The following is a 72,089-nucleotide window of genomic DNA, read 5'->3' as shown; positions in this document are numbered from 1 at the left end:
GCTCTAAATCGTACTGACTCCGTAGCAAATGGCGACAAAAACAAAGATTTCCGTTCGCACAACGTCAAATATCCTACAGTGAAAAGGTTGGTTGATAAAGTGCGTCTGTAATGTTTGTATCAGAGCTACGCTGAGAGTAGATGGAACCTGGGTGAGCACCTTGCAAAGAGGTGGGCCTGAACTAATGGGATGTGACAAACTGTTTCCACACAAGCACCAAGGTGTTCCCACCGACACGCATGCATGTTATTGACGTGACCCAGAGCACCAGTATGGAGCCGATTGGATTTCTGTGAGGTGGAAAAAAACGAAATACCAAAAGTAACGTCTTTCCAAACTAACATTTATGTTTGCAACTGTGTCTCCTACAAATTATGTTTTTATGCAACCAGTTTGCAACAGCAACTACAATTTCAAGGAAACGTAATGTAATTGAGAATATCTTGATCTTTTATCAACATATGAGGACATATTGTTAATTACCATATCTGGCAAGTCACAAAATATTAATACTGAACATATCAGTAAAATATTCACTGATCATGTATTTCTATCCTACAATATCTGCGTGTAGCTACTCAAACTTGACTAAATGTATTTATGGTTATGATTAGGAAACTCATCAGCATTTAGCATTTAGTTAAGGTAATGATAATTTAACATTATTATATGGTATAATATTGACAACAACATGTATCACTACCCATTTACGGCTAACAGTTAACAGGAACCCTGCTCTTTGCTAAACCTAACCAAAGTGCTTGTGGCTTAAACCTCGGCAGTGTGTCTGGTCTCCGGCATCAACGTCCTGCATTGGTATCAGTGATCACCCACCATCACCCTGACTAGTTCCAAACACCTTGTGTGCACTACAAGAACATAGAGCCTTGTTCCCTGGAGAGAGAGAAATGCCCCAACTAGATACATACAGGATCAACAGGGGCCCAGTGCTCACTTTTTGCCCCGGGGCCCCCTTGCGGGTTAATCCAGCTCTGCTCTTCAAACAACTGGTAAAATAAATTTGAAGCATATTAACATTTCTCAGTGACAGGTCTGACCTCTGGCAATGTGTCTAACAATTAATACCGGGTAACATTTTGTAAGTGTGTCGTCCTCTAATGTGTGGACTAAATCCAATTAGCAGTCATTAGCACTGTGACATTTGTGGCCAAACACTCTAAGGAGGTTTTGACAATTGAGTACACGGTGAGAGTGCATGTACAAGTTTGCAGGCCGTCCACGGACTGCAGAGGAGGAGATTCTTGTGGTAGCTGGTTATTCTATGAAGACAGCAGCTCTGACAGGACCACCTAGGTCCTCTGTTTATTGTTTGAGAAAGTGTTTAGGTGGACAGAAGCCGGGCACTGCTCTTAAAGATGTCGCAGGTAACCGATTGAGGCAGATCTGGAGTGAGAGAGGCAGGGGACAGTGAACAAGAGGGGTGTAAAAGTGTGTGAGGAGAGAAGAATGACTTTTAGGGGTTGGGGGTGGTAGCGGCGTTTCAGGCCAAGGGGGCACATGGGAGCCGTGGCCTAAGGATGGATCCCAGCCGACCCCCTCCTAGGTGTCAATGTTATGACATGTGTACCGCTCCACTGTTTTCTCTCACAATAAGAGCACTTCATCTTCCAGGGTGGCCGGGCCTCATAAAAAAAGCTTGATTTACATGCTGGGGATCAGACCGTCCACCTTCTCCTCTTCCTGTTGCACTTACGCTTCACTTCCTGTGGGCCAGCGCTCGACCGTCAGGGGTGATAAATAACCGCAGAATGGAGTGGGGAAAAGCTGAATTCTCTCTCTGATGTACACCCAAAAGAGGAATGTCTTTTTGTTTCAGCGTTACACAGAGGGTTAATCTAGGAGATAATCAGCCCTTTTTACATTCGTCAGTTGTGCTTTTGTTATATCTGCCATGACTTCTTCTCAGATGTAAATCACAATGACTACATAGTTACTTAAATGACGTCTCGTGCTAAAAACAGGCTTGCTTGATGTGGAATCACAGAGTTGAACGCTGCATAATGGAAAGCATGATGCGGGTTAATGAATATCATACGCCGTCTTCAGACTGAAGACGACTGCGGTTGTCAGCAGGGTTTTAGGCCATGATAGTTATTGTCATGTGTAATGAGTCATCAGGATTCATTCAGACTTATGCTGCTCGCCACAATGTCTGAATGTTTAACATTTTTCAAAACATGTCCTACGTTTGTCTTGATTGAAATCATGGCTGCTCGACGCAGAAGATATGAATGTGACGTTTTTTATATGATGTACTTCGAAAATGACTCATATGAGAGTTTTCTGCTCTGTCACTCCTTTTTGGGTTATTTTTTGGCTAAGTTTAAGCGATACAATCTACTGAGTTAAAGTTAGGAAAAGATCCTCCTCACAGTTAAAAGAAACCAATGTTGACTCTTGGTAGAACCACAGTCTCCAGCATTGTAGTCACACGCTTTGTACGCCCCAACCTCGTCCCGATGTTTAGTGGCAACATATTAACGTCCCACTACTGAGAGAGGACAGTCTCTATTTGCTCAATTACAAGCAGAACACAAGACTGCTCCTAAATGGACCTTGTGGTGACATTAAGTCAACTGATGTATCCAAAGTCAAGATTGAGCTTCGAAACTCGAACAAGAAATCCTTTAAGTGCTCAAATGTACCCTGAAATATGTTTTTATCTTCTTATACATCAACATTGTGCTGTTACTTTACATTAAGGAGTCAGTTCACAGAGTTTGTCTTGGGACTATCTTCTGCACTATTTTGATCTTCAAGTTTTTGGGACGATCCTGATCAGATCAGACATGATCTCATGATCAACATTAACTACAGATTATTCATCAGCGTCATTATTAAATTCAGTTTGCAGTTATCAGTCAAATGCATTAAGATGTTGCAGGCCACTGATTCTGTATTTCGATCTACATCAATCTCTGGCTTTATGTTACCTTACGAGAGGGAGGATTTTGGATTGTTGCATCCCCAGAAGAAAAGTGTCCCAATGAAGACTGTTAGATGCATCATCCAGAGTAACGGAAAGATGTTGTTAATGTCCGTTTTTTTTATTGCTCTAAGCACCAAACAAAGATGTCTTTTTCACCTCCATTATATTGGAGTAGACGCAGGCAAACAAAGCAAAACAGTCTGCATGACTCGAAACCACTAGACGTTTTTTGGCCCTTTAAAGTTCCCTCGCTGACCGTCAGTTACATGCTTAGAACATTTTATAAAAATGGTTCCATTCAACACGAGCCAAACCAGAGACGAGGTCGTTGACAAACGTAAATTGACAAATGATCACCCCCACTTTGTCCACACACCCCGAACCAATGTCTCATCATTTCCTCTCCCTGAATCCAACCAGCTATCATTGTCTCCGACACTGTGAGCATTATTCAAACACGAAGTGTCCACCAGACATGAGGTCTTACATTTGATCAGCTATTGGTTCACAGGGCCTCTGGCGCCAGAGAAAGAAACACCCTCTCATCTTGTGGCACAAATAGGGAAACCCTTATGCTCTCTTGCCATTGCCAATATATCCGAACCATGATGATGTTCCCACACAAATATTTCATGTTGCACGCAGCATCCAAGACTAACAGTGTATGAATGGAAAAGAAAACCTGCGTTCTATCACTCTTAAAAGGCCGCCGGCTAAAAGTAAATGAGCAAAAGTCTCCCGGTCATGAAGGGTGATGCTCCGCCGGACACAACCCCACGCTTAAACGGTTGAACTTCACCCACATGAGACGAGCTCTGCTTCCAAAGATAATTGAAGCGTTAATTTTAATAGCCATTTCCATTTTATTAATTAAAGCAAATATTGCCTCAAGTGGCTCTAGAAGCAGTTCCTACGACGTCTACGAGTGTTTCTTAAATATGTGTAATATATGCACTGAAGCGTGTTATAAATGAGGTTTTCTTTGCTAAGTGTCTCGGGTCTATTTTTGTATGTCAAAGCACATGATTGACTGCACAGAAAAAGAAAACATCTTAATGCGTGTGATGGTCAAGAGTTACGGTATTTGTTCCAATTTGCCAATAAAAAGAGCCTTTGAATGTGTCTTTAATCTTGGGAGTTTTGCGTGCAAATATGTAAATGCATAAGTGCATAATTAGAGTGTAAGAGAAACATAAACAACTTCAAATAACAACTTGAATAATGTAAATGAGTTCAGCTGCTGCAGCTACATTAATCAGAAGTTTATTACGACAGAAAAGTAAACTTGGTTGTTCTCTCATTTAAAATAAAAAATAAAAAATTATGAACAAAGTCCTCAAAAGGGAAGCTCATTCTTTTTCTCTTTTTTTTACCATTACAGAGATAACTGATATATAATTTGACATGTAATTAAATTAAATATTTACCGTGACCATTCAAGTCACTTAATAAAGCAAAACCTTGTTCATGGCAAATCCATTCAACACCTAAATCAAATCAAACCTATTTATTAATATTTTAAGAGCCATCACTTCTCATTATCTTTAAGTCTGATATCTCTAGATCTATGAGGAAATTCTAATTTAAATAAAATCTCCCATTTAGCCGGTGGTTTGTAGAAAACTTGGCATGAGATGCAAGTTTATTTATACATCACATGTGTCGAGTCCAGCTCACAGCTGGGTGCATTTCTCTCCATCAAAAGCTCCTTTTTCAGCCTTTTTTCAGTTAATTTTCACGTCTACAGCGTGTTCACTCAGCAATGCCCATTGGAAGCAAACATTACTGTAAATGAGCATCAGATCGTGTTTTCATTTTACCCAGAAACAGACACACTCAATGAGGTTCAAATTTGTCTTGTCAAAATATATGATTTGCCGATATTTCAAAACATAAACTGCAAATGTCAATATGTACTGTAACACAAACAGTGAAGTGACTACATGTAGCTGCTGGACAACGGCCCACTTTGAGAAAGTGGTTAAGCAGGAAAGGAGCTTTTCCAAGTTTTCATTTTCAAGTTCAACATCAAATTCTTGCAAAAACCAAGTTGCCCTGTGGCGATAATGAGATAACTTTCTTCTCAGGATTTAGCACCTTCAGCTCGTGCAAACTGCAAAATGAACAAGTACACAAACCTAAAGCTAATCTGATGTTTAAAATCTCACATTCTTAACAATTTATGAGACGTTATTCAAACCAACAATGCAGTCACGTTCAATAAATGCTCTCAAGCGAACACTCAAAATGACCTCATGGCTGTTGGCTTATTAGAGTGGAGCAGTGCGGGACTCCATAGTGAAGAATCATGGTTTCCCTCTCTGTTTTGACAGGGAGAGTTATGCCTCACAAGCACCAGATTCACCACCAAGCCTCATAAGCTTGTGGAGAGCATTTAGGGCGCCGCAGGGGCCTCTTGACCTGAGAGGAAGTCAGGAGTATAAAAGGTGACAAATTGGTTTGTAACCAAACAAAGACATATGTAGACACCCCAATGCTGGAACATATCTAATTACACAAATACCAGTTGGCAAAGGTGAGAAACTGTCAGGAAATAATATATTTTTGCTACTGTCTCAAAATATTGATGCCAACTTTTGGAGCTCAGCTGTTCCAATTACAAGAAATGTAAGAGCAGTGGGTCTCCCCACACCAGCCTATGATGAATGGAGCACTATGTGGGGGCAAAAACCGGCATGCTCCTTTTTAAAGATGCAAAAACTGACCAAAAGTATTTTTATAAGGTAATAAATGAGAGGCGGGGTTGTATTCAGATTTGTATCATTTTTTTGGTGTGAGGCAGTGAGAAGGGCTTGATTATGTGATGGTCCGCGGCGCGTGGAGAGAGCAATTGCATGCGGTAAAAGGAGTCAAGGTGGCTTGGGCGGTGTGGTTGGCAAAGGTGCCACTTCTGGTCCATCCCTTAACTCCTCACCACACTATTCAATTCATGAGGCCGAGGCTCTGAGAGCCCCCCTTGGGATGAATGAGCGTGTGCCTCCCTTCTCGTAATTAGAAGTTTCCCCCTCCCCTCCCCGCCCCCCAGCCCAGATACTTATTTCTCTGTCATCCATCATGGAGGTTGTTTCCCTACTTCTTTGCTCTCTTGACTCTGCTGCAGTTTTCCTCAAGTCGTACTTAACAAGTATGCCTTTATAGAATATGTAGCACTCTGACGCCGACCTCTCTTCAGCTCGTTGCAGTACAGTGGGCGTATTGAATGTACATGGCGGCGTGCATGAAGATGTCTCCGGACACCTTCACACAGACAAACAGAACAAACTCCAAGTGCAACATGTCACCTCAATCCTCCTTCACCCGGCACCCTCTCTGTTTCTTTGGAGCGAGGATAAGAATGTCATTTCATCTACCGATCACCTCGGTGGTCTTTGGGAAAGCTGCTGTCAGGGAATCCCCAGTGTGCGGCCGACCTCTTTCCAAAACCTTCCACTCATCTGCTGGAAGTGAACCAAGCCGAGCTGCTGGTCCTCCTGGCTGCTGAAACCTGAGCAGGTTGCTCTCTTTGATCTGAGGGCAGGCAGGAAGAAGTGCCTTGTGGTAAATTCATCACGGTGGAGAAGCAGCTCGGTCACGCTGCCGCTGGTGTAGAATTTTCTGATTCAAATGATGTCAAGCAAAACAGATTTAATTGTGGTTTATTTTGACTTTCATAGCTTACCATCTTTCCTGTCTATGATTAAATAGTACTGCATCAGACAATTATCTCTATTGATGTGTCACTTAATGATTTGTCTATGAAATGAAAATATGCTCAATTTCTCAGAGCCCTTTGAATCCTTTATTGTTCTGACCAACACTAAATTCGAAAGATATTTACAGAGAACTTTTTCAAAAGTAGCAAATATTCATAAGGCAAAACAAACGTTTAATTGTATAATTTGGCATAAAAGCATGACAAGAAATCAACTGATTTCCAAGATTGGATTTTTGTTGTAAACAAACAAAACATACTCTGTGTATATCCTCTAACAAACATGAAGAATGTTTTTCCTTCCTCCAAAAAACACTTGCAAAGCCAATTTTTTATTTATTTTGAAAACCGTGCATTGTTTACATCCATAAGCAGCTGCAGGAATATGCATCACTGAGATCTGGCGCTGCAGCAAAGCGTATAAAATGTCAGACTATTGTACAGGGTTTGAATGGAGTTAAGTAACTTAATTGAAAGAGACAATTAGGACTGACTTACTTATTCATTATTAGAAGATCTGGCTGAACAGCTCACTTTTTTGTTGACCTCTGACTATTTGTTCTTCTTGTCTTGTTAGACTTTTACTTTGTTAAAAGTGCAATGGGATCATAACACTTAGAAATAATGTCCAAAAGCACAAACATATGATCCAAGTTGTAACAGACCAGAAGTGAATGAGCCGCTTTCTTCACTGCAACACGGGAACTGATGTAACCACCGTTGAATGTTGAAACTTGGCTTGAACATCTGAAGAAGCAGAGAGACATTCTATGAATCTCACATTGACTTTAATAACCTTAACCTTGACTGAGATGTTTTTTCTGTGTCATCCACTGGAAAGGGAATCTTGCACTGAGAATGCAATTTGTATTAGATTAGTGTACGATGTAATTTATGAGGAAATAAAGATTACAATATTCAGTTGATTTAGGGGACACGGCTATCTCTGAGGGCTGAGGTGCGACTCCAAGTCTTTCTTACGTGTTCCTCAAATGTCTCCACAGAAACCAATTTCATAATAAAGAAATGTCCAAAAATGAATACGTTGAATGTTGTTGGTGGGCTTGTGCACAGGTCAAACATGACTTGGTGTATGTGCTGCAAACTAGTTTATTTATTGTCTTGAAAGGCTGCATGGATCCCTTAATATTCCAAAGGAGCCCACCTGAAAAAATATCCAGTTAGCTGTAACTTAAACTTTAATCTTTTAGTGTTTATGTATTTTCTCATTGGGCTAGAAACAGTTTTTGCGTGTGTATGTCTGTGCATGCATGTGTGTCTGTGTGTCTGTGCATGTGTGTCTGTGTGTCTGTGCATGCGTGCATGTGTGCGCGTGTGTCTGTGTGTCTGTGTGTCTGTGCATGCGTGTGTGTGTTAGAGAGAGAGAGAGAGAGAGAGAGAGAGAGAGAGAGAGAGAGCAGGGCAGAGTAGCAAAGGGTCTGGCAGGTCACAAAGGCGGCTTTGTAAAGGAAGTTAATGAGTGTTTTATAAAAGTCTCTCGATGCTCTGCAGCTCTGCAACACCTCTACAGCGCATCAGCTTAAGTGTGTGTATGCTAGTGCACGTGTGTGTGTGTACAGTATGTGTGAGTGGGCTGTGTGAGTATTTTATAACTATTTATATCATCTTTTAAGGAGTGATTTATAATGTTTGTTCACTGTTTAAGTTTTTGTGGTTTTGAAGGGATGGTGGGTGGTGGATTTTGGAGTTGATTTACTTTCTCAATATATATGCACAGGGTAAAATACTATGGAAAGTTTAACAACGCAGATTCAACCAAAGTGCACACAGTTCCTTTCATGCTGCACATCTCCTCTACTCCTGTGGTCAAGTACCTTGCAGTTATTAGAGCTTATTTGTTCAAGTGGTGAGGAAATATTAAATATCACTAGTTCTCTGCTGAGACTGGGCAATGATTATCAACAGATGTCTGCCAGTTTGGCGTGTGTGTGTGTGTGTGTGTGTGTGTGTGTGTGTGTGTGTGTGTGTGTGTGTGTGTGTGTGCGTGTGCGTGTGGTGGCACATTTAAGAGAGAGCTTGAAAGCGGAGAGGTTGTGTCATCATGAAGCTGATTGAAGGTTCCCACTACATCTGTACTTCTACGACCAGAGAAAGAGGAGGAATTAATGAGATGGAAAGTTTGAGTGGCAGCCGTCGGAAGCCCCGGGTGACCAATAGTTAGCCGTCCAGTTTAGGATCAGTTTGAAGTTAATGGCTCAATTTTTTCCACTTTGGACATTATCTTAACCTTTTCCTGCGTACCTCGGATGACTAATGTGAACCGTCTGTGAGGGTGACGTTGATTCTTCACCTCCAGAAAGAACCTTTCTGGACACAAAGAGATCGAATGATGTCCAACTAAACAAATCATATAATATTGTTCTTTTGAAAGTTTTCTTTTTTCTAAAAATTAAACTGAGAAATTGCATTGGAATGCAATTAATAATGCTACTTGTGTCACCTCTGTTTTCTTTTATATTATTGTAGCGCTGGTTAACTATAAATTAGGTAACTGCATCACAATTACTTCAGGTGTGTAATGACTGTTTCAACAGTTGGACAACAGAGCTTTGACAACAACGTAACACATTACTTCATATGTGTCTGCATCATTCTGCTAAACTAAACCAAAACTACTACACTATAGACAGTGTGCACAGCTCTATGTCGTTCACACATAAACGCATCATTAAAATTAGATAATCTACAAAATAAATCTCTAATAAATTACAAGCTCTCACATTCTTTCCTCAAGTTTAAATGTTCTAATTTCAAAAGTTGTGACAGATAAATATCCTCTTAAAGTATCTATTATTAAAATGAAATTCAGTTAAACTGCTTCCTCAGATAACATCCAACGCTGCTGCTCTGCTCAGTCTGAGGTGGAGGTTGTTGGCTTGTCGGCACGGGGGGTCAAAGTTCAGCAGGGCTCAGAGGAATGGGCGGTGAATGACAGGAAGATCCCCCATACCTTCTCCACACGTTCCACCCAAAACACTGACCTCTCTTGTCCCCCGTGGGTGCTCACCCACCGCAGGCATTAGCCACTTAAAAGAAACTCTATACCAGAAGAAGCACACAGCACCATGTGCCAAATTACATTAAGAGGTGACACCAGCCCAAACATGTGTCGATCCCTCCGTCTCTCACTCTTCACCCTCCTCTTTTATCTCCTCGAGACTCATAGGACTGTTTTGCATGCTAATCCTGGCTAACTCAATTAGAGGTTCAAAGATGGACAAATTGGCACCAGACACTCTGCCCTTTAGTGAAACAGATATAACAACATCACCGCAAGTGCAGAGAGTTGCAACCTGCCTGAAATCATCCAAAGACGGGAACTGCTCTCTAATAATACTTTAATGATCCATTCCACTCAAAATCATGTGGAGGGGATCTCTACTGAAGGGGAGATGTCTGTGCACATCCCTTAAATCTGAGACTCAATCAAATCTTGAGAAAGCTGGATTTGGTAGGTAGCCAACTGCTGTTTAATAGTGGCACATTGGCAGTCAGTACAGAGAGCAAGTTTTCATTAGTATACTGAAAGTTTTTTTTTATATATATAGCTAGTAAACATAACAGAGCATTAAGCAGCTATAAAAAATGTTTCCCCTCATAACTTGGTGCAGACCAAAGCAGAGCTAAAAGCCGAGCAAACATTTTGACGTGCATTCATGAAGTGGACAGAGACACGACTCCAAATAAACGCTAGTGTTGCTCCATGTCTTCTGGATGTGAAAATAAGAAGTTGTTTGTGACTATCTATGTTATGTGTACAGTTTGCTCCGCTGCCGCCTAAGTGGTCAGAAACAAAAAATAATGGAGGTTCTAGTATTTTCTGACTATGATCCATCAAGTTGTGAGTTGTAAAAGCTCAAAATAATGTGATATTTTTTGGAAGGTAAGTGGTCAAGCTGACAACGGATGTTTTATTATTATCAATCGGTTACAGCTTTATTAAGTATAGTATGCGCTTATCATTGTTCTGAATGGCAGTTAGTGTGTTTGTCATAAAGGGTGCGCCGTCACCCCCATTTTAATACATCTTGCGAGACGAGCACAGACAACAATTAACCGGGTTTGTTTGAGCATTCTGAACCTTTCACCTTTACCTGAGGAAGAAAACTCTGTCATGTCCATGTATAGTGAACTAGTAATTGAGAATGAAATACAGTGCTGGTAATTACAAATGTATCCACACGTTCTGCAAAAACAGGTACAATGGTTTTACTACAAAGCTCCAGGCTCCTTTGCACTCTCTTCATTGTCAGTGTTACTTCCCCTCTGCTCATCTCTGAGCTCCTCCGCTGTTGCCTGTATGGATGCTGCACAAAGCATGCTGTGTTGAACTGCTGCCTGTCCTCTGAGAGTCAGCCTTGCTTTCTTAGCTGGAGAACATAAGTGTTGACCCCAAGACAGAACCCTTTCTCCCCTACTGTGAGTGACAGCCCTGCTTGAAATGTGGACATAGGACCTTGTTGCCCCCAATGGGAGGTAAGGGGCACGCTCCCTCACAACACTGCAGTGTGGGTGGGCTCAATCACGGAGGACATCTTCCACTCGTGGTACAGTACATGCAAACATCTCCAATGTGAATCAGTGTATTATGTTACGGTGAAAGCGCCTACCACTCAGCCTGCAGGTTTTTGTTTGTGAAAAAAAATCCATCGTACTTTAAGTTTAAAGAAATTAGCCGTGCCAATTGAATTTCTTGTTTCTTTGCTCTGCAGATTAAACCCGGTTTGTTAAACCAGAACATTAAATAATCAAGTGTCGATTTTGGCCGTTGAAGAGGTGCTCTACACACAACTTCGCCAATCCATAACATTGTATGAAACTCAAACTGACTGGACGAATGTCTGCCTTTTAAAACAAGCTCACTCTCAGGCCAAAATCATTAGTAAAGTAATCCATCAGCCTAACCCTGAGTCACTCACCCAAACCACAATGTCAGCCAATAGTACAGACGGAGCGTTTCACCTTTCAGAAGGTAACACAGACCGTATCTGTCATGAGGAGAGGATGAACTCGCAGATAGCAGAAATGACTGACAATGGATGGAGTCTCAAGAAAACAAAGTCTAATACCTTCAGATTTCCTCAGACAAAGATATGTGGTCCATAAAGATAAAGCTGCATACTGGAATGACAACATCTTGCGAAACTCTCGAACCCTTTCTCCAGCGTCTCTTCTGGCTGCACGAGGAAACAGCGGTTACACTAAACTGGGTTTTCTTTGGCCTGAACAGAAGAGACCAACCACTTATTGCAGCAGATGCCAGTCATGGCCCGCTGATGTTTTTAGTAGAAAGGTTTGGTGAAATGTCAGTCTTCTTCGTTCCCCCCTCAGTGCACTGTATTTATATATATATATGTATATGTGCTCAAAAATTAGCCACTTTGTTAGCCCTTGAACCTCACACGTCTACTGAATGCATGTGATTCATGCTGCATTAACAGTCTGGCATGGAAAACATATTCATAAATTTAGTCTAATGGAGTCTTTGATGAAACTATTGTTGGCTAAAACCATACTGTTAAAGATTTAATGATGGAAATAAGTTGTTTTATAACCCAGCACAACAAGTTGCTTACTGTAGGTATTTAAAGTGGGAGGAAAAACTGTGCTCTGCATCTTGCCAAGTATGAAGCTGTGTGGTGTACAAACAAATAAGCCCAAACAAGTCCAAATAAAGCAAAGTACTTTGGCTCCATTTATATAACTGGGCCTCTTACAGTGAGACTGGCCTCCTCTCTTTGACTTCCTTTGATGCGTCCAGCTCTGTGGTGCAGTCAGATCCCATCAGACAGGCAGACATAACGTGGATACAGTGCACCTGAGCTGCTGAATCCACCACAGAGAGCAAGTGGGGAGATGTTCTGGTATGCAGGAAAAACCAGCTCTATTTCAAGCCCTTCGAAATCGCAGAGAGGGTTTCCTTGTAATCCCATTCGTCATATTGACTCCAGCCCCCAAACATCCACTAGGACCGAGCCCACCCCTTCTTCAAACAAGCCCTCTGGATCCGAACCAAACATTTCAATAATAAAAAAAAAAAAAAAAAAACTTCACCGTGCTGATCAGAGCTCAGAGATCAGCAGAGGGCAAGTACTCCCTCACTAAACATGTGATGTTGCTCTTCAGATTTCGGTGAATTGCTTTGTTCAGAGCAGGAGGCCTGCCTCTGCGTCCTCTGGGTCCAGCCAGCTCGGCAGCCTGTCAGCCAGTCCGACTTTTAAATGTGCGCCTGCAGCAATGCGTTCAGTCAATGACCTCTTTATTTGTTAAAATAGATTATTTTAAATAAATTACAGAGCACTTTCACTGAATAAACAGAGACTTTGGGGCTGCGGCCTGCGTTACATACTTACCGCAGCCACAGAGATCCTAAATGACTAGTGAGCTGTGTAATCGCCTTTGATTTCACTGATAGGACGTTGATTCTTTGGGTAAAAGAGATGGAGCCATTGAGGAATCTGAAAGGCAACACCGCTAAATGGGAGGGGGTGGGGGCAAAAAAAAAAGTTTCATGTGGGGAATATGAACTTATGGAGCTTCTAACCCTGCCATGTCGACGGAGGAGTCCATTAGAAGAACAGAGGGGAGCTTGAGGGAGTCCTGTCATTTCTTCTCCCCGCAGCCTGAGAGGTTTAACACTCCTTCAGCCTGGGTCTGTGCCACGCCAGAGACGCCACCCTGAGCGAAAAAGAAAAAAACGGACAGGAAAAGGCTTAGACCTCACTCCTTCTTCCCCTCTTAACCTTTCATTTCTTTTGTACTGACCAGTCAGTTAATCACATCGGGGGCTGCAGTCGCTCCGGATGGAGGGAGGTTTCTCCGCCGCCACGCCGACCACAGAAACGCAGCATAAGGAGGAAAGTATTTTGTGTAATTCGAGGCCAGTCCAAAACGTGCCGCCCCTTCATTTTCTAATTAGTTAATTTCCCCACACGTTGCTGGTATGCAGAAGTATTATGCAAAAAGGTGAGAAATGCACACTCTGTTCTACGTCTGTGTGCAGTTAATTTAGTGTGGCAGGGCCTAGTTATGCCTGGATTACTGTTGCCCAGAAATAAATCTAGAATAATAAAATGACAGAGAAAGCAGAGAAACCATGAAGAAATTAGATTTGATTAACCTTATGAGTGCTAGTTTCAATTCTCACAGGTCTATTTATTTTTGAACATGTGGTTGACATTCCTTCAGCGGCACATTTCCCGGCACGTCTATTACATCTAATCTTAAAGTGGTTCCAACGTTTTCTTTTTTAAAAGAGCTGCATGTATGTGCGCATACGTCATACAGGCAATTTAGAAAATCGACTATTGAAATGGTTATATGGTCCTGACTGTTTTTATGCCTCTGTGGTCACCGAGTAAACTCAGCAGATTTCTTTCTACGAGATGCGATATATCAGCATGAGAGTTACAGTCTGTATTATTTACGTTTGCTGATAATTAATCATAATCCAGGCTGCAACTAATTGTCATTATTGATTAATCTGGTCCTTAGTTTCTCTAATAATCGCTTTGTCTATCTAGAACTCGGAAAAACAAATGTAATTGTTATTTCCTAGAGTCCAAAGTGACGTATTCAAATAACTTTGCTATAAGACAAAGAAAAGCATAAAATCCATTAAAAACATGTGTTTTGGTGAACTGCTTCTCAAAGTTGTTGGTCACTTTCTGTTTAATTGTCTAATCCAGGGGTTTCTTGCCTTTTTGACCTGTGACCCCTTAAAACAAAGCAGTGTCTAATTGTGATGCTTCAGATTATTCGTATTAAATGTATTATTTAGTTTTTAATTAAAGGGAAAATGTGCACTATTTCCAAAGTAAAAGGCGAAGAGAAAAAACATTTTTGTATATATAAAACATTGTTCTGCTCTTGTATTCTGTCAACAGTGACGTAAGGTATGATAAAATATTAAACATTTATTTAATGGATTTTATTATAAAAGGCCTGAACCACCTGCAAGGCTGTCATCACGATGCAAATTCGAAAGAAATGTTTTATTCTAAACAGCTAAGGACTGTCAGCACTGATTCTGCATCCACTTTAATAACAACAGCACAGATGGAACAGAAAAGCTGAACTCATTTGCTCATGATGTTTGTGTTACTTAACTAGCCTGCAGACAGACACTAGCTAGCATTAGCCTACCCAGCAGGTGGAGACAGACTGAACCAAGTAGAATCTGATTACAGTTCAGTCAACCCCCGTGACTTCAGCTCTCATCTTGTCAACAAACACAGACCTCAGATCAGTGATCAGCATCTTGTTTCAGTCCGTCCCTCTCAAACAAGCGACCGTTAAAGTTACAATGTGCAGGAGTGTATAGTCTGAGACAAAAATAATCGCTCATGACCCACAAGAGGTGTGGTGGTGTCTGTATCTACAGAGTCTCTGCCTGTATTTTCTCTTTTCTACTTCTTTTGCTGTGTTCTGGAGAACAGCAAAGAGCCTTTTGGCTCCAGGTTGGGGTGTAACCCCCAGCCAATAACAGCATGCAGGTGTGCAACGGCTCAAGTCGTCAGGTGAAATAGGTCGTCATGACCCTTGGCCTCTGATGCTGAGGCACTAGCATTACATCCATGGGCACGAGGCCCACTTTATCTCGGGCAGATTCGAATCTGCCGTATTTGACGGATGAAATAGTGTTTTAGTCACATACGCAGCTGACGGGATGAAAGTTGCCCTTTGACTGCATTCATCCATTCATCCTTCTTGTTGTGTGAAGGTGTGTCTGCTCTCTCTCTCTCTCTCTCGCTCATTGAGCAGAGGAGGAGTGGCCGACTACGAATGACGTGTGTTTCTAACAACAACCGACAAATGTAACATGGTATATCTTTTAAATTCCTCACGACGTAGCCGCAGCCAGCGAGCCACCTGAAGTAGCAACGGTTGAAAGTTTAAATGTTTTTTTAATCAAAATTGACCAGCGAGAAAGACCACGGTAAATTTGTCCCAAAGCCAAACACGTTTTTTTTGTTGAGTGTGCAGGTATGATTATTAATAATTACAGGGAAAACTTAATTCATAAGCCATTAAGTGTTATGAATAGCAATTTCTGTGACTCTCTCAGTGGCTCTTTAAGGCCACTCTGAATGCGGTGCACAGAGCCAGCTCAGTTCTCCCTCTTTCTGGCAGCTATAATTGAGCCTAATAGCTGCAGCACAGACATAGGGAACCTCTTTGACACCTAGACCAAATTTTCTAATGAAACGATCAAATAAGCATCATCCAGCCACCGCATATCAAAGCCGCCGGCAGCTGGCAGCATGTCATAGTCTGACATTTGGTTTTTTTAAGCGCTGCCAGGCCTGTTTCCCTCCATGTCCTCTGGCCTTGTATTAACACTAATAATAGGGAAAGGTCTACAAGTAGAAGAGATGTAGTGATGAATGGAGGAGACTTTTGCCAGCTGCTGAGGAGGAGACGCTGGCTGATTGCATCTGTACTGAAGTATGACAAGACGTGTGTGTCTGTGTGTGTGTGTGTGTGTGTGTGTGTGTGTATGTGCACGCGCATGTGCATGTGTGTGTAACAGTGACAGAGTCATCTGAATTCCAGCGGTTTATATTTTGACACGTTTTTGTCAGACATATGGTGTATTCATTGAGCTGAAACAGTTAGTTAGTTGCCAACAAATGTTTTTAGAATGTCATGTTGATCTGTCATCTTGAATCTTTATGTTTCTCAGACAAACAAAGCAAATTAAAGACTACTGAGGCTAAAGGAAAATTTTAACCGGATTGTCTGACTGTGATATTTTATTGACCAAACATTAATTAATAAAATAAAGTGGATTAATACTGTATATTACAGGGTTTGCTGATTGGGATCTTTGTTGTCTGTACTCAATTGTTGCAATTTAGAATCCCAGGACTCCTCTCCTCTCCTTTTCCTTCTGCAATTTCCAATGAGAGAAAGAAGTTCAGAATTTACAAAGGCAAAGGCTGAGCTCAATTGTTACAACGGAAAATGTAAATATAAAAATAATATTACAAATACTGTATAGTTTAATTATTTAAGGTCACTGCAGGTTAAACAAAAAACGTTACTCAAACAGGAGACAATAGTGCATTTGTTAGGGACTATTTTCAGCTGCGGATGAATACATGTTTGGAGCTCTAGTGAGTATTTACAGCAGCAGGATGCTGTAACTGTGTTTTTGGTAATGAAAGAACATGATATCGTGTGTATTTTATGCTTTCTGGAAACAATGGAAGTCTATGACACAGGAATAATATCTATCAAAAAAAACTTGTTAGGATAATATAATATTATAAACTTCATCTTAGAGCTAAAACCTTTGTTGCGTTTTCTTGATACAAAACATATCTTTCGGTGTTTGAGTGCCAGTCGGACAAAATAAAGCATCACCTTGAGCTCTTAGCTAAGAATGCCTCATTTAACATGTTAGCTGACATTTTATAGACTAAACAAATCAAACGAGAAAAGAATCAGCAAATCCAGAACCATTCATTTGTGCCTTTTTCAGGGTATGTATTTTTAAGATTACAAAAATAGTCAATTATAAAATGTAGTTGCAAAAATAATTCAACCAAATACATTGAAAATGTCAATGGGAAATGGGCTCCACATCTAAATGACACTGTTGCTCTCCAATGACAGAAAATAATATAAGTTTCTTTTCATAAAGGTTGTTGAATTCAGACCAAGTAAAAGAAAGCGAAAACGATTTCTCAAAGCTCGCCGTCTTCCTCAGTCTGACATCGCAGCCCCAGCAGGGGTAGTTAGACCTTTTCAGGAGTCCCCAGTGGAGCTCAGGACGCCGTCAGGCCGCCGCCTGCTTATTTTTCATGCTTCTATTGGGACTGAGCACGTGCAGACCGGTGCCCACTTTTTTTACCCCTGCACTTGTTTGGTTACATTTGACTTTCCGCGAAGATAAGAACCAGATTTAACTCTTGTAGCGCCGGGCGGCGACCGGGGGTGAGAGTGGCTGAAAAACATCTTACGATGTAGTCTGCTCTATCTCTGCAAACTCGCCCCGATTATGTTACCTTTCAAGTTCTTTGTCACAGGAGAGAGGCCGAGCTATTCTGGTTTGCTTCTCCTGTGGGCCGACCCAAACAGCCTCGGTGTTGTTTTAAGAGCCTTGTTTTAACGAGTCTGAGTGTGTGTGGAGAATGTTTCCAGTTAGACACACACTGTTTATTTATGGAATATTTTCTGACACCTACTTACATCATTATCATCCCGTTTCTTGTAAAGTCCCCAAGTGCTACCTCTGAAGGTGCCTGCTTCTCGAACGCCACACCTCTTTAATGTGCAGTCAGAACCGTCAAGCTAATTACAAAATGGAGAATTAGATTCCTAAAACAAAAGGGTATTCCACAATGACGGCTTTTAAATCTATGCTCAAACATAACTCTGAAGTCATAAAGTAATGGCTAACACTATGGCTACTTTTTCCTGTCCTGTATTGTCTTCTCGTGCTAAATGTTTTATTCATTCACCACAAACTAAATCATTTTGCTGAATTAATTACATTTAGATCGACCCCTCTGAAATACTTTTCCACAACCAAAATAATCTAAAGCTATTTACAATTGCACACAGCCTGATATAATAATGCATGATTTGACAGTTGACAGTATTATTGAGCAGAATGTATTCCAAGTATAATTGATTAATTCAACATTGAGCATCTTGAATACATTACGGAGGAGGATGTGAACTGAGAATATTTGCCCCGGTGTGACGGCAGTAGTAATGTCATGTAGTCGTGTATCCTCGTGCAGGAGATCGAGGTTTGGATCCTGTTTTGTTTTCACAGCACATTGCTGAATCCGTTGATAAATGAAAACAGTGTCTCGTGTGAAGCTATTAACTTGGTCCGTGCAGTCGGTCTTCCATGGTAAAGATGCAGCTTTAGCGGGATGCTAGATGGTCTAATACACATATTCAGCACAGATATACTTGTTTATTCAAATATACATCTTAAACTCAGAAGTCAAATATACCTTTTATCTTCTGACTTAAAGACTTTTGTCCACAAGAATGAATGAATACCACACTGCTTTGTGACTGAAATAAAATGGACTATCCTGTCTAGCTCTGATGTATTTGTGTAAAAAAGTGAGACTCTCAAATAGTTAGTCTGCAATATATTCCAGGCTCTCAATGTGGAACTACCTGATTTTTTTCTCTTATTAATTTCTGCAAAATCTAGATCTTCAGCAGTGATTCAAAGCCAATAAAGTCAGGCTGCAGAAATCATGCTTTTAATAACATATCTACATGACTTCAACATTTTTCCCCAAATTGTGAAATGATGGCAGTCCAATCAAAGTTAAGCCAAATCAATGCAAGGATGAGGCAACAAGTGCACTTGTTTCCCATGTTAGAATAAATATTCAGATTATTCCCTCATGGAGGACAACTAGTAATACCATTGTGTGAAATGACTGTATACAATGTGTATTTCAGTTTGTCAATGTGCTAGGTACACCGAACTGAAACAGTCCTGCAACTTCATATAGGTTATAATGATCCACTGTTAGTTGATTCAACTGCGGTTCATTTTGTGGCGTTATGAGCGTAGGAACTGCTGTACAAGCCTTCTGTTACTTTATTCAGCCAGGATAATCCACTTATTTCCACTGAGACCTTAAAAACATACAATAAAACAGTCAAACACCGCAAACAGTACCAGGGTCTGATTTTGAGTATAGTGTGTTCCCAAAAAGAGGACGGACCTTAAAAGAAACAATTCCCATTGCAAATGCAGCTGTTCACACCAAGCCGTCACAATTTTCTGAAAGTATTTTCTGTACTCACAACATACATATAAGCTTGTGTCCAAGGGCAACCAGCAGAACTCCCTCTGTCCACCTTTCATCAATCTCTTTATGGCTGTTATTTGTCTTGACTCGTGTTCTTGCAAAGCCAGCGAGGATAGTTGTCTTATTCTTCTCTGTTTGGACAAGGCCTCCTCCCTAACACCCCCGGATTTGCCAAAGGCTCTGCACAATTAGGAGTTCAAACAATTCTTTCACAGTAAGGATTTTTTTTTCCAGCCTCTGCTCACTTTTATTGCCTTGAGGGTATCAGCTTGTCATTTTGGGGCAGAGGACAGGTAAAGCGGACTCAAAAGGCCGGGAAATAAGTTGACAGAAGTCCCCTCTCTCTATTCTTTTTTCTTCTTTTTTCCTCTCTTTTCTCTGTTCCCCATCTGGCGCAGCTGCCAGTGGAGGACTCTGCTGTGACCCCGTTGTCAAGGACACAGATGGGAATTAGGAAAAGTGGACTTGTTTCAAACAATTATAGAAATTACTTTAATATCTTAAAACAAAAAGACGGAGAAATATATTTATTTGAGATGTTGACTGTCAGCTTGAATTTCCACTCCTGCGTGTGTGTGTGTGTGTGTGTGTGTGTGTGTGTGTGTGTGTGTGTGTATGTGTGTGTGTGACAGACAAACTCCAGGAAAGGATGATGTGGAGACTGTGTCACCAGGTGTGTTTTGTATTGGACATCGTAATCTTTCTGTTTGGTCCTCTACTCTTTACTTTAAAATCTAGTCTAACATAAGCACCTGCCTGAGACTTACGAAGGAGCGGGTTGTGACCTCGTGCCTCCAACCCTGAAATGGACACCAACTAATAGAGACCCGTCTGTTAAATTGTAATTGAATGTTACATGGCACTCTGAACTCAGAATGGTCTTTTTTTCCCGTAAGCGTGCAGGATTTAGGCAGACGCTCCAATGACAACTTAATTTCATCACTGAGGAGCAGCGCGGAGTGTTTTTGTTTGAGCCTCTCCCTCAAAATACGGCCCTTTTTAATGATAATTGGTAAAAAGGTGACACATGTCTGACTCTTGTTTATCTTACATTTCAGATAATTTGAGGCGCACTTTTTCTCACAAGGACAAATTAAAATTGGAAAAACTGCACAATGTCTTTTTTTCTTGCAAAAAATAACTGGTGCTCTGTCGTATTCAGGCTTTATTTCACTCTCAAGGCAGCTCACTTAGAAAACCTTACTCTACTTAGCTTTTCTGCTAAATCACAGTCCTAAACAGAAGTTCAGTGGCAACTAAAGTTCTTTCAAATGGTGCATTTGTATTAATAAGAATATATTTTCAGTTGTTCACAAAACTTTAATTGTTGGGTGAGAGATGTATTCAGATCCTTTACAAAAATAAGTTCTTAGTATTATGAACTAAATATACTTTAGTAGTAATCATTATGGAGAATTTCCACAATCAGAGTGATGCAAATTATAAATTCATGAAACTACAAGCAGCATTTTAATGTTGAAGCTGGTCCAGGTGCTGCTTCTTCAAACTACTGTACTAGTGTTGCTAAATAATGGTAATAGTACTGGATCAAGATCAGACTTAAGTTGAAACAGTAAATTCATGTAGTCAAAGATCTGGTGCTCGCTATTTAATTTTATTTTTATAAATTATTGTTTCTTGTTTTTTATGAATATTACTGTTGAGTTTTCTTTTTTTTCAAGGCACGTCTTGCAAACTCAGGTTATAGTATTGATTCATGCTATATACTTGTCTCTACCAATATACATAAAATAAATAAAATAGCACTAGTACGAATACTACTAAATACTGACAGGTAAAAGCCACATTCTTTAAACCTTTAAGGCGGCAGGATGATAAAAAAAAGAAAGAAAAAAACTCTAACGAGCTCAACACTAAACAGATTTGATCTTCAAAATATATATTGATTGATTTATTGATTTAAACTTAAAAATGAATTTATCTTTTATGTCATATATGTAATTGTTTGATTAAAAAATTAGATTCATAAGAGAGGAGAGGCAATGTTATTGACATTTATTATGAGAAATGTGGCATGTGTGTCCACCATATGCATAAATACTATTCTATAATATCAGTTATTAGTCTAAATGTCCACTGTAACCGGATCGGGTATATTTATTCAAAAAGAGCATCCGTGTTTGCCTGAAAGTAAGTGTTACTGCTTTGATTGATTTACAATCTGATGCAGACTTCTGTTTGTTTAATGAGGCCGGAGGAGCTGTGTTTACAGAAGAGAGGCAGCAGAGGGAGTACAGCACTGTCTGTAGGGAATTGTGCATGTGTGTGTGCGTGTGTGTGTGTGTGTGCGTGTCAGGTTTGGCATTGAACACCCTTGTTAGTTGGTACCCTTTCTGACTAATTAAATACTTGTTTTTCACATCATCCTTTGCATACTCATGAAACATAATTTCAGCTGTTGTCTGCACTGACCAGGAGAAAAAAAGAAAATCCCTTTTAAGTCCAGTAATACCTTCCTAAAGACGGCACGGACTGATTTCAAAGCCAAAGTCACAAAAGCACTGAAGGGCCAACCTGGGATTGGACTTGTCTAATGTTACCAAAACGGCAAACTGTGAAAGGCCCCATAATTGATACGCAGGACCCCAGAGGGCACGACTCCTGTCAGATCAGCCACAGACAAGAACTGCCAGAGCCACGCACGGCAGGGAATAACGGCTAATTAGCCCCGTTTAAACATTTCCTGGTTTGAAGAACTTAAAGAGTGCAGGCCACAATCACACGAACAATAGCCGCTCACTTAGTAAAGAGGTTGGATCAGATGGTTGGTAACGTTTACCAAAACGGATCAAAACTGAACCAGATGACATGCGGATCACTTGAGGTCCACTATATATAAATACATTTCTAATCAGCTGAGTAAAAAAAATCTACTGCTCAGTTTTTGTTTCCTGTTATTTTATTACCCTGTGTGGATAATATGAGAACCATGTAATGTGTGGTGATGTTATGACAAATATCTGTCCAGTATTAAGCAACCCAAGAAACTTCATCAAGAAAGCCAATTATTTTTTTAAAGAATCATTTGTTCTTTAAAATATCAAACAAATAGTTAAAAAAAAAGTCCATCCCAACCTGGTGATCTCATCATATTGCTTTTTTTTGTCGGACCAACAATCAAAAACCTAAAAAATTTCAGTTTCCTGTCACATGAGAAACAGAAAAGTAAGAGAAAAAAAAAAAAGATCTCCGACAGGAGGGCCGTGCAATCGCTCGGGCATGTGTGCAGCCGTGAGCGAGTGTGTGCAGCCGTGTCTGTCCACAGCTAATGTATCATTCTGCTGCAGCAAACTGCAGAATCATTTGAATGTCCAGTTATGGTTGCATTGTCGCTGACCCTGTGTGGTTGCGGTAACTCACATACACATCTCAAAACACCTTTTTTTACCTGTTTGATACTGCCACTGACTTCCTGTCGACTCCTCTCTCGCTACTAGCCGACCTGTAGCCGGTAGGGGCCGCTAGTGAAAACACAGCCGACCTCCAGCCGCTACTCTGGGGCCGGAGACACAGTGAGGGAAAGGAGTTTTCATCGCCGCCACTCAGCCGCTGTCATGTGGGGCTGGTGAGTTTCATTTTGTTTTTGATAAGACTATATGAAATGTCTTATACAACGACGTCGAGGCGTTTGCCCGCATATGTTGCTTCCTGTTTCTTAGTTTGAATTAAGTGTGTTTGACACTTTTAATTCAATCACACATCAGCGGTCGCTGTAAACACACATCCGCACTCTGAGTTCACTTTCAACTTTTATTTTTTATAGGATTCTTGTATAGATGTTGCTCATCTCATTGAGGTCTACACATTAAAATTGTTCAAATAAAACCGTAATACAATAATGTCAATGAAAATTGGGCATTATAAGATTCACAAAGATGGTATTGCGGAATTGGTATTATAAACAACTGTTTAACGTATGGCGAAATAAATCACTATGTCCACCCTTTAGACTTGGTCCTTGAAAACAAATTAATAAGTGTTGCTGATTTCAATTCACATACGTCATTTTCCAAATAATATGAATATAAAAAGGAGCATGAAAGGAACAGGTGCGCATACTGAAAACTAGCCAGTCGTGTACCTAAAGACTTAAAAATAATAAACCGCATAAAAATGTTTGCACACATTATTTGACCCAGGTGTAGCTGTCAGAAGTGTTTTTAATAGAGACTGAACCGACCGGTTTGCTAAGTTGATGCGTGGCAATGTTTGCTCAAGGTGAATTAGATCTACTTTCTGTGGATTCACTTATCGATATTTAGATTTCTAACAAACACAACATTTTCTTATTCAAGTTTTGAAGCCAGATTGACATTTTATTGGGAGTTAATCTCCTTGTTGATGTGTGAGTTTCGCAGCTCCAGAGTTGGACTGCGTGTGTGTGTGTGTGTGTGTGTGTGTGTGTGTGTGTGTGTGTGTGTGTGTGTGTGTGTGTGTGTGTGTGTGTGTGTGTGTGTGTGTGTGCATGTCAGGTTTGGCATTGAACACCTCTGTTAGTTGGTACCCTTTTTGACTAATTAAATACTTGTTTTTCATCCTTTGCATTCTCATAAAACATAATTTCAGCTGTTGTCTGCACTGACTAGGAGAAAAAAAAGAAAATCCCTATTAAGTCCAATAATACCTTCCTAAAGACGGCACGGACTGATTTCAAAGCGTGTGTGTGTGTGTGTGTGTGTGTGTGTGTGTGTGTGTGTGTGTGTGTGTGTGTGTGTTTCCATGCTGTGCCCACAGGACAATAGACATCATGAATAGACATCAATAAATAATAGCCAGCTCATAATGCTCGCCTCACTGAAGAGGACCCTCACCCCTCAGCCGTCCGTGACAGATCATCATTAACATTGTCTCTTCTTGTCCCCCAGCTTACAGACACATACAGCACTAAAGCAAATAAGCCTTTAAATCAGACTGGTTCCCGCTTATCAAGATCCCAGTATAGGACGTTGTATGACCAGTAACACGCTGTGGTAATCTGCTTTCTAATTAAATTGGACCAAGACTGTTTGCTCAGATGATCGCATGTCACTGACACTGAGGATTAGTGCAGCCACGTTGAACCTTTAAATGTAATTCCTTTGTGATTTTAACTCACGCTGCTCGGGAAACACTGTGTTCGGGGAAACATGAGAGTGAGTTTGCTGCGTACATCATACAGATGTGTGGTTTTATTTTAGTAAAGTTAATGCATTACTTTTTCAGTTTAGAGACAGAAAATAAGGAAGACAAAGAGGGGATTTTAGTTTGCAACAAAGCTATTTATAAATATGTGAAAGTACATTGATGTAAAAAAAAATTATAATAAGTAAAAGTTCTGCATCCAAAATCACAAAAGTAAAGAAGTATTATTGTCTAATTGCTGTTAACAAAAGTACTCGTTCTTCAATAAAATGGCCTCCGGTGAAACTCCCAGGCATCATCTTCAGTAAGTTGATTACCAACCTGAACTGGTATTATTTTTGCCAATTAATTACATTTTATAAACTCATTATGTGTTATATATGTAAACTATTCTTCTGAAAGTAACCGTACCTGAAATAAAAAGAAATAAAAAGTACAATTACAGGGAATATTGTACTTTTCTGCTGCTCTCCAGAGCAGCAGAAAGTGAAACAAACAATTATCTTTAATATGTGTACAAATGTGTACAAATGTGTACATGTACAATACTTGAGTAAATGTACTGAGGTACATTCCTCCACCGCCAAAAAAAATAGTTAGTTTCCTGTGATAGAAGAGAAAGAGAAGAAGAATATCTCAGAATCTGAAAGTCTGGAACCTGCTCATGTTTGGCATCTTAAATCTTGAAAAATTATTTAAATGATTGTTCAAAATTGTTGACACTTCCTTTTTCTTTCACTGGACAAATCATCTGAGCTCTGGTTTAGTACTATTATTTCTAAATAACGTCTTTCACCGTATCAGGTTGGTCTCCTCTGATCTCCATCCTGTTTGGGTGATCTTGTACTAAAGCTCGCTGTTTTGTGTTCCCACCTGGCCAGGTAAGCATTTAACAAGCCCTCCATTGGCTTGTCTGCTCCACTTAACACCTGACATGCCCCCTCCGTGCCGACCTTTGACCCCTGACCCCAGACTGACAACCCGGGAGACGTCTCTCGGATACTTTCCTTTCTCCGCTGCTCAGCTCTTTTCTTCTCGGCCCCTCGCTGAGTGCCGCAGAGTGAGACAAGGTGAAAGGTATCCAGGGTTTTTTTAAGAGGGGTGGGGGCCGCGCAGGTGTTCATGCCTCCACACCTCTCAAGTTCAAAAGCCATTGAGTCCTTAGCAACCAGGTAACAGTCAAACAATGTGTCACACACCCCCACCCTGAGGCGACAGCGTCTTCTGTTTTACTGTCAGAGCGCTAGGCTTTAAAGAGCCGAATCCAAACGCCTCAAATGCACGTCATCCTCACACACTGACAATGAAAATATACATATTAACCCGACTGCATGTCTGACATCATCTGATATTATCATTAGCCAGACACAAACATTCATGGGGCTAGAAAATAAAAACACAGCACAGACGGGCTTATGCTTATCTAACAAAACACCCCCTGTATCATGTCTGAATCTGTCACCTTTTTTTTTTTTCACCAACATGTCCAATATTCCCCAGCTCCTGCAAGTTTATAGGTTCAAAAGTGGGAGCCGGTCCAAGCATTACTAGTAACATTAGTGTCAGTAATTTAATGCGCAGGTGTGAATGGATTCTCAAACAAGCCAGGGAGGCCCCCGGGGAGGCCCCCGGCGAGGCCCACGCAGGACGGCCAGGGCCAGCGGCAGGTTTAAATAAATACGGTGCTGAGCAGACGTGTCGGCAGCTGGGGCCCGATACGGCCGCCGCTGTTTGTGTTGTGGAGTTGTGAGGTCGCTGAGGAGAAAGCAGAGGGGCTCGAGCATGTTTCCCGGGAGAAGAAGAGGGTGAAAACATCGGGAGGAGAACAAGCGGCACCTGAAGACCCGTTACAGGGCAGCTCATGAATACTGATGGTTTTTATGCAGGCAGCTTTCATAAACTCACCTTTCACCCCACTGTGGGCTGTAATCGTTTTCCATGTTATTTTTAAATGTTATAATTATGACAATGTACTTATTGATAGGTGCATAACATCAAATACATCGAGAATCCTGCACGCCGTCAATCAATTATGTTCACTGGATCTATGACTTTCTGCCCTCATACCTTTTGTCAGGTAAAGTCCATATGATGGTATGTCAGCTTCATTGTATTTAGGGTGACGCATAACATTTTATATTCTCAGAAACTCAATTAGTTCATACTACATTTCCAGTTATGTTTGTTTATTATTCATAGAAGGTGTATAGTCAGATCAATTTACTTTCCATTCAACACAGATTTAAAAATTGGGGATTAAACAAGAAATGTGTTAAATATAGATTTACATTTACATATACATTTAGAATATTAATCTACATTTTACATCATTTAAAGCACTTCTAAGCATAAACCATAGAACAATCTTTCTGTGTTGTGTTTCAAGCAAAAAAAAAGCACTGTCCGGTTAACATGGAGGCTGTTTCTATACACTTGGTGTCAAATATATCGTCCAAAACCCAAAGATATTCAGCTTACTATCATATATGAGAGGAAATCAATGAATTTGAATATCAAAATTAACACATTTGAAAAGCTGGAAGCAGTAAATGTTTTCCACTTTTGCCTGGAAAAAAAATGACAGTTCATCATTTATCAAATAGTTGCAACATAATTCTTTGCTGATTGACTAAATCGTCAGTGCAAGTTGAGCAGCTATCTGGGTCATTAACTGTCGATAAAACAAAGATAAGGAGATGAAGGGAAGCGCACTGAAACCCTGTGCAGTGTGGACGGGCAGAGTGAAATCACAGACACAGAGAGGAAAAGAAGTGTGTTCGCAGGCCGTCCCGGGAGTCGACGAGCAGGCCACCAGATGCCAGATGGGCCTGTTTGGGGATGGTTTATGGATTAAGAGCTGAGCAAAAAAGGGCAAAGAGAGGAGGATCGGTTTCAATGTTTCTTTCCAACCTGCCAAACTTCCCTCATGGACGTCCTGACAGTCATTAAAAAAAGCTTGAGCTGTTGATTCCTTCAGGCACGCTGCCAGAGGTGGTATGAAGAGAGTGCACCTCTAAGTCTGGCAGTAAATCCCACGGATTCACGCTGAGCCGCAGACAGACACCTGCAGGACACATGATACTGTATATTTCACCTCAGTCTTTGAGCTCAGGTACATCACCATCACTACGCATTAGCTCAGATTTAACTCAGAGGAAGACTTTGTTACTCTGGTCTGAAATGCTTCTCCTCCACAGAATGCTCCACGTCTTTGTACAATGAACCGTCAATACATCAAAACTACCATGTTCATCAGTTTTACAATTAAATAATGGAAAACAACGCTGCATAATTTGAGAAATTATATTTTATATAATTTACTCTATTCACAATTAAACTGATTATTTAATACAATCCTGAATGTGTCCATAAAAACTAAACACTGGTCCATTCCACTATTTTTTATTAACTTAATATTATATTTAATACATATCTTACAAACTATTGTAAGGGGGCTTATTTCATGATGATAACTTACTTAACTTATCTGTTTTCTCCTTAACGTGCGTCCTTTCTTTCTACTTCAGTCCTACTTTTCCTAAACTGCCTTTCAACAACCTTTAAAGGAGAGCTTGAAGTTGCTACATTGAGCTGTGAGCTGAGCTCGCAGCGGCGGAGAGTGATGGTGATATTGTTAGCACCGTGTCAGAGGTCAGCGGTCCCCGAGGTGGGTGGTGGTGGTTAAAAGGGAGCTGAGACAACACCATGGAGGTGGTGTAACAAATCTGGAATTAAATGAGTTTGGGTTGAAGACGAGACAAAAAAAACAAATAAACAAAAATGAAGAGCTGTGGACATCACAATGGAATTGTAGTTTTGTTATTTAAAGTTATTTAAAGTTCACAATACGACAAAATACGTATATATAAGCATCTACCTAAATTAGAAGAACATGAGCCTCAGAGGAACAATTAAAATCTACTGTCGCAAGTTATGAAAATGCCAGTCTGGAGGAGCTCACATGATCGTGATGAGAAGGGCACAGCGACCTTTGTTACTCTGACTTCATTGTGTTTCTCTCACGGTGAAGCTCTGAGTGTGAGTGCAGAACCCTATCCTCCGCTCTGTGAATAGCAGGGCGGCGGGGGGGACAATAGCGGTGGTTTGGGTGTTTCCTGCATCACACACTCTGAGAGACCAACCTTTGGTTCATCGCGAGTCCCTCATCAAATATTAAATCCGCTGTCAGTCAGCAGCAGCAGCAGCCCAGCCCAGCTTGGACGGGTAACACTCTTCACAGCTGGTGGGTTGCTGGTGTTGGATCGACTGCCGACTCTGTGGTGTTTGGTGAAGTCACAAGATGCTGCTGCAACTGTGTGAGAGGCTGTGCATATTTTACAGAGCATAGTGTTTTACAGATATTGTGCCCCCTGCCAAGAAAATAATGTTGCAAAAAATACCATTATCCAGTCAACTTTTGTTGTAAATACAACAGGAAATAAATGACTTGTAGTTTATACATACGGTTGTAGTTCTTTAATGTCTTTGCTCATGTAGGTCCCTTTCATCTATTTGTCATTTTATTCAATTGTCAATTTATTTCTGCAGATTTCTGTATCTGCATGTTGTCTTAGCTATTAGTGCAATTTGCTGATAATGTCAAATCACGAAACGCATGAAACATTATAATAATGCTATTATTATAATCATGTTAGCAATGCGTCCAGCTGCTTTATCATTATTTTCTCCACAGAGCCACTAACTTAATCCCAGTGCCATGCTTCTTCACCGCAAAAAATGCCGCAGCGAAACGTTTCTGTCTATATTCACAATGCAGATAAAGTACAATAAAAAATGCAATTCCGTCCTGCATTTCCAACATTGCTGGTTGATATTTGTTCCGCCATCATTCTCAAAGAAAGCCAATAATTGTGCACTTTTGTTTGAAGTTGTTGGCAAAAGAGTTTCCTTTTTTCAACTGTATCGTTCTTCAATGTGTGATTCAATATGTGATGTATTGAATGTTTTTGACACTTTGTCTGTGATACTTGCCTCATTTTTATATGTGTCCAGTAGGGATGCATTACATCATCGTGGTAGTACTGGGAAACACTTCCACCTTCACGACCGATACAGAGTTCACACTGACGGTAAATCAGTGCTCATCTGCCAGAGCAAACAAAAGCTCTATAAACAAAACAAAAAGGTTTTACATTTCTAAACCGACGAAAAGGAAATTTGTTGCCGACCATCATGAACTTGTTTTACTAGATTTCATTCCCATTCCTCCCAGTGGGGATTAATTCCTTTCAGATGGCTCTCTTGTGAATGTGTTCCTGGTGAAGGAAGGCAGACGATGAGATGGACACCTCCTATCTCCCCTCCACCCGCTTCTTTGTGCCAGTTTTGGGATTAGTCACACGACACCACAGATATTAATGACTCCTGTTAAAATGAATATTACGTGTCATAAGATCCCCCGTTGCATGATTTAATTTCCACACCCCTGAACATAATGGTGGAAAATATAACTCCTGTCAGAAAGCCTGTAAGTGGTGTTGAGTCCCGTCAAGTGAACAAAAAGGAAGAAAATATTTTTTTTGCAGGGTCCATCGCGGCGATAATGTTTCAGCTGACATTCTCCCTCAATACACCTGAGACAGGTGACTTTTGCGGTAAGAGGATTATCTGTTATGGAGTTTGAAGAGGCTCGTATTGTCCGAGGCCAGGAATATGAATAAGCAAAGAGCTGGTGTCGCTGAAGGGGGAAGACGTTGGCAGTGGGCTGACACGAAGACAAGATTAGCTCATCAAAATATATGAATTAGTAACACGGCGAGGACGCTTTGGATCATACTCTACCGCCACCTTTGACTGTGAAACGCAGCTATTGCGTGCCGTTGTGAATAAGTGATTGGGTTTCTAAATTTGACTCAATAATTCAGATGATAATTGGCCCAGCTTAATTGGCGGTCCAGCATAAAAGATTCAAGGTGCCTCTTAAGTGCAGCACATCAGGCGCCACTTATAATGATGACAGATGGCTGTTTGTGGGTTGGGTGTCAGATGGGAAGGCTTTGTCATATTCACACTTCCCCCTTGTGAGGAGACAGATCAGGTTTTTCCTCCCAGAGCGCTACGTCGTTTCTCTTTTTCATCCGCCAACTGCGACTGTGGCGAATTATTGAGACGCAGCAAGCTGATGAAGTGCCAGCCAGCGGCCCTCTGTGGCCGCCCACGTCAAATGTTTTGTTTGTGTTTCTTTGAACTAAAGCAGCCTCAGGAAGTACTTCACGGAAAATGTCTCACGTCACAGGCTGAAACCAAGTGGAAGATTTTTACAGCAAAATTGTAGGTTACACAGAATTTAATCGCCTTTAATTTAATTAGTATTAGGGTGGGAAGAAAGTTTGATTTGTACATACAAACATAGGTGAGTAGAAACCAAAAGTGTTTAATATTAAACTAAAAGGCACTTGGAGAGTGCAGAGCTCGACCAGGCCAATCCACGCCAGACTTTAATGGTTTCTTCTTTGGTTTATTGCTAAACTCTTCCAACAAGTTTCATGAAAATCATGCCAGTAGTTTTTCCGTAGTCCTGCTGTAAAATATACAAATAAACCAATAAACTGAACCAAGGACATAAATAAATAGGGAAGAGATGACAAGCTACAGCGTTTATTGCAGGTAATTTTTATTTAATTACAGACTTCAAAATGTCCATTTTCAAAAGTCTGTTTATATTTCACCTGTCCATCAAGACAAACAGGGCAGAGCGAGTTATGTGATTGGCTCTCACTCTCATCTGAATAAGGGGACAACCAATCACATCGCTGGCTCTGCCCTGCTTATTTTGACTGGCAATGATGTCACAAGAAGTGGCAACGTGATTGTAGCTTCAGCAAGAAACTAATTATATATGTTCACGATCTTAAACGTCACCAGTTAAGTATTAGACAAAATTAGACTTGTTTGACCTGCAAAATTATCTTTTAAATTGATAAACATCACGTCAACATGACACAATTCATGTATAAGAAAATGATTTGCCTCTCACCATATATATTTTTCCAAAATAAGGTCCCATAATGTAATACTACTAGTGGCACAATTATACATAATATGTTACATTTGACACAGAAGCTTATATTTGTACATTATGCCTATCTTAAGTTTAAAATAATTGCAACAACAATCCTCTATGGCACTAAACTCCATAAACAAATTGCAGTATTTTACCGAAAGAAAAAAAGTGTAATCATGCTCCCCACAAATGTATTTATTTAACTAAACTTCTCATTCCTCTCAAATGACCAAACATCTCCCAGAGAGCACCCACCAACGTATTTGTATTCATTAGCTCTCCATTAATGAAGAGGTTCTTTAACACGAGTGAGGCTGCGATTCATTTTGAGAAGAAAAAACACCATTTTCAACTTGTTCACAAGTGTATAATTACTAATGATACACTTAGCATTGAAAACACACACAAAAAGCTCGCTGATTTTCTACTGAATCACACATGAAAACTCTACATTGTCCAGTTAGCCGTGCGTGTACACACATCTAATGTCTTCCTGTGTTCAGCGTTTTCTTCATTTCCCGTCCCTAATTGCCTAATAATTTAAACACAGTTGGCTCATTAGCTGTGTATGAAGACTTGAAGGGGGGGGAAGCACCTGTTCATTTACTTAATGAACTCCAAAAAACTCTGCACTGTGTTCAGGGGCAAGAAAATAAACCAAGACATAACATAGTGGTCTCAAGACTTACAGACCTTTAATGGAACTCCCATAGTCAAAAGTAAATATCAGCATTTATGCTTTTGTTAATCTAAGTGTAGAGACAGGCTGGGGCTGCTTTCTGGGACTGTAAATCAAGTGTTTCCTCCCTTTGGCCTTCCACTGGAAAAATAATGGAGGGATTCATGAGGCCGGGGGCAAATATAAGGAATAAAGTAAATATCCAAAAGAAACCATTTGGATTGTATTAATGATATTTCTTTCCGTGTGTGTGTGTGTGTGTGTGTGTGTGTGTGTGTGTGTGTGTGTGTGTGTGTGTGTGTGTGTGTGCGTGTGTGTGCATGCGAGCAAGTGAGACGCAGAGTTGGTGAGGAAAATGACAATTTTTGCAAGTGGAGCAAAAACTGACAAATTGAAAGGAAGGCTAATAACGAGGCCTTAGTGCATGTGAACTCTGCATTTACACAATTACAAACACAGGACTTCCTGTCAACAGTGATCCCATCAGGTGGAGCTTACTTCTAATTACTTACAGTAGTCCTCACACACACACTTGTTCCACTGGGTCTTTGTCCTTTGTTGTGTAGTACTCCATCCTCTAACGAAGCATCACATTGAAGCTATTACTATCAATAGTTTTGTTGAGGCAGAGGTTCCATGTCGGTCTTTGCAGTAGTGTTGGCCGCTCGGGTCGTATCAGGCTGTTAGCAGCGTAAATATCTAATGCTCGCAAAAAAAAATATAAAGACATTATGGAAGATAAGCCAATGTGCTTTCATGTATCCACACAGCGGGCACAACATTAAGCGAGGTGGGAGGATTGGGGGGAGAGGTGACCACGCCCACTCAGGAGACTGTATACTATTTTGAACCATGGATGGAGCTTGTAATGTGTCATCTTTGTGATCGAGCATCTTTGGTATGACATAATGTTTTTCACACAGCTCCTGTCATCAGTGATCGATGTGGCGACTCGGCCTGTGCCATGCTCACCAGCACCCCTTGCTTAAACCTCTCTGTGCTGGAAACCCAAGCCCACAGGCCACAAAGGGCTCTGTAAAGCATCTCACCCTTCCCTCTCAGTATAGTAATTAACCTGCCTCTCACCTCGCTGTCCAGCAGCGTCCTCGGAACAGCCTGGCAATCACCAGACACTTCACACAACAGCCTGCACACGGGAACTTGACCCTCACGGGTGCCTTTCTTTTTCTCGTGACACTTTTCTCCGCGGCACTTCTCTTTCCAAATTATGGCGGCCTGCCATGCCTCCTCGCACACACGCAATGTCATCACATTCTGTAATGACTCCGTGTCTCGATTAAAACGCTTTGACAGATCACTGTGAATTAGTAGCTTCTTGTAAGTGATTTCACATGTTATAATATGGGACAGAAAAAAAAAAAGCTCTTGATGTGCAGCTCAAGCGGTTGAAGTCCGTAAATCACAGGCTCCACTCTGTCCATAGGCAATTTTCAAAGTAAGAAAACATTAAAGACTTATTAACTTTTAGTGGACTTTCAATGCGGGTCAAGAAATGGAAACAGACTAAACAGCCAATGAAAGCATGAGCCCATCTTTGGCGTAAGTCATGACAAAAGCAGCCCTTAAATCAGATGTGAACAACTCTGCCTTGTTCTTAGAAACTCCACATCCAGCATGCGGGGAGAAGCTGTGGGGCAGTCCAGCACCTTTATTTCCATCAATAATTTCCTCTCCACGGCTGATGACCTTGGAGCCCCCAGAACCGGCTGGTTTTGATTAACAGTGCTGTGTACTATATTATAAGTGAGACCTGCAGGGTTTGTGACGCCGTGATGGATACTCTGAAAAAAATCACACCATCCAGGTTTTTCCACACTGCCCACATTGTGTTGGACAGAGAAAGGAATTCTAACGTCACCTCGCATTATATCAATGCTTTCGTGCTTCTCAATACTTTTTTCCAGCATACAATTTTTGTTACTGGCAATCCAGTGAAAGAACATTGTCTGCTACCACTAAGAAATGACCCAGGCACTGTCTCAGCACATTTCTTTCAAACATTTCAAGAAAAATCCCTTGATTTAAACATTTCGGTGCTGCTCTGTATCGTGCCAGTCTCACATTTGACTACATATTGTTGTTGGCTTGGACCAGCAGGGTGGTGTTGTGATTGGTGTCACGGTGCTTCAGCCACAGGGCCTGGGCTCAATTCCCCTTGACAGCCAAAATCCACCCTGCTGAGGTGCCCTTAAGCAAGATATGGAATTCCCAGGGATGCAGCTCTGAAGAGGTGCAGTTCAGTCATGCATCTGAATGCTACCAATCCGCTGAGGTACTGGCAACAAAACGCAGGCTTGTCTGGCATGAAAAAAAAGAATCTGGCTCAAAAATCCCAGTAGTTTACGTGACTTGACTGTTTACTTAACAAACAGTGTGACCGAAGATTAAGTGAGTGCTGTTGTGACAATGTAGTAATGGGACAAGACTGACGGTCCAGTCAATGTCGATGTTTCCTTGGGAAGACACACAAGAGACACACAAGAGATCAAAAGTGCTGCTGATGTGCCGGCGGTGTATAAAAGTAAAAAGTAGATTAGAAAGGTGTAAGACCATTTGCCATTTTCCAGAACTTTCCAGAGCTGTACAATGCTGTCTTCGAGCTGGGAAGTGCAGCTTCTGATGAGCCGAAAAAAATCTAAATCTCAAACTGGACTTCCTGGATCGTAATGAATTGTCTCATCGGTAGTGGAAGTAACACAAGGCCATCGCCAAGGCAGTTTTTTTCAGTCTGACTTCCCTAATATCAGAGAGCAGACTAAAAGATATCAGTCGATGTCGATAACGTCGGCAGTCTGCTTCGTTATACTTTTGTTCCTAACAAATTTGCTTTATTCATCAAATATTGAGCAAAAATCACTTTCCCCTTTGGTTGACTTCCATGTTCATTAAATGATGATATGGTAAATGTTGCGTTTCATTTATTGTGCTTGTTGAAACATGTTCTAATCCCTTTGGATAACATGAGAAATTAATTGCCATCGAGTTAAGAAATAAGAATTTTTTTCTCGATTCCTGAAAAGTTGACATGGTGGAGGTTCACTGATGATATTCACCCTCTGTGAAGCATGTCATTTCCAAAAACACCTGGTGGAAAATGTATATTCCTGAGCTTTTTTTGTTCCTTGGAAAGAGACAGGATAGAGAGACCACAGATTTTTTTTAACACATTTCAACAGAATTTTTCTTTTTGAGCAGTCGTCTCTGGAGAGAAATGAACACCTGAAGCAGTCACTCATGGACGTCAATAAACATGGTCGTGCACAACTCGCCATCTTCACACACTATTGTTTCTCCGCTGAGGCCTGACTCGTTTCTGAGGCTCCACCATGAATGAACTTTCCAGTCAAATATGGAGTGAAAGTTCCACTCTGTCGCACGTTAAATGGGACATAATTTGAGGTACAGATGAACATGGTATTAGCATACTTCCACAAATCCAGATGGGATATGTCCTCTGTAATTAGCAATAATGCTCAATTAATTTTGGCTTTGACCATTATTTTCTCCACAGAGCCACTAACTTAATCCCAGTGCCATACTTCTTCACCGCAAAAAATGCCGCAGTGGAACGTTTCCGTCTATATTCACACTTTTCAGTGTCTCAAAGCGCTGCAGCATCTCCTAAGTAGTCTGTTAAAGAGCCTTGAAGTGTCATCTTTGGATAAATGCTATTTTCAGTGGGCTGTAATGAATAGCACTTAAAAATCTGAATGGCTATCGTATCAGGTTTTGTATCTAAAGTATTTTGGGGAACAATGAGGCAGGAATCACAAAGCAAAAGAGACAGGATCAGAGTTGAGTAATGTCTTTGTAATCTGCCCCCTCCCCCTGCTTATATTTTCAGTGTGTTATTAACTCTTTTTATTTATCTTCCAGCAGACGCGATGAAGTAGTGACACCTAACTCTGGTCCCACCCAGTAACCGCCTCGTCGTTGAAAGATGGCACAGGCTGAATTCAGGTGCTGTGAAGAGGGTAAGTGTTGGATCATTACTGTCATTCTTACATGATGATATCATTGTGTCTTCTTCTTACAGAGCAGATCCTTTGTCAAACACATGATCTCTATACAGGCATGCAAGTCAAAGGAGGTGTCCATTATCAGAATCTGAAAAGTTAATTCATCATCTGCTTCTGTATTACGATGTGTACACAACATAGCACGTCCGCCAAGATATCTGATACAAGACGGAGCTCAGTTTGTAGACGTTTTTTAATTGTGTTTAATCTCTCACAGAAGGAGAACAAGACACACAATTGGAATGTTTTCGGTGTATTAGATTACAAAACACTGTTAAGATCATCTTTCCAGTTTATTTCTTTGTTAAAACACAAAATGATTTAATTAACTCATTCGCAGAAGACCATTGTATGTTAAGGTAGATAAAACACTGCAGGCAAAAAGCTAAAGTCATAACAACTGTGACGCAAAAAGGTCATAACAACTGACACATAGAATAACTCACCAGAAATCTGTCATTTGAGTATCAAATGCTCAGCACCCATAGGCTTGAAAGTATTTTTAAAAAACTGTCCACTGTAGTTCATGTGCAAAGCTTGGGCTGCAACGAAAGATTATTTGTATTATTAATAAATGTGAAAGTAATTTTTTTTTATTCATTATTTTGTCTTTAAAATATCAGAGAATATTAAACATCTTATAGTTGGAATCTTCAAATTCTTTGTTTTATCCATCCATCCATTTAAAAAACAAGCTATTTATTTAACTATTATGTATGAACAGCAGAACATCCTCACGTTTCATGAGCTGCCGTATTTGTCATTTTGCTTGATCCAGTTATACTTCAAACTAAATGGATAAATGTGCATTTCATTGCCTCTGTATTTGTTGATCGCCACGAAGCGATGTCCGGACATGTGTTTGTCCGGACATTTCAAATGTTATTGTTTTAACACTTTTTTTTTCCACGACTTGGGTCACTGGTAAAATCAAAAGATAGATTTTCAATGGACTATTCTTTTAACACTCAAAACCCAGCACAGAAATATGGGTGTTATCTTTGAAAACAAGCTTAACTTTGGAAGTGAAGTCAGACGTTCAATCGCGCTTTTGTAATATCTCAATTTAGATCCATGACATCCCGCTCAGACTACTGTAATTCGCTCAATAAACCCTCTCCAAACTTCTACTCACAAAATCCAATAGAAGAGTTCACATAACGCCTATTTTAGCATCTGGTTACCTGTACGCTTTAGAATTGATTTGCAGCCTGAGGTATGTTAATAATTCCCAGGTTAAGGCTAAAAAACAGAGGCTTTTTTAGCCCTATCTCTTCTTTCAAATCTCTCTTAAAAACACACTTTTTCTGATTGCTTTCTCTTGAATTAGTTATTCTTCCGTTTCTACTTTACTTGTTTCAACTTGTTACATTGATAGAATACCACATGCTTTGTTACGGCTCTCTGTTGCTTCCCACCCCTCTGCATCTAAAATCCTATACAAGAGCGTGTTCGTTATAAGTGCTATTAATTACAGCCCACTGAAAATAGCATTCATCCGTGCCCTCCGAAGAGAGAAAGACTTTTCAGTTTTCTGTTCCCGTGTCTCTTTTTCAGAATCTGTGCTTTTACTGGCAGGTCTTCTCACCAGACCAGCGGACTATAAATACGACCCCTCAGAATGCCCACATCCTCGCCCCTAAAATAAATCATGTGCCTTTCAGCTGGAGAAGACGCACGGCACCTACCGGGACAGTCCCGTCTTTCTACACAAGCTGCAGTCTGCAAACGTTCTCAGATCACAATCTATCAACACACACGCACACACACTCAGGGACACCCACAGACAACCGAGGAGAGCGATCCTCTGAAGTAGCCTGGGAACGAAGCACTGCTGGCTCACCTCAGGGCTCTGGATAACTGGATGCCAGCTCTGGCCCCTGCGCAGGCCCTGCCTTTCCTTGCCTGTCACTCCTCTTGCCGCTGGCTGGCCAGAGAATAGGAGCCAGTGTGGGGACCAGGGGGACTGGAGCTCATCAGAGGAGTTGACTCAGTCCTGCCTGCACCCGCAACGCTGTGGGTCTGGCACTCTGCACAGGTGGAAAACGGAAGAGGGTGAGTGGGTAATCACGAGGGTGTTGGCCCCGTTCTGCCCACACACACACACACGCACTCACACACAAAAAAAGACACAAACCACAACTATGGGCCCTCTTACTAGCCTGTCGTGTGTGGTTTTCTGACACTGTCATCACAGACGTTCAGCAATGAGAAACACAGACGGGGAGGAAGAGGAAAGAGAGAGAGACAAAAAAGCAGGATGTGTGCCCACTGAAGAAACACAGGCTGAAAGCTCAGAGAACAGGCAAAGACCTTCAGAGGGAAGAAGTGTTTTGATTTCATGGGGGAAGAAAAACGTATAAATACTACAAAGTATTGAGCAAATGTAATGTGTCAGTGTGGTTAACTAAATATGAACAAATACCTTGTACAGTGTGTCTGTTTACTCCTGCATCTTTGCAGTATGTGTACCCAAATGGAGAGTGAGCAAACACCAAAACCGACTAACACACAAACCGACTCGCATGGAGGAAACAGGTAGACAAATTCATTTTGACGCAAATCGCCCTTGACTTTTGCCAATCTGTCAAAAAGCCTCACCCTTCCCAGGCATTATCCGCACCGTGATATTCTTTCCTTCCGTCTTTAGAGGAACGTCAGTGTGTGATGAGCGTCTAAGCTGGAAACGGGCTGCAGTTGTTTTCTTTGCAAAAACACCTGTCTAAACAGCAGCAAAGCCAAGGGCAAGTCTCGCCTGTCAGCGTCAGTGACAGCTCTTGACAAAAATTCAGCAGAGACAATTCCTAAGACGTCCACTCAAGCGAAACGATGCACGTGTGCTGGAATGACCCGAGCTGGGCTGCCTCGCATCCTCTTTAGGTTTCGGTGTTGTTTGTAGGAGCTCTGCAACAGACAGACGTTTAACAACACCTGGACGAAGGTTAAATGTCAAATATTCCCATAAAGATATACAGCCTTTGTTTTGTTTGTCTCTGTGGTTTCAAATGCACTTAATCCTTCTAAATACCCCGGCGGTTTAAGTGACATTGACTCTGCCACAAAGGAAAAAGACCTCTTCCAGTTGTGTGGCAGCAACAAAAGGCTGGACTTATTTAAGTGATTAATTAATACAGCTTACAACCATTTTTAAAGCCGTTTGTATCATCTGTCCAGAGTAGATTTAGGGGCTGTTTCAGGGAAGATTTAGTGAACAAAGACCAGGTGGCTCATTAGCTACCAGAGACTTGGGTTGGTCTCTATAGAGGGGGATCTCTGGGGTGGTCACGTTTCAGTCCTTATGCTTAAATTTCAACACATGCATCCTTAATCTGTAATGCCCTCATCAGCTATAGTCCAGTTCCCATCACCTGCTGCTCATATGAGCACCTCCGGGGCCTGTTCCTGTAGGTTTGTGTTGTGAAAAATGACAATGAAACCAAGACTCGAATGTGGTAACAAGCTGACAGACAGAGATTAAGTAATGAGAAGGCCTGTACACCTTCATAAAGGTCATATTCTGGTAAAGCTACACTACTCAAACTAATACCATTTGCTAATTTAGAGCTTCTGCACCAAATTACTCTTGAATACCACATAGAGTGTCATTTAAAACATGTTTTACAGTAATACTGACCAAAGTATTACTGATGGAAAACCTGTTGGGACAATGTGGCTTAGAATTATTTATTATTATATCTCGTTTCTCAGTGCTTCCCAGCTGCATGGAATTCCTTTATGACATAATTCATTAAATGAACAAGACCTGGACCCATATTAGCACCAGACAATGGATGGATTGAAAATTATTTTAAGTTATACGTTTTTGCTCAAATGGACACTCGCCCGTTATGAAACAGGGTACCTAGTTGGCAGCAGAAGTGGCAGTGTTTGAAGTGGCAGTGTTTTACAGGTCTGATGGTGCATGTTGTATGAGTACTTCATAGAACACTAGACAACATCATCAACACTATACAACATCCATAGACAGTGTGTTACGCTTAGTTGGGAGAAAAAGACAGGACTACCAGAACGGGAGCAAAGCAATGTGCTACTGTAGACAGGGACAACAAAAATGTATTTTAGCCACGTAAAACAAATCAATATTTATGTATTTAGAATATTTTCACAGCTATATTTTGCCGTCAGACAGCCCTTTCTGACGGGGAACTGAAACAGTTATATCCATCTATGCTGTCTTCAAAACCACAAGAATCCATTGACAAATAAATACATTTTACATCACAGAACATGGGAGTTGATGGGCCGCTATCTACTGGAGGTAATACCTCCTACAACCCTACTTCAAAATATCCAAACTATCCCTTTAAGACCTCCAGGTAATTAAGGTAATTTATAGAAATGAATACTTCCAAAAAATATATCACACACACACACAAATCAAGTATTCACAGATGCAGTGTTTTCTTGTTTTCCATATACCATTTTTATTTAGAAACACAAACTCTGTGGCTGTTTAACGTCAACTAAGCATTCTCTTTAACCTGTACATTCTTAATCTTTTGGAAAGCGTACATTTTGTTTACATGATCAGAATTTACAGCATGTGTTGTCATCATTTCTAATCAATGGAAGCAGCTTTGAAATAGAGCTTTTATTGTACAAATACATATTTTACCGGATATCTCGGTAGGTGGATAACACATTAAATCATGCCAACATGTACTAGCATGTAGAAACTACGTTGACAAAACTGGTTAAACATACAATATCTCAGCTGTCTAACAATAAACAAACCGTCGAACAGGCTAAAATGAAGATCCTCATCCTATGAACTGTTTCATGCATCATTGTCTTCAAACTTCTGTTCTATAACGGACAGCTGAATAAGGCTTTATTTAGAAACCTCTAATAAAATGCTGTGCGTTTCAGCTTGACACTCAGGTACTTCCTGAGTCATATTCACCTGCCTTCATCAAACTATAACAACTCAGCATCTGAACTGTCAAAAAAAATAATTATCAAAATACCACAAGGACTACAAATAAACATCTAGACAAGTAAAGACACTGTTTAATTATTTGTAGAATCTGAAGAATAAAGAATAAAAAATGTAAATATTGATTTTAAGATTGTACAATGTAATTATATGTATGTAAAATAACAGCACACAGTTGACGTCACAGCACTGCTAGTGCAAGCCCCTAATTGGCAAATTGAAAAAAGAGATTCCATTTTCTTAACGCCCATTTCCCTTCTGTTCAACCGAAAAGCACCACAGACATAAAAGATCATTTGGTTTCGGCTCCCTGTTTAACTTTAAGAGCAAATCCACTTTGCAGTCCAAGGGACAGGGTTGGATTTGACAGGTGTAAATAGTGTTGTCTTTAGAAATATACTGCAATATAGCTAATCATTAAAACAAATGTCTCTAATAGTAATGGCAGAGGAAAATATACTTATATGTAAAAATATATTTTTCGATTACCGTTGTTCACCTTTAAACCACCAGCTTCATACTAAAACATGAATCCAGTCTTTTGAAATATTTTTTTAAGGTGAATCTCAGAAATGAAATGATAGCTGCGTGTAAACTTAAAAAGAAAAGAAGTGGCGTTCCTGTTTCCTTTTTGGTAAACCACCCATGAAATCATTCCTGCTAAATATCCGAACTACAGGCAAAGGCCTCGAAACCACACAGCCTGTTCTTCATCTCATCCGTACAACTGACACACAGGAATACAGAGAACGCAGTCTGAACACAAACCTGAAAGACGAATACTGAAGGCAATTTTACATCTTTAAGTGTCGGAGAAGGGTCACTGCACCACGCACATGGAGCTGCGAGGGGGGTTGACTGTCCTGGCCACGGTGTCCTGACTGTAGTTTACGATGTCCGCCTTCACCACACGCTGAAATGATGCAACGACAGATACAAACATTGAATTGAAAAGCTGCAGGGACAACACAAACGGAGTCAAATCATCACAGTGCTAGATGTTAAAGAATATCACTGTTCAATGAAGAAACAAGCTCTTTTAACGCCTCCCAAGGCTACAGACAAATTAAGTCCCCAATGTTTTACAGCTCAACAAAGACTTCTGGAGAGTGGTAAAATATACTATAAATGAGATTAGCTCTTTATTATAGTGGAATAAAGTCTGCCAATTTATGTTGGTAAATACACATCTAAGCTTTCTGGCTAAGAGACAAAAAGATGGATACCGCTCAAGTCTGTACGGTAAATGTGAGGCCAAAACCTCTGAAGTGCACTCATTAACTTTTTGTATCTCGTTTGTTAAATCAACTTCAGTTGCAGTTTTACAGGACATGAAAGTGACAAAGCGATTAAAACGCTTAACTATTCCTGTAACATTTCTTTGTATATTACGCAAATCCATCAACATAAAGGTGTTTCTCTCTACATCACTCACAATAACAAACAACTCAGAGAAACACACATAACTTGGATTCCTGAGACCGTTTCAACTCAATGATGATGTAACAACAGAGGAGGCGGGATTAGGTTCCATTAGTCTGACAGGTTTAACTACTTCTACCTCGACTGTGATATTTTCTACAACTACAAAGCAACTGTTTATGCTCCTGAGATCTAACACAGAGCTACTGAGATCTATCTGCCTAACTGTGGAGACATACTTCCAACTATTGAACAGAACATATTTTGCTTCGCTGGTTGTTCTCTTCTCTAATTGGGCCTTCATCCTGTGGGTAGTTCACCAGCTCAGCCTTCACAATCATCTGAGCAGGTTCAACACATCAGGAAAGCAAAGAGAAAGAAAAAAAAAGGACACAAACAAGCACCAAGACATGGGAGAGGATGATTAGAGTGAGAGAAATGAGCAAGAAATGTGATAAACAGACAAAAAACAATGACGCATGACATCAATGTACACAGAAAGAAGCAGTGTAAATTGTGAAAAAGCCAGAAATACAGAAAAAAAAGTTTAACTCAAGAGACAAAAAAGGAATAAACTTAAAGCGGGGCTGTAACTAACAATTATTTCCTTATTGTTTAATCTGTTTCTTTTAAATTGATAATTTAGTCAGGAAATAGAAGAAAACCAGGGTCAATTCCCCAAAGCCCAACCATGTCAGTTTATGAAAGAAGGAAAAGATTACTAGATTTGTCAAAAATGTTGCTTTCATTTTGTCGATCCACTGATCTATGAATGGATTAATCGCATTGGCACTAAAGTAAATTGTTCACATTTGATATTATGTAGCTTTCCTATTCCAAGCCATGAAGAAGCTGTAAATCAGCAATGACTTTCTTTTCCCAACCTTTTAATCATCAGAAACTCCTCATCTTTAAGTCAAATTTCATATTGACACACTGTATTCCTCTGGGTCTTCCAGCCACTCCATCACATTTTTTTCTGATCAATGTGCGATGGTTTTAACTATTTTGTGTAAATCTCTATTACTAGTGCTTTACAGTGCAGCTGTGGAATTCTAGGGATACAAAAGGTTGGGCCTTCAAGTTTAAACAATCTTACATTTGATCTTAAGGGTGCTGCTGGCTGCTGGACTGCATTAGCAGCGAATAACAGACCACATGGCTGAATAGCAGGCCCTGGTTGGCTGTCTGATTAACGAGCTGCCGAAGCCTGGTGTCGCAGTCAATGAGTGATCCGCGGCCTCGCTATCTGATCCAACAGACAGAGGACCATGACGGAGAGGGCTGCCAGGCAGATATAATACCGTCAGAGGTTGTGACCCTCATGTTCAGCTCTCTGACGCTGACAGCTGATAATGAGGCTTTGCGGGCCCCACGGCGAGACCCAGAGCCATGACCTGCTCCGAGTCTCATCTCCATATCCACGACACAAACACGGTGAGTCATTCCTTCACATCTACAACGCTATATTGTCTTTTTAGGAATTGGAAAACAGTGGAGTTTAAGATGGCAAAAAGACCAAACTGGAACCAAAACAATTAATGTCTTAGTCAATAAACTAAGACTGAAATAAGAGTATTTGTACAATGCCAAACATTCTTGTTCCAGCTTCAAAAATGGAGGATGTTGCTACATTTATCTTTTTTATTTTGAGCTGAATCTCTTTGGGTTTTGGGCTTTTGCTTCGGCATCACCTTGGACTTTTTTTTCTTCTTTGTTTCTGACATTTTACATTCCAAACAACTAACTGATTGATCAAATTGTTATCAGATTACAGAATAATGACCAAACCAGCAGACTTTCAGTACGTATTAAGTGAGTTCAAAATGTTTGCAGTTTTCCTGATTTAAAGCCAGACAGGTCTCTAATGCCATGCTGTCTTAAGATTTGATATTTTTAGAACATCCCTTTGACAAACTACTGTTGACGCAAATATATTAATAAGGATAGAAAAGCAATTGAGTCTCTCGCACAATCATGAAAATTAAATACTGCTGGCTAATCACTTGTTACACATATGTAGAGATTGTACACTTAGTCTTTTGTTTTTCCCCTTATTCTGCTATGAGCTGTGGCCACGCAGCAAGTTTATATATATATATATATATATATATATATATATATATATATATATATATATTTGTATCTACAGGACACTTGACACACTTCTGTCAACTAGCCTTTTCCCATGAAGAGGATATTGGTCCAGCCACTCACCCAGCTTGATTAGCATGGATTAAAGCACTTTGCTTTATTGACAGAGCTATCAAGGGAGGGGAGGAAGAATAAACTAGACGGACAGCTCCATTAGTCGATGGTCATTTTCCGTTAGTCAGCAGCCGTGTTGGTGATGGGAGAGGTTCTTGAGAATTTGGCCAATCTGTCCCTTACATGCTCTCCCTTCTCTGGGGGTCCTGACCTCTCTGTAGCCCCCAGGCTCATCAACCACTACCCAGCCAGTGTGGCTCCAACCAGTCATATCAGACCCAGGATTAATGTTTCTGTGGGAGGTGACCTTGTAAATCCTACAGCTGCCACCATTGGGCACATTGGTCTGGCTGGCAAGTTGAGACCATGTTTTAGCCCAGAACGGTGGGAGATAAACCAAATAAATCAGACAATCCTAACCTCCTCACCCTTAAAACGGACTACCTTTAACCTCCGACTTCACGCTTTAATGTGGTCAATGTGGGTCTATTTACAGATGGCCAGTGTCTGTGGCAGGTAGATCATCACAGGAGGCAGACGTAACAAACTTGTGTTTACACAACAAATGGTCCTTTACAGTGTGGGGTGACCTCCGTTGACCTAACACACTCACTGTGACCTCCCTTAAGTTCAGGCATAACATAACACGTAATGTTAGGAGAGAAGAACTCTTAAAAATAAGCAGCTACTTTCACTCATTCACGATCAATTATACATTTAAGAAAATAGTGATCTCTCGACAGTGGCGTGTTAAGTGCAATGCAGAGAATCAAATATACATGTTCTGTCCAAGCTAGGAGCAAAAGAAACATTTAAAATGTGGCTTAAAATCTGCTGCATAGATGGTGGCGTTTGAGAGAAAGACCTTGATGGCATTATGGCTCACCTGGGACTGCTCCATTTCTGCTTTGTTTAGCTTTACACCGAGAATCTCAGCAGCCACTCTCTGGAAACAAAGGTACACCTGCAGAAAGAGAAAGCAAGACAAATAGGAGAAGGTAAGTGTTATTGAAGTCACTCTGTACATCCCATTCTTATTGTGACTTATTGAATCAGCTGGTACTAACCGAGTCCCCCGTCTTGGCCGATACAAACTGACTGACGAGGCTGTTCTCTTGGCAGAAACGCTGGTGTTTGTCAGCCTTCACTGTCCTCATGTGCTCCATGTCGACTGCGGACGAAACACAGCGTGACATGTGAGAAAATATAGATTTATACGGTGGTTACACAGCACTCTCGCAGGGTTAACTGTCACGTATCTGAACATAAACAGAAAAGATAACTGTTTACACTTGAGTTAAGATGGAAGGGGATCTGCCTAGTGTAAAAGAATAGGCACGTGAAAACAACGCATAATTCAATTGTTATGTTGCTTTCAAACGCAGCTGCTAGTTTTATTTGTTCATTTATGGAGGGGAGTAATTTCAGGGGGTTTGAGTTGTGAAAATGATCAATTCAGTAGCAGCGAGCATCACCAGTCCCCGCTGGTACTGAAGCTTGATGCGACGCATTCCTCAGCGTAAGCCTAGTACAGTTGGACCCCGAAGCCATGCACCTCTATTTGACCCGAAACAGAGAAACCAGCCCAGCTGCGGAGAAATGTGGATGACCGAAGTCTTCAGGCGACACTCACAGTGAGGGCGTAGAGGGAGAAAACAGTTTGACATATGAGTGTGCCGGCCTTTAAGGTGGGCACACAGGCCCAAGAACTGGGACTGTCACGTTCATGCTGATTTACTGTGAGCACACAATGACAGCGCCTTCCTTTTTAGCTATTGTGATGTGCATTCGACTCCTGTGCAGTGATACCGCACGCTTTGCTTCTCTCCTTCCTCGCTATGGGGTCATGCTGGGGTCGATGAAGAAGGTCACCCGGGGGTCCCCCCCGCTGAAAGCAATAGCTTCGGTCTTTATTTCTGGCTTTGTGCGGCAAGGCGGCCACGCCCGGTATCTGGTGCATACATGTCTATGGTAGCTGGAGGAGGTCAGGCTACTGTACGGTGTTGCATTTCTCTCGTTCCCCCCGAGTTTTGCTCTTTGTGTGAGGTTTCATTGAAGTTGTCAAGGATTTTCCCCGTTCTCATGCCCCTTAGTGTGCGTGCATGTGTGTGTATGTGTGTGTGAGGGAGGGAGGGAGTGAGGGGGGTTAAAGCCAGAAGCAGAGAAAGAGAGAGACAGATAACATAGCGAGGAAGAAATGTAAACAGTGCACTAATCCTGTATTATTAATATCTCAGTAAGTCGTATGACCCAAAAAAGTTAAAGGCCAATCCACAGCGACGAATAAAATACATTTGGAAACGAATCATTTTTGACTAAAACAAGTATTACCATCATCGTATCATCATAAGCGACTTATAAACACAAACCTTTCTGGGCAGGGGAAGACACTTTTACCACTACTCAGTGTCCTGGGCAGACCGTCATGTCTCGGCCTGTACATAAACATAGCTGTCTCATAGGCGTCAGCAGGTTATTTATTTCAGTCATTAACAGCGGAGGTACCCTGCATGCTACTAGAAGTAAACACTGCTAATCCTTTGGATCCTGCACACTTGGGAAAGGTTATCAATCATGTGTCACGGTCAGATTAGTCAACATTAACATGGTGGCTCAGGGGCTGAGGAAGGCGCGTTACTGTAAGTTAAAAAGTGTACAAGTGAGTGAGGTTTCTGAATCCTGTCTGTGGATACGTGTGCATCAAGGGGAGGAGGGATACAGAAGGCTATGGGGGGAAGAGAAAAAACTAAAAGAGGCAAAGTTTCTGAGGAAAACTTATTTTTGCTTACCCTGCAAAATGCAGGTGCAAACCCTGAAAAGAAGTTAATGTATGTTAAAGAACGCAAAAAAGCATTTTAAATTTAAGTTTAAGCACTGAAAGCAGTAGAATTGTCAGTTAAAGATTAAGACATTGAGTTGAAATGTCAACTGAAGTGTAAACAATGACAGCATTTTATTTTCAGTTCATTTAGTTGATTTCACTTAAAGTTGCGCCACAGATAGTTTAAGTGTGTGCTGTTTAAATAACGGTCATTTGCTATTGTAAGCAGTGACGGCAGTTGAACTATCAGTTGAAGTATTGGAGCTGTCGGTTGAAGAGCATAAAAATGAAATGAAGAGTCACTTGATGTTTAGCGGCTGCAGATTTTGTCCCTTGAGACAAGCACTTTTCTTTTCTTTTTTTCGTTGTCTTGGCATTTGTAGATGTTCAGATTTCCTTTTTCTTCTAAACACGAGCAGCTCAGAAAACATAAACTACAATCCCAGGACAACTGGGAAAACTTTAAAGATCAGATGATATGAAAGACAGACCCAGAACATCTACTAAATGGACCTTGTGGTGAGAGTCAACCTATTTAAATGTATGAGTACACCAATATGCATAACAAGACACTCAATTTTACGTGGCTCCTTTTAGTCACAAACTAGTACTCTAGGTGGGCCCACATTCTCACACAAAAGATTATTTTTCAGCATGTGGCATCTGTCTGTGTAAAATGAACACAAGACTAATCCCACCGTTTTAGTGTTTTGCTCCATTTGTCTCCCTAATGTACCCATTTCTACTTATCAGGTCAAAACAATCTTCCTGCGATGATCTGGTTTCCCTCCGTTTCTGTCAAACTGTACATCAGCGTTACAATCCCTAGGAAGTGACTGCAAAAATGAAATAAACTGTTTAGGCCTCCGAGCGCATAGAGAGATAGTGGAAGGGATCATCACTCGCCAAGAGCGATGGCCCTCCCTCGCTCTGGTCACCATCAGTGTTTATTTAAAAAGTCTGCCTGTCGTTGCGGGGAATTACAAGACAACAGTTAGAGATTAATATCTGGCGGATGAATTAGGCTTTTACCGTAAATAACAGGTTTGTTATTGCGGTGACCTATTACATAAATGAGAACAAAACCAAATGAGGAGAAAATATGGATGTTTCTTTCCACAAGTGAGTGTCTGTGGGGATGTCAGCTTAGCTCCTTCATGGAAAGAATCTGCTCACTGGCAAACTTGATTATCCTGAAACCAGACAGACTTGGAGGGAGTCACTAAAAGCTTGAAAGTTGAATTTTGGGTGGATATATCTGCCCAGAGCATGCTTTAAACCAACCCTGTTGCTATATTACCTTCCCTTACTGCCGATGACATTAAGTAACTGAAAAACCATTAACAGTAAATTAACATTATTCGACTAAGTGACTTAAAGTGAGACTACCGCCATGTTTCCATTCATGTATTTTATCCACTTTTTGAAGTATGGCATTAGAAAAGCTGTAGGGAAGTGGCAAATTTCTATTAAACTTACTAAATTATAAAAACAAAAACATTTTACACTCTCTTGATGTGTTTTTTGTCTGTGTCGAATAAATTCTGATGTAGCGACCAATTAACCCACATGACCGATCAGCTGTTTCTGCTGTCAGCCCGATTGAAACAATCCATTGTTCTATCGTACATGGGTTAGATGGCCAAGGCCACTTGTTTTGTTTCCAGTTCACAACTTATACACTTCTACCTCTATGTTCACTGGTGGATTACAGCCATATGAAGCCTATAGTGTCAACTTCTGACAAAACTACACTGTAGCCTAGTTTGCATTAGGAGTTAGATCTGGTTTGATAATTTCTGCCCTCACTATGCAGTCTGAATTGTTTCATGATCGTCATCGAGGGGAAGCTGAGACAACCCCTCTTAACAGAGTCTTAAAGACACAGTGTGAGGTAATGTTGGAAGCAATAGGTTCTCCCCTGGGATTGATTAGGCTCAACCTTGTAACTTTCATTTAATGTGCTATGACCCCTCAGAGCCCTAAGTCTCTGACAACACACACACACACAATTGCTGTTTAGTTTAAAATGAGGCTGTCGGCAATTAACTGTGTTATGTCAAGCTTACTCTGTGGCTGTTGCTCGCTGGGTAAACTGTTCCAATTGGTCCCCAGAAGCTGACTTGGTAGAACAGTAAGTAGGTGTCTCTGTTATCACAATGTGTTTTTTTAAAAGCCCACCGAGGATCACACAGTACAGTGTAGGATTTCAAGCTGGTTAGCCAACATGGAGCATTAGCTTATTGTTTTGCCTTTGCAATGTATGTTGGTGAAATGTAAAGGAAAAATCCATCCTTGAGATCTCACATCGTCCACATTTGGCTTGTTACTGCGTCAATCAGAATAGCAATAGAGAGAGTCTACCAGTAACCTTTTTGGTTCTGGTGTGAACTTTCCCATTTAAAAAGGGAGGATGTGTAACTTGTTAAAGAAGAAATACCACACATCTTGAGATGAAAACTTAATTAAGTAAACCAGGAGCTTATGGTAGCCAATGTTTGGTAATGTCAGCAGAATTATCCAGCAATCATAACTTGTGGCCAGAGTGGGAGTTGTTCAGCAAAAGATGAAACAGCAAAATGAAAACAGTTCTGTTACTCTACCTCAATTACCTACGTGACAATTACGTGATAAAAGAGTCATTAAGTCAGCAAACAGACTCAGTACTGTACAGTACAACACAGTATCTATCTAAAGTTGGCTAACATGAGGTTACATTAGCCACCGTAAGCTGCTGGTTGTACCAGACCGAAAGAAAGGTTGTAGCACCATCCATCACTGTTGAACTGAGCAAGAGTGTGTTTCCATTTTTAGGAGGATGAATGTGTTATCTCTTCTTTCATAGGTTACATTGACTATGTGTATATGCACATTGGTATCCCAGATTTGATCTCATTTGGGATTTGACATGTACATTGAACATCATAAAACCCGGTTGATGCTTCTGATCATGTGTCTGCAGGTGTGTTTTGATTCCTCAACAACAAGCCTTATCCAGGATTCTGAAACTACAATATGATGTTTACATGCAAAACACACAACTGGGATACTCCAAAAACCTGATCATAGCCAGGATACTCATGCATATGTACAACACACTCAGAAGCCGTGTTTACATTAAATTGTCAAGTGGATTTTAAAGGTGCCACTCAACAACTCTCAACATGTTGATGGCAAGCGAGCGGTGACAGTGCTGTGTGCTTTGAATAAATTAGGGGCTTTGAATGAGGCTTTGTTTGTCTCTGTTGCTTCACCTTCAAAGTCAAATGAATATGGCCAGTTGAGCATCTTTAGTGATGTCAGTGCTCTCGTCGATTGCATTGAAAATGCTACAAATGACTTTACTTTATGCTTCTTTTGGCTATCCAAATCTGCTGAAATATCGGGAATCCTATCCATCACAGTCTTCCTCGTTAGGCTAATGTTGTCAAAACCCTGTCACTTTAAAAAAATGATAAAAAAAAAATTTAAAAAAAAACAGTTATCCACGGGCCGTATGTTTGACACCCCTGTATTAGAGAGTTCATCTTGCAATCATTATCTCTGTAGCAGATCACAAGGAATAATCTGCTGTCCATCCCTACTGTATGGACTCAAGTGGAAAAGAAGACGTTTGTGCTTTCTGCCTCAGTAAATACAGCATGCGTGGCCACAAACTCCTCAAGGTAACTTTAAGGTTTAAGTCACTCACATTGTCGAAAAGCATTCGGTCTAAAAGAAAATGCTAAAAAAAAAAAGGCAGCGAACACTTAGACACTTTATCAAAAGTAAAGAGTCTGAAAAAGCAGCTGAATAATGTTCCCTCAAAGTCTGATAGCCAACTGGAAAGGTTAATTGCATGTGACATTTTATTTCCCCTTAAATGTTCTGGTACAAGATACGGGAAAACCTTTACTACATCAAAAAGTCAATAAAAGCATAATGAATCATTCTGGGTGATGTCTGATTAAATTCGACATTGATTTAACTTTCACAACAAGTAGCTAGTAAAAAGAAATGACAAGTGGAATTTATTTGAGGCATTTAAATCCTTGGGTCCAACTGGTTTACATGACAAGCTCATAAAAACTGTTTTGAAATATGAAGGGCGTGATAAGTCTGTACTTGTATTAAACATGCACACCATAATGTAAATGTAAACAATAACTACTTTTCCCTCTAAAAAAAAATGCTGGCTAGTTCCCAGTTTCTTTTTATAGTCATAAAGTATCATAGTGTCACGGAAAAAATGGTGTTGGTTACTCTTAATACACTATGCAGTCATTCAGAAGTCAAGTAACTTTTGCACATTTCGTTATACCTGAACAGTGTAGATTTTGTTTACAATATAGGCAATGTGTATTTTCTGAAGACTGGAACAAGTACCTGAAACTGAAAATTATTTTAATATAACATTTGGTTCTAACAGATTCTGACAATTGAGGAAGTCATAAATGATTAAATTAGAATTCCTGCATAGGTACATTTCCATAATATATCGTCAACCTGTAGCCAATCCTATGATTTTTCCATATTATAACTAGATCTATAAGAATTCATATCGCGGTGGAATAATTAGAGATGAATATCAGTATATTTGAGCTAATAATATTATCATGACTTTTCTGGGTGCGGACAGACAGATGAAGTGCTGTTAGTAGCCTGGTGTTGTGGAGGTGAGCGGGGCCCGTGCAGGAGTCCTCGTGGGACTCCTGACAGAGACAGAACGCTCTTTGTGCTGCGGCGCCCCTGCCCCGGTGGCCTGAAACGGGCCGGGACCGTCAGGGGACTCGCTTTCCACTAGGTCAGAAGTGTTCTGTCGACAGCTCATTGATCACAGCTCATCTTGTCATTTGATCGTTCTTCATGAAACAACGTGCAGACTCACACACACGCATGCATCCACACTTTAAAACATAATCAGATACTCCACAGCGGCTAGTAAAACAATGTGGTCTTCCTCTTCGGTCAGGGAATGTAAAACAGAGTGTCCAGCAGTAGCTCCACAGGCAGGGAGAGAGCTGGAGTGCCGGGCTGTCACTGCTACAGTAAAACATGGGGCCGAGGGCCTCGCAGCACTGGGTTAACGGGCTCCCAGGACTCGTGAAAAGCGAACAAAAGGCCCAGCTCGGAGCTGACCACACAAGACGCTGCCCTAGGTTTCACTGGCCATGTTCTCCGAGCTCTCCTGTCGCTGTTAAACTAAGTGGACTTTTATGGGCGAGCAATAATACATGCCTCTGTGAGCGGCAACCTAACTATGAGCTATAATAATTATACGAAGCACAGGGGAGCCTTCATAATTGTACACATCGCATCACTGTGTGTCTATTCATAATTATAAAGTCTTCCTCGGAGCAGTGATGCGTTGGACTGGCCTACATATTCAACTTCCAGCCACAGCAGTGAACTGTGACATGGAAAGTGCTTTCTGCTCCCGACTGCCTGAGCAAACATCAAACAAGTTAAAAACCTGAAGCAGGAGAGGGGTCCAAAGACAGTGATATAATATTCCACAAAAAAAGTAGATACAGCACAAAAAAGAAAAGCTGAAAAACTGTTTGGATATTTCACATAGATTTATAAGATATGCCTGCGGATCCAGATCAATCGCTTATTTACCCAACCCTGTGTCAGCAAGGCCCCTTCCAGGAATTCCTCCATATCAATGTTGTGAAGCAGAGAAATAAAGTAAAGCCTGAGCGTGATGAGGGTTCCAGGCTGCACTCAGGTCAGGTGGCTAAGCTGTGCTGTGCAACTCAAATGGCCCGTGACTTGCCACACAAGAAGGTATGCAAAGACTGATCATCTACTGCATGTGCAACAATATTTGCTTTATGGATGGCTAAAATGAATGAGGACTTTCCATGTTTCGACAGGCATGAGAATCAAGAGAGATGAGTGTAGGGACCAGAGCTGGGTCAAAAAGTTTTTACAATTAAATCTTAGCATTTAGTTCATTTAGCAAGAAGCACACGATTGACACTCATTGCATTGCTGTGTGTGGGAAAGACCACCTATCAGCCACTTGAGTAGGTTTAAACAAACTCTAGAAAGTATTTCTTGGTCACCGCCGGACAAAAGTCTCAGCATCTACATTTGATGATTTTTACAACAACTTATCAGCCGCAGAGTAATACAGCTGTAATTCTTCATTCATCCCTCCTTATCCTTGTAACCTGAATCTCTATTTCCCATCTTTTCCAGACTTACAGAGGGACGGCAGGCTACAGTCAGTGCGGTTACTGAGACAATTTGATACACATGTCTGTTCTGACCCTTTACCTTTCATGAAATGTGAAGAGAAACAGGAAACACTGGATTTGGTGTAAACTGTAAACATTCCAGATCTTTACCGAACCGTACACCATGCCTTACTGGGTCTATATATTGTATATATAATGTTTTACAGTGTCGAACCTGTGGTCGCGCTACCCACAGTGCAAAACAGACACTGCTGACGTGTTCATCCTTTCTATCTGGGGAGGGGTGAGGGTGCAGAGTAAGAGCACTGGGCTTTTGTCCCACCACATGCCTATTGTGGCTAAACCTTTCCCTTGGGGGCAATTAGGACCTTTTAGTTTGTTGTAAGAGGACCTAAGTACGAGTGGGTTGAGCCAGGAAAAACATTTTTGAGCTAAACCAAAAACAGAAGCGCATTGAGCTCCTCTGCACTCCTGGACTTCTGAGCATCTCTCTATTAAGAAATGTGCAGGCCTGCACTGAACAGACAGGAACTGTGGCAGCTTTACAGGAGCAGGGAGGTGACGGGGTGAGAGAGCTGGGGAGGGGGAAGGCTTCAACTCCACCCGAGGCCCTGCCAAGATGGCAAACAACTCAAGACCAACAATGTTGGTGGCAAGGACATGCTTCACGAGAATCGAGAGTTAGGGGAGATCCATGTTTTACTTTACCTTTCACGTGGCTGGGTGGAAAACTGGGGAGAGTGAAGTGTGACGGGTAACGGTATGCGGTGAGATCTACCATAGCTAGCAGAAAGCAAACACGCATGTTGTTTAACACAACAGAGACCTGGAGCCAATGAAAAGACATTACTGTAAGCAAAGGCAGCTACAGCAGAAGTGTTAGTCTACACATGTGAGAGATAAGCGTTTAGAGTAGGTCTAAGTGTGTGATTGAAAGAGTTAATGTTTGCACAAGGATGAAAATGAATGAGCAAGTGTGTTTGAGAGATGGCGCAAGATAGGGAGAAAGAAAGGAGGTGAATAAACACAGCGGAAGAGAAAGGCAGGTAAGACATAAATGAGTGTACAAACACAAGAACAAATTCTCTTCATGCGGGAACCTTATCTCCCTGCAAAAGGGAACGTTTCCCATGGCAGGCCTGAGTGGATCGGCAGTGAACAGTGTTAGAACCTCTAAGCAAAAAGCCATGAGTGATGAGGAGGGGTTAAGAGAACTGAACCCATTTAAGTCACCCAAATAAGGGCTGTACACTCCCATGATGGATGCTCTGGAGTTCCTGAGGGAGAGAGCGCTAGCAATGGGAAGGGTGATGGGTGGGGAGCGAGCAGGGGTCCTGCGATCCCCACTTAATAAAAACAAATTAGTTTGATAAACGACACAGACTTAATGTCCACAAAGAAATATGTGCACTAATATTGAGCAGTAACATAAGCCATGTTAAAATGCTGACGGTCCCGTTCAGTGACGATATCTGGACACTACAACACACAAAAAGATGCAAAATATGGATCAAGACTGCCAAAAGTGCCATGTATTTTATAGTCAGACAATCTCTGATCTGAAAGGCAAACAGTCCAAACGCAGCTGTTGTTAGGCAAAGAGCTAAATAATGTATTGTTTGGAGCCCTTTCAAAACACACGGCACTTATTAGTCTACTAAAAATGAAACACTTGAGTGGTGGAGTAGATGACTGCGGAACGAGCCAACATTTCTCTTGAGAGGTTCCTGTGTACCATACGGTGTTACACTGGGCTGCGCTGTAATAAACAGTTATAGTATGTTTAGACAGACCAAGAGCTTAGCATTCTTCCATTACCCGTGTGTTCGCAGTAACTCCACAAGTGTGTCACTTTACACAAGTGCGTGTTTCTGCGAGTGTCTGTGTGCACTTGCACAAATAATTGTGTGCCCTCAATAAAACATTTCATTGGCTTCCTCTCTGAATTGTTACAAGTGGTGCCATTATTTAACACAAGGCTCTGGGCAGCGTGCAGAGGGCATGGGGGTGCAGCGTAGTGGCGCTTAACAAGCACACTTAACCCCAGCCGGCCATGCTAAACTGAAGAAAGGAAAGGCTGTTCCCCAGCAGTGACATGGCACAGGAGGGCAGTCAGGCCAGGGCGAGGAGAGGAGGGGACAGCATCATTAATGAACCAGTCTGGTCCATAGGCTCATTTACCGTACACTCGGTAAAGAAGACAGTGTTCAAATTAAACTAGAAGGCAGGCACAGGGTATGATTCAAGACATTTAAATGTATACGGTAGCACATGTACTGTTAATAAGCCAAACAAAGTCACATTAGACTGTAGTCTCTATGTTGACTTATGGTAAAAAAAAAAAGAACACTTAAAATTTACAGGTTTTTTATTACAAGGAGAAAAACGTTCAGCTGCTCTAAAGTAAGTACTACTGCACACATGACATCTAGAGCCAGTTTTCACCTTAAGTTTATCTAACTGGAAACACTAAAAATCTCCCCTAAGACGAGCCCTCACAGAGACATAAATCTGTGTTTTTATAAGCTCCTTGTTATGTCTGTACTTCTATTTTGGTTGTCACAAACATGTTGCCTCACTCAGTCCAACATCATGGGAACCATTTAAGAGAATTCTAAACTCTGCTCCCGAAAGAATGCTGTGTATTCATATGTTCAGCGTATTGTTTATGTGTGCCAAGTATTCATTTTGGAGAAAATGCGCCAGCACTTAAAAAGGTTAAAAGCTCTTCAGCAAAAAAAAAAAAAAAAGGATGAAGAGACAGAAAAAGTAATACAACATTTTAGGTGTGGACATTTCAAGCTAGATAGCGAGACTAACTCCCTTCAAGCGCCCTGAAAAAAAAAAAAAGAGTCCATGCGAGTTCAGGGATTCATAAAGTCTCACAAGGTAATTGATTGCTCCTCGCGGGACAATCTGTGTGGGATTTTGTTTTTCTTTTTTTCAGCCTGTAGGAACAGAAAAAACAGACATGGGCAATAGAGCCATTAGGGGGAGAATGACTGTGCGAGTGTGGGGGTGAGGAGCCTGACAGCGGGATGAACACTACTTAAATATTACAGTACACACACTCACCCATACACCAAAAACCTAGCCTAAATACAGAGGCGCCCACCGTTAAAGCCGGGGCATTAGGAGATGCAACGGACGCGAAGACAAGAGAATCTGCTCGAGACAGGGGAATTAAACCGTGACCTATGGTCCCCGTTGAGTAACATTAGCGAGAGCTTCCTGTGTGCAGGCACCACTCTGTTGACCGTTCATCATCGCCCGGGAAGGTGGACAGTCACCATTACACACACACACGCTGACGCCTCACTTTACAATAACACGGCGGCAGCCATGACTCCACATCTGTCAAGGGGATGTTTAAAAAGAGTCATCATTATTACTCTTTATTTTGGCGGTGGGTGGATGGGCGCAGGCTGATAGGAGGAGACCCGTCTGGTTAACGTCGAGTTCCTTTCCTTAACCAACGACTCGGGACAGGAGCGCAGGCTCGGGCTGGGGGGGGCAGACGGGTACTGACTGGGAGGGAAAGGTGGGGCTCAGATAAGCGGTGCCCTAGGTCCGTTGGCCCGGGGATCCTAAATCATCGTCAGTCACTCCCCAGAGTTCACAAACATCAGCATTCCCATCGCTCCAAAACCTTACTCTCTTATCAACTGGCTTATCACACCGATCAGTTATCTGGTGCTCTAACAAACACGTCTGCTACCTTCAAACACTCACTCCTCCACACACAAACACGCAAAAATGAAAAAATGGGTCAGGGTGAAATGAATAGAGAAAAACTCAGTCTAATGAATATAAGAGAACTCCAAATTTTGAATTGTATAAAAGATTGACTAAACAAATACGTTTTTTCAAAGTACTGTAATGCTCCTTTTGTGCTGAAAAACAAGGGGTGTGTTTGTGTGGTAATGTATGTGTGTTTCTCACTTTTATTCCCAATCAGAGACACAACCGGCTGGATATCAGCTTCCTCATTGGCCTTCTTCACCATGCTGAACCAATCCTCCAGATTCTCAAAGCTCTGGTAGTTGGTGATATCGTAAACCAGGAGGACCCCCTGCATTGGAAAAACACACAACAACAACACAGTCCTCAGACGTTGTCCATGTCCTGGATGGGAGAACACAGCTTAATTTCTCATATTCATTCATTTTGACTTGAATAATATTGAGGGAGCAAGGGAACAGTAGGTGGCACTGCATCTCTTCCTAGAATAGGGGACGGACTCAAATAGAAGGGGACACACACATAATCTGAGGTAGGTCCAGTGTTATTGTTATGATCTAGGTAAGGACATTTGTGTATGTTGTTTGTACATTACCAGAACATAGTTTTTTAAAGAATGCAGTGCAGAATAGAGGTAAGGTTTGGTTATCTGCTGTCCGAGCCAATGAATGAAGGCTGACTGCTTAAAGACATTCTCCTCCACCCTATGTAATCCTCAACACTGTATTCACTGCAGAAACATGCGTGCAACAACAGCAGACCCATGTTTGAGCAAACAATGAGGCCAGAGGGAGCTGTTTACATAGACATAAATTAATCAAAGAGTAAACAGAGATACAAGAGCTGTTGGCGTAAATCAAGACAAACAATCACACAGTTAAACTATCTGCTATCACTGCTTAAAATGTCTGGGGCTGGAAATTAAAAGTTAGCCACGGTAATTGTCTTTTCTTTTACTGCATGATGCAACACGACTGAAGGGGAGTCCGTTGCTTTTTGTTCGGCGGACACGCACTGTCACAACACACAAGGTGTGTGACGACAGCTCAGGCCTTTGACAATTACTGCGAGTCGCTCCGAACAGCCATGATTGATTACAGGACGCACAGTGCTGAACAATAGATGTGGAGGTTCCACACCGGCGCTCACGAGAGAATCAGCAAAGTGTCGTAACGTGGCAGTGGGGTACGACATTTTGCTTGTGAGGAAAAGAGACAGTAAAAGGGAGTGCTGCTGACAGTGCTCAATATTTGGGCACAATTTAAAGCAAAAAACATGTCGCTTTTACTATTTTAAAGCCAAGTAGATTCACAGGACTGAAAAGAATCTGAAGCTAATGTAAATCTTCTCTAGACAAACATGATAGAAGTATACTTGCACCATATAGCTGGTATATAGTGACAAATGTCCAAAACATGGTAATTGTGTAGGTCTCTTCAAACAAGAGACATCCTGGAGGTGACAGATAGCACTCGTCTACAGCAACACGGCAGCCTGTGGACGCTGATGTTGCCGACACATGTAAAACTAATATGCACTGACAAATGTTTGCACAGAGCTGGGCTGTCCTTTTAATCAACACATTGTTCAGTTTCCCACAAGACAAGCGTCAAATGAGAGTTAATGGATCAGTTAGGAGCCTATTATTCTGACACTCCTTCATGTATGAGATGAGTATGACCAAATACTTGGCATTACTTTGAAATATTTCATTTTAAATTAAATTAAAAATTTCACACCAATAAAAGCATACATGTTTAGGAATGTTGTTTTTTTCAATGGTTGTAGCATTGATCTTTGTTCAGTCCAAGACAAAACCTCTCACTGTAACTGATTTTAAAGCTCTATCGACCTTCTACGCTCACTGTGACTCTAAATGACTTATTGTGATTTGGCTGCAGAGGGAGTGGCCGGCTCCGAATGAGGCTGCCCGGGTTGTAATAATAAGCCTGAGCAGAGTCACCAAGATGAGAAACTAATTCTTCCTGTGCTCCCTGTAAGAGTCACCTATAGCGGTTGATTTGGAAATTCACACATTTATTATCCTTCCTGAAAATACTGGAGTCAAAGACAGTTTGTCTTTTTGCTTCATGTAGCAGGAATAAAAGCAGAAGAGGTAGGATTGTGTGTGTGTGTGTGTGTGTGTGTGTGTGTGTGTGTGTGTGTGTGTGTGTGTGTGTGTGTGTGTGTGTGTGTGTGTGTGTGTGTGTGTGTGTGTGTGTGTGTGGTGTGTGTGTGTGTGTGTATATGTGTGTGTATATGTGTGTGTATATGTGTGTGTATATGTGTGTGTGTGTGTGTGTGTGTGTGTCCTTACATGAGCTCCGTATACATATTTATCCAGCATTTTCCCGCCTAACGTTTGTCCTCCAATGTCCCACACCTGCAGTGTCACATTCAAGTTGCCTACAAAGGAGACAAGAGACAGAAACATTGCTGAAATTTAACTGACAAGTAGGCATAGATGTTTCAGAGTAAAAAAACAAAATTCTGCTAACACTGACATTTTAAAAATATTTTTAAAAACCTGATAATGTTAAAACTTGTAGGTTTCTTTTCTGGATGTGTTTTTACTCTTTAATCATGAACGTATTTGTTTTGACAAAGCTCATAATCCAGAATAAATAACGAGTCAGCTGTAACAGGAGCCTGTATTTTGGGAGAGCGATTTCTATAATAAAAGTCCACGTTGTTGATATACATAATGGAAACAATAAATCAGCAATTAATCTTTTATGCGTCGCGCTCTTGCCTGGCAGGTTACGCACACCTCACATCCAAGAATATTCACTCCAGATATTGAAGGGGATGAAAAGGTACGCCTACACTATAATTTAAACATTCTCAATACCCTGCAAGAAAAAAAAGTGACTTCTTTTTAGCCTGGTAAGAGCTGTTTGCTTGGTGCCATATCCTGCCAAGTTGGGGAAGTGAGGAGAATTATGTGCTGTTAAGGAAAATAGCAATAATTAAACACAAAATGAGAGGAAAAGAAGACTCCTGTCCTTATGCCTGTGGAAAGAGAAAGAAGGAGTGAATGAGAGGCAGAGAGAGAGAGAGAGAGAAAGAGAAAGAGAGAAAGACGGGCACAAAAACCAAATCCAAATAAATATTTTCTTCCTCTGGAAAATGAAAGGGGTGGTTGAAAAAAAAAAAAAAAGAGGAGAAGGGAGGACCAGACAGCGAGGAGTTTATGTTGGTGTGATGAGGGCTCGGCGCTGGGCTGGAGCGGCGATGGGGAGCAGAGCGTACACTGTGGACACGGCTGGGCGACTCAACCCCTTCATGAGTCCCCTTTTTAAAGCGAGGGAAGGAAACGCTGAGGTTCACAGTCACTACATCTAGACTATACAGTGTCAATGTAAAGCTACATTGAGGAGTGCGATGAATAACGCTCGCTTGGTGTTATAAAGAGCCATCCCCACCCATCCACCATGCCGGGACACTAGCTTTATTTATGTTTCAAAGATTCACGCTGACTCAACAGCTCTGACATTTTTCAGCTTATGCATTGCAAGAAGTAGAAACTGCGATAGAGAGCCCAATAGATGAAACTTTTAAAACTATTAAGGTCATAAAAAGGTGGGGAAAGGGCATGTTAAGATATAGATGAAACTTAAACTATTAAGATCATAGAAAGGGGGGAAAGGGCAGATTAACAGTTGTCTTTTTCGTATGCCAGAAAGTGGACGCAGACAAAGCAGCGTCAGAAAGTTTGAGAATTTATCAAGCAAACTTCACCCCTAGTCAATTCTCTCCACCGCCTATACCTCATTGGTTTGGCAGAGACATCTGGAAGAGGTATTGTTATAAAAAGCACACACAGAGGAGGCTGTTGTGTGCCAGTCGGCCTCGCCTCACCTCTCCCCGCGTTGGAAAAATGTACATTAAGTTTGACAAGCTGGGCCTTCATGGTGAGAGGGGCCAACACTGGCTATAGGCTACTCTCCCCCCTGCTGCAAAAGACCCTTACAGCCCCATAGAGACCTACAGGGCCGCACAACCTCTCCAATACAAGGCAGGGTGGGGGTCCTAACGAAGTTTGGGACCACCCAGCTCGCAGAGCCACCCTCCTCTTCATCAGCTCATCAACACCCAATTCCCCAGAAAATGGGCCATTTAACAACTCCGGTGTTGGACCCGGTGTTGTTGCTGCCCCAGTGATACAGATGTATGTACACACTATGTTTCAACAACGGTTACAGTACAGTGATTATTTCAGGAAAGAAACTTACTGGAAAGAGAAATCAAACGATTAACAGCGTTTGTCCGAGTTCGCATTAAGAAGTTTTGAGCCCAGCCTGTGCTGAGCCGTGGATGGTTGGCTCTTTTCATCCTGACTGCACCACGGCATTTTTGGGGGTTTAGTGCTCCTAAGTCTCATAAGCTGAAACTGACACAAAATCAAAATAGAATCCTTCAGCCAACTCACAAATCAGCATAACTTTCACTTTTAGCACTTAATTTGCCCTCGCTTAATGTTGTTTTATTAGTAAGGAAAGAATGGAGCCACTTTGCAGATTTCTGGAGCTTAGGCCTTGGCAGAGTTTTAGAAATACCATTTAAAATGCTGAAAATCCCCATTTCACATGGTAGGAAGTAAAAATGGAGTGCTTTCGTCTAAATATAGTATCAGTCAATAAACATATATTTTACAGATCTAAGGGGGATACAGAGTGTGGCTTTATTTCTGAGGGTTTAACATAAACAAACAAGAACATGAATGTTTTATGTGGTGCAGGACAAAGATCAGTTGAACTTGGGGATCGGCGATATGGGTATAAAATGTTAATGTATTTACTCTGTACGGTGCCCACAGAATTATGAGCAAGGCTCGCCCGGTTGGACATAATCTGTCCATTGGCCTTGTGGAGTCAGAAAAAAAGTGTTCTGTTTGCTCTGGAGAGAAGAGCTTTCAGAGTGAATAAGCCTGAGAAGTGGCAGACACTCTACAATGAGGAGCTACCAGAAAAGACACATTCAGCTCCTGAGTTAACCTGAAGAACAAACTCTGCCTGCAAATGGTAGGACAAGAAAATATGAGCAGTGCCAGAAAATATGTAAAATCAAAATATGACAGAAAGTGATGGTGGAACAACAGGCCTCTGTGTTAGACTTTCAATTATTATTCTGGATCGGTTTCACATGGATAATGTAAAGTAGACACAAACCTTAAGGTCGACATTAGAGTATAACAAACAACAGTAAAGTCAGTTCAACTACAATCTTACCAAATACTTATTATATTATTATTATTATCGAATTAACAAGTCTGCTTTACCGTGCTTGTGCAACACGCGTGTCCGTGCTGAGTCTCTAAACAATCGAGCACTCCCAAAAGATTATGAAGGTGTCTCACCTGGAAGGCTTATTCTCTTCAGAAAGAAATCCAGACCGATGGTTTGTTTGTACTGCTTCCCGAAGGCCTCCTGTGCAAACCGGGTGGCGAGTGATGTCTGAAACGGAGAGACAAAGCGAGAGACACGGTGAACGAGTGCCAGAGCTCCTCCGCGGCGGGCGATCAACAGGACTGAAAATATGTAATTTAAAGCACTTAAGTGTTTTTAAAAGAAAATGATTGAAGGATAAAAGGAGAAACCTTTGATTCAGTGCATAATAAGCAATATTCACGTATGCATGACATAAAAACCAAGTCAAGATCACAGCATGGCTCAGGGCAAAATGCAAGATGCTGCAGAACTCCGTCCAGAGAAAATATACAGTATATTAAAGAACTTCCTGAAAAAGTAATATTTCGGTGGTGAGAAGAAGTAGAAAACTTGTATTTCATTTACACTGACCAAATGCCAAAGTAAGCTTTTTACAATATTCCATTTTATATTTCCAAAAATACAAGGGTATAACTTATTATATCACAACATATCCCCAATAGAGTGGAGCCATAATTCTTCGGTGACCTGACGTATGACCTGGAGGTCGTTCATTTAATTATTACAAATCCATTTTAAGCACCTTCAAGAACGTTGTGATTGACTGAAAGGCACGCTGATGTAACTGTCTGCCTCCTCCCTGCCGCCTCACTACTCAGCCACGGTTGTGACAGTGAAAATCAACGGGAATTACAAAAACAGGTGTCGGAGTATGTCATGTCTACAGACTGCAGACCTAATAATTGCCACAAATTATAAAACCTCCATCACTGTCACTATTGTGTTTGAGGAGGGGGGGAAAATAGCATGTATGGGGCTCTCCTGAAAACCATGGGAATTCATAGCCCAGACTTGACATGCCAAGTTAAATTCATTTTGATGGATGAGGATAGGAAAAAAATGAAGTGCTGAATGTCTATTAGCTATCTTTAGAGCAGCGTGCTTACATAAACACAACAGAGAAGTGAAGCAATGGGATTCCCTGAGTGTTCATGTGGCAGCAAATGCATTTTAATGTGGTACTTGCCGCTCACTGAGGGTTAGAGGATTTAAAAGTAAATTATTTCTTTCAATCCACTCAGCTTTCACTTGAGCCAATGTCCTTATCTACCTCCATTCAGGCTCAGAAAGTTTAGGTTTGGGCAAATAATGTTTCAAATAAGACTGGACTTCTTTCAAATTACTCCAGGGAAGACACAATCTAGTATAAGTAGGAAAAGCCTTTTCATGGTTTACCCAAATCTTCCTCAAGTAAATGAGAATCAATTCTTCTTTATTACGGTCCGGATTTCTGATTGTGGATGCCACCTTAATGTTTATTCAAGCTTGGATTTTGAAATGAAATATTTTAATTAAATCTATTAAATGTGTAACCGTATCCTTAGCCATTGATGTTCTTGATTAGGATTGAATTGGAGATGCAGAAATAGGTTTTATTCAACTAAAAGTTCACTAACCTACAGACCTTTTTTATCTCAGCCTGCTGAGCATGCCGCAGGATCAAGAGTGACTGAAAAATTACTAGAGGTGACTGACGCAACAAGGAGAAAATCGTCCATTTAAGTAGCCCAAACAATCACCGACAACACAGAAATAACAAGTTTGGACAGCAAAAATGTATTCCACATGCTGGCGTTGGCCTAGTCGGCCATTTGTCTTGGCATTCCAGTAGCTTGGCTCTGGTCCCTCAACGTAGTCCTTTTTTTTCCAACGTACAATTGGAACTAACCAGCGAATGTGAAAGCTGGCGTAATCCTGACACTCCAACAGAGAACAGCACAGGGTCACCAATGATACCAATGCCGGGAAATGGGGGAAGTTTCCTGAAACAAGAAACTGGGAGAGTAGGGAAAAAAGATGGCAAGCTGACTATGTCCATGTGATGCAACTCAGCTGAGAGATGCAGTGCATTTTTGCAGCATTGCATCAAAACTGGCTCCTCGTTCTGCTTAAACAGTTAAGACAGATGTAAATGTTGGTATTCTGAGGAAGCGTTTGACTGTAAATAACATTGCTGGGAAGCAGCATGCATGTAGACGACCTGTGTCCTTTTTTAGAGAGCAAATATTCAGAAAAACTCAGTGGATTATAACTCCGGTTTAAAAAACAGACCTATGTGTGAATTAGGCCCAGCACCTTATGAGCCTGGCTGAATGGGGCTGAAAACTCCATATTTTAAAAACATCATGCTCAGGTGGACAAGCCTTCCCACATCTTGCTGTATTTCTGAATGGACAACCAACCACAAGCAAAAATACCACCGAAACGGGCTGTCCAAGAAAAACTGATCCAATTGCAATTTGCTCAGCAAATTGACATTAATAAGGGGGGAAACGGCATTCAAGATGTCAGTCAGTGGTGCCTACTCAAAATGGGGGGCAGGGCTGCCGTTTTCTGCCCAAAACAGACAAGCAGGTAAGTCATTCAGACAGTGACGAGCTGACACCTGGCAGCAGTGGGAGGAGGGTTATTAATGTAGCGTATCTACTGGGAACTGAGTTGTGTGTGTTCTCTGCACCCCCCTCCCAAAAAAGAAAATGTCTACTCTCCAGAATGAGAACATTCATTTTTCTCATTGCGTCTCACCATTACTGCTACATTCATTTTCTTTCTCCCAGAGGGAAAGTGAGATTAGTTACGAAAGGGGATGTGTAGCTGAAAAGCACTTGACGTCCATGCCTGACATTCACACTCATTCATACGAGGATTCGAGATGCAGTGAAGAAGAACCGTAGCTGAATTGTCATGACAATCGCTTACTTTGCTGCAAATGATTGCTTGGTGGGACAAGGAAAATATTCCACTGTTGTGGATGTAAATTAGGCCTTTTTATTCTACATCTTTAATATATCAACATACTGAATGATTCAGTCGAGTCGTAAAGCCTGCGTAGATTTAGCAGAGACAAAAAGGATACATTTGTTTACAGTTCAGACATTCATAAAACTATGTCCTCACACATGATTATTTGTTATTTTATTCTACCAATTGAGAAAACAGAAACATTTCTCATATGGGTTGTGCAGACATCATTTTCTTAAAAGGGGCCTCACTCTGGAGCCAAATGCATATGAGGGTCCTTAGCCAGCAGGAAAGAGGTATACTGATGGAAAACAACCACCAGCTGCTAGAGCCAGGCTAAGAAACTGTCATACTATGTATAATACTGTGCAGTGCAGGGTTTCACTTCAGGTTCACCGAGCAGTGGCTGCAGCAATAAAGTGCACGACAAAATGTAGGGACTGTGAATCATCCAGCAATTCAAAACAATTAATAAACACATTTTATTTAAACTCATTTAAATGAGCTAGTTTGATGAAAATGGCAATAAAAAAATAACAGAACAACAAACATAAAATATCTTGTGTCAGCCCATGTTCTCAGTTACTATAAAACACAGCAACATTGGCATGTAACCTGCAACTATGTTCAATAGCGCACGCAACGTGAACTAAAGACGGGGCAGACTTAATAGGTTTAGAACAACGGATTCGTGCCAGACTTAAACCCATAATGCTGTCTTTGAAACGGAATCAAAACCACACGTGTCCATCAACTTTGTAAAACAGATTTCTTTGCAGAAGAAATCTAGAAAGAAATGTACATTTTAATTTTGCTTGAGAGCAGTTATTGCACTGCATGACTTGTATGTCTAGTAACATCTAACATGTATCTTTACTTTAGCATGCAGTCATTAATGTGTGACATTTAATGCAAATTTCACCACTGCAGGACTAATAAAGGAGTATCTTATCTTATCTTAACACTGGGTTACTTAAGTTGCTATGTTCAGTCCAAAATGTCATTTTAGAAACCATTCCTTCATATCCATTATCTAGCGTTTCGTATTTGCTTCTATTCAGTAATCTCCCCTATTAGTAATCAGTTCTCAACCTGGGATCAGTATGAAAAAATCATTATGTTAGAAGTAATATCGGTTGCCAAAGATGTGCTAATTTCATGAACTAACTGTGTTACATTCCTTTATCTTACAGAAATACAAATAATATAGTAGCAGGCTTGTGGGCCACTTTTAGCATCTATACTAAGTGAGCTGCAACTTTCCAGCTGAAATCGTATCAACCTCCATCCATCATATGGACTTGTTGTCCTCACAATCTAATTTCTTGAGTCTGGATGTCTCCTCCTGTAGGTTAAAGCTGAAATAACCAACCGACCTGTTGAATTACAAGAGGTCAACAACACGGGAAGTCCTTCACACAATTAGTTCCATCTATATGTTATGTATGACTAGCACACCCAGAATAATCTGTAATTGTTAACTGAACATTTCCGCGAAAGGCTGTATCATTACTCCTCAATTCTTTTTAAATATGATCAGAAGAAATACTGCCAGCTTGTCTTTGCCTACCTCTTGAGTCATTAACAACTGTTTTATTATTCTACATAAGGTTTCCAACACTAATGAGCAACTGTTTAAGCAAAAGTAAATTGCTGAGGCATATGTTCAGTTGAAAACAATTCAGTATTTTGAACTGTTGATAATGATACACTTAGTACTAAAAGGGAAAATGTACTATCAAATGTATTTAACATTGCACTGACATCAAAGTAGAGGCAGTATTTGCATGGACAATTGTCTCAGGTGCACAAAGGCATGTCCTAACATTTTACTAACTGTTAGATATATCATGTATGTGCACTTAAGTCGTGAAGTCTGAGCATTTGAGTTGATGTTTGGCCTTTCATTTTGATTTCACATCGTAACGTTAATTACAACGTATACCTCGTGTTGTTGTTCACCGTGGCACGTCTACAACACGAGACTGTGGCGTAAGAAAGAACTCAAAGTGTGATCTAATCATGTCGCATTATCTTCTTTAGCCTTGAATGTTGTTAGCTTTAAGCTAGCTCAACTACGTTAGCGTCGGTCGCCATGGTGACGGGAGACGGAGCAGCGTCAGGATGCGCAACGTAAACAGCAGTTGGGCTTCAATCGCCTGTTTAATTAATTCAGAACCTAAGAACGTCCTGTGTGTGTCTGTGTTTACGTGTGTGTGAACATATTGTGCGATGGGCTCACCTTTCCACACGCACCGTCTCCAAGCACTACAATTTTAAGTTGCCTGTCCTGGCTGTCCTCCTCCGAGTCCGACATGACGCTCCGACTCTATCACAGCAGAAAACGAGCCCGAAACCACCAGAAATAAAGAAATAAAGTCACGGGTTGGCTGAATGTAGTTGTCGGGCTAATCACAGATGGATTAAACGAGCGTTGAGAGCAGTGGGCCAGCAACAGACGCCATTTTGACTCTACTAACGTAACACCGCCGCTCTGCTCGGCTTGATCCACTCAGACACACACACGGCTCCCGAGTTCCCTTCCCGGTTTAAGCGAGAGGACACGGGGACCGAATAACAAACCGGAGGCCACTCTCAACTTTACAAATATTGTCAGTATCGCCGCGAAGCTCTTTCGCCCTCACGGGAAAACGTTCAGAACCGGAAACCCATTTCACCGGCGGCGTGGTTGCGTCCTGTGTGTGACGCGTGGCTGTTGCCGTGGCAACAGAGGTCAGAATGTGAGTATAAAATCATGCGCAGCAAAATAAAATGCCTCAGATTGTTTTAAAGTAACTCTTTTCTAAAGTACTGCTCTTCCTACAGTGTTAAAGTACTGCTCTTACAGTTGTAAAGTACTGCTCTTCCTACAGTGTTAAAGTACTGCTATTCCAACAGTTTTAAAGTACTGCTATTCCAACAGTTTTAAAGTACTGCTCTTCCTAAAGTTGTAAAGTACTGCTCGTCCTACAGTTTTAAAGTACTGCTCTTCCTACAGTGTTAAAGTACTGCTCTTACAGTTGTAAAGTACTGCTCTTCCTACAGTAGTAAAGTACTACTCTAACAGTGTTAAAGTACTGCTCTTACAGTTGTAAAGTACTGCTATTCCTACAGTGTTAAAGTACTGCTATTCCAACAGTTTTAAAGTACTGCTCTTCCTACAGTTTTAAAGTACTGCTATTCCAACAGTTTTAAAGTACTGCTTTTACAGTTGTAAAGTACTGCTCTTACAGTGTTAAAGTACTGCTCTTACAGTTGTAAAGTACTGCTCTTCCTACAGTTGTAAAGTACTGCTCTAACAGTGTTAAAGTACTGCTCTTACAGTTGTAAAGTACTGCTATTCCAACAGTTTTAAAGTACTGCTCTTCCTACAGTTTTGAAGTACTTCACTTGAAAGTTTCCATTTGCTGCTATACGTTCAATACTTCTATAGTAATAAGTAAATATAGTGCCTTACTTTTGACTCCACTACTTTTTTGACTGCTGTTGTAACTTTGAATATTTACACAAAACCCATTATGATCAGCTTATATAATTTACATACGATGAGCTAACAAACAGTATAGGCTATATCATGAAAAGCTCCATCTCGACCACACACAACATGTATACATGCACGTTCATGCATAAGTAAATCAATCCAACAATATGGCCTATCAATATATAATATGCTGCTAAATCAGCGCCACTATTACTTTACCGTAAAGTTTTGTCTGCAAATGCTGTATAATTTATATATATATTTTTTATGATATTCTTATTTTAGGTTATATATTTCTTAGCATCTATTAATGTTACTTTCTATTCTCGTCTGTATTCATTTCTGTCCTCACTGATTTTATTTGACATTTTTACAAATTGATACTACTTAAATAAATGATCGAGATCCCTCTTTATCTCTCACATAGTCTCTGAAACAGTTTTTAAATTAAAGATTATCTGGAATTCTCATTTACTTTATGAAGCAATACAGTTTTTCAACAAATAGATTTGTAGACATAAATATATTTATAAGAATATTATTATGATAATATATTTTTATTTTAATGTATAATCGCTTACATCGGTCTGGAAATCCATTTTGACTACAGTAGATATCTAATATGTATAATGTACTTCCAACACCTCTGCATTATAATGCTGTCTTGAAGTAAAACACACACACACACACACAGGTACACTATCAAACAGTCAAACTGAATCACAATGTTTGACAATTTAGGTTCAACTGAATGAAAACATAGATCTCAAATCTGCAGGGCAAACAACCACTTCATGCCTTTCAGGGGGTTTTTTTGCCTTTAAATAATTATAGGCTGTTAAAGGTTATTGTTATTCCTGCGACATCCTAATTATAGGTATATAGCACATTGTATTGTTCCTCTGCTAACAGCTGAACAATCTCTTCAGTTCAGAAGAATATCTTACCAGCTGTAATGTAATCGATGACACACACTGATGTATTTACCAAATAAATTATTGGCAAATTAATTCCAGTCGTTGACAAAATAACAAGACAGAACATTTAAGCACAATTATTTTCAGACATTTCTCTCTCCTGTTTTTGTCAATAGTTCCTTTCAGTTCAAGACACAAATCGTGATAAACATGTCCAAAGTGCAGTTAGAGAATCATGACTCAAGGTTAAATTAGTCTCTGTGGCCTGTTGCCGAAAAAACTTGACTCTTAATTATTGAATCTCTCTACTCGTATAGTGCATGTTTGGAGGTATTTGTTTGAAGTTTGGATGATTGAACATCGTTTGCACACACAAAATATCCTTTAAAAAAAGAGACCAAACTATTCAGGAAAATAAATGTAAAATAAAACAAATTATTCATGAGGAAATACACCTTTGTGTCCTGACGTTGAGCAGTCAAAGTGTTGTTGTTTTTTTGTAAGAATTCACTTGTTTCTCAACAGTGTGAGCTTTAGCTCAAATGTGATGTCGATATATGTAAATATGATATATTTACTGTATGCACAAACACATTGTCACCTTTTAAATCTGCTCTGTCATGATATTATGTTTATTGGACTTCGTCACATATTCCCCCAAAAAAAGTATATATGTTTTGTAATATTTCTGTACAATCATGCAGTTCTTTAAAACCAAAGGTTGAATCGCGGTCCTCGTCTTTCACACTTGCTTTTCACCGCAGGGGGAAGGATGTCGCTGCCATGAGGGATGGAGAGGAATTTGCACCTGGGCCACTTTGAAGCAGGTGGCAGTGACTGTCAGGTCAGTGTACTCCAACGTGCATGAGGGTGTGATTGACAGCGAGCTTTGGGGGGAAATTAAGCCTAATTGTTTTTGAAAGAGGTTGAAGGCATGAAGGCGGAGAGAGAGAGAGAGAGAGAGAGAGAGAGAGAGAGAGAGAGAGAGAGAGAGAGAGAGAGAGAGAGAGAGAGAGAGACATGTTACTTCATTTCATTTCTCTGGTCTAGTGTCACCTCATCGTCTAAATGGAGAAAGCGTTTGATCCCTTTTGGGAACAAAGAATATGAAAACCAAATGGAATAAACACTAATTAATTAATTCACAATGACTGACGTGTTGGACCTTTTACATTGTAACTGTATTAAATATGAGGATCAACTGTTCCACAAAAACGCACCAAAACTGAAAAAAAAAGAAAAAAACATTTTCGGATCACTTTTGTGGTAAAAGTATTAATATTTGAGACAATGACAGTGAAAACTCCAATATTGTTGAATTGAGATTTCCAATTGTGCTATACAGCCTCCGGGGGTTTCAGTCTGCATAGCCTCGAAATTTTGATGCATGCAAAAAAAAGACATGTACAACATGTAGTTTCTACATTGTGGTGCAAAGCAAACAATATTGTCCAAGCACATGAAAACTGACCCGTGCACACGAATTTAAACACATGGAATATACATGTCTGGTAACTCAACATGTTTGATTTGGTGGTGAAACGTTTCTACTCTGGAGGTTAAACAATATCATCTGAAGTGGCAGAGCGAGAAATATTATATTATTGATTTAAGCTACTTAAATAAATTAACATACATGTATTAACTGGTTGAATTATTGCATTTGTGGCTAACAAAGAAATTAAATAAAGACATCGGGACGTCTTCAGCCTTCGGAGCTCTTGTTAGAGTGAATCTTGAATTGACCTCAATTAGATAAAGAAATAAGTTTTCAGAAAACGTTAGAAAGGCTCAGTCTAT

At 40.8% G+C, this 72,089-nt stretch overlaps 1 protein-coding gene across 2 annotated transcripts; it reads right to left on the bottom strand.

Moving 5' to 3' along the window:
• Nucleotides 1-42,107: 42,107 nt before the first annotated feature.
• rab28 (RAB28, member RAS oncogene family) lies at nt 42,108-68,233 on the bottom strand (the record flags this gene model as incomplete). Of its 2 annotated transcripts, none has more annotated exons than XM_079228623.1 (7): nt 68,134-68,233; nt 63,059-63,155; nt 60,017-60,105; nt 57,901-58,030; nt 46,020-46,123; nt 45,839-45,916; nt 42,108-42,235 (listed from the first exon to the last, which is right to left on the bottom strand). In XM_079228623.1, exons 1-7 carry the CDS (start codon nt 68,206-68,208, stop codon nt 42,143-42,145), a joined length of 666 nt encoding a protein of 221 aa, XP_079084749.1. In that variant the 5' UTR covers nt 68,209-68,233. The 2 variants fall into 2 exon arrangements, with proteins under 2 accessions (XP_079084749.1, XP_079084750.1); XM_079228624.1 differs by lacking the exon at nt 42,108-42,235 and adding an exon at nt 42,990-43,085.
• Nucleotides 68,234-72,089: the final 3,856 nt, after the last annotated feature.

This window comes from Taurulus bubalis, assembly GCF_910589615.1.
Source record: "Taurulus bubalis genome assembly, chromosome: 13".
NCBI classification, from domain to species: domain Eukaryota; kingdom Metazoa; phylum Chordata; class Actinopteri; order Perciformes; family Cottidae; genus Taurulus; species Taurulus bubalis.
This window is presented reverse-complemented; position numbering and strand designations above follow the sequence as displayed.